Genomic DNA, 72089 nt, shown 5'->3' with positions numbered 1-72089 from the left:
TCAACTAAAGCCAAGGTGCCACCAACAGTCGTTGAAGATGACACACCCCCGAACTCGAGGATACCATAGGGACCTCCACTAAGCAGATAACCTCTTGAAGCATGGAGATAGTGGCACCAAGATGACTTGTGTCTTCAGGCGCATCATCCATCGACAAATCGACTAAGGGACCAGAAAGTGTAGTTAGAAGACCAGCCTCCACTCCTGTGTCCATAGGAATGGTATCCTCAGCATCCCTGAGTCAAAACACGAGGTCATCACCCGTTCTTCGAAAGTTCAAAAATACAATCAAAAGAAAGATTACACAAAAAACTCAAGATGACCACGGTGGCAATCGTACACGTTTCTTCTCAGTGACTGCTGGTTGAGTACTCGGCACCACAAGGTCCATCGGAGGTACGACCTTTACTTTCTCGCCAAGTCCTAAAAAATCAAGGATGAGACTGCGAAGTTTCAGACTATCAAATCATCAGAAAACTCACCACTGGCAATAACATCAGACAACAAAGCACCAGCAGCAACCACCGGTGTCCTCGCGACATCAGTCACCTCAAAAGATGCACCCACAGTAACCTGCTCGAGGACCCCCAACTCAGAAACTGTCGGTGCCAGGGCTGCAGGCTCGGAGGCTGCTGTTCCCGAGTTTACAAGCGGCACCCCCCACCGGCAACTCTTCAACAGCCATGACACTAACAACGGCGTCCTTGGCAATCGTGACTACCTCACCAGAAGTAGCCTCGTCACCGCCCGTAGTCGAGTTGTCGGCCTTCCCAATAGACTAAAATCATCAGCATTCTAAGACAATTTTCCAAGAAATTACCTAATAGAATGACTACGTACCTTGGTACTCTGCGACCCCTCAGGGGTCAAACTAGACGACGAAATAGGCTGCACAACAGCTTTCTTTCAAACTACTCGCTGTTTCTTAGCAGGAGGGGAAGGTTCATCATTAGTGTAAGCCACGGCAATCTCCCTACCCTCAGGCTGCGGCAAGAAGCCGAAAAGCACCCGGGACTGCAAACAAACAATTGTTACTTGAAGGTATTGCCATACCTCGAAATACACAAATCAAGCAAAAGAACATACCTCTGTTGGTCCATACCAACTATCAAAATGACGAAGAACTCTTGGAAGCACTGGTACCCCTTGATAGTTCCTAAAAAACTTCCCTAGCAACGCCTCCACATCATCATCAGATATGTCATTAGGGGACATCCGTGACGGGTCATCAAAACCCGAGTACTCCAAGCCTGAGCGAGCTCGTTGCTGCAAAGGTTGAACCCTCCGCTTGAGAAAGCTGGCGGCCACATTGATGCCAGTCAAGCCCAACGATTTCAACTCAGCAATCTGAGTCAGCAGGTTAGCAATTTCAGGGGTGTCCTCGGGCTTGCTCACCCAATTATCTTCATGCTTTGGAGCGTGCCCAGTGACCACTGGCAAGACAGGATCATGATTCCCAACATAAACCATCTTTTCTTCCAGTCACCATGAGAATCAGGCAAGACATACTCAAGATAAGTACTCGAGTTCCTCAGCTGAAACCCGGCCCCTCCAAAAACCTCCATCCTAGTCGCACTGGGTTGCGGCTTATAGCGAAACAACTTTCTAAAAAGCTCAAGACTAGGAGCAACAACCAGGTACACTTCACACAAGTGTACAAAGATAGCCATATGGAGCACGCCATTTGGATTCAAGTGAACTAACTGAAGATTGTAGTAACCGAGAATACCTCTAAAGAAGTCGGAGGTGGGCACTGTCAGTCCCCTCTCGACAAAGTGTGCAAGCATGACCGTGGGTGCTCCTCAAACTACCACGCATTGACAAAAGCAGGCCTCCACTCGAGTTCAAGCTTCGACTAAAGAAGCTTAGCATCAACTAAAGCCTGAACCGCTGGTTCCTTCATCACGGAGTGTTGCCAGGAGATCCCAGGCGGCGGCGGCGCAGTCTGGTTTGTCAAGCCACACTTCGGCGTCGGCAGCACAAGCTCTTTGTCCTTTTTGGATTTAGATCTCACCTTTCATGTGGCTGCAGCTTGCCCTTGGGTTTTGTCCGGTTTCTTCCCCATCTTTTTGACGCGCATCAGTCAGTCTCGGGAAAAGTGAAGGAGGGAAGGATCGGTAGCGGATCTCACTCAAGGGCAAGGAGAAAAGCAACAATGGCGGTGGTGGCGCAGGAAAGGGCGGCGGCTTAAAGATAAACAAGAAAGAGGAGCACAAAATAGATTTGCTAAAAAAGAACATACTGCTAATTACCACTAGGCCCGCCCTGTTATATCTCCATAACCTTCGGATTCCAAGCGTCAACTAAGCAACGGTCAATCAGATTTACCACCATAATTTCCAACGGATACTCTGACCAAAAGGTTTGACCACTTCATCGACTATAAATAATCGCCAAAGTGCTCGGGGGCTGTGGATACCGTACCCGCTGGATAAAGTTTTCTTTTTTTGAAGATTACTAAAGCCAGAGCAAAGTTACAGAATTGACCCTCAACCTGATTCTTCGATTCAACCTAAGATTCGAGGGCTACTCCATATGGAGTGCGATTATCATCGCACTACCATATAAAAAGTCTCAAGGAAAAGGTTACTCGAGCGAGGATGCTGAGAGTACCTTCTAGTCGCACGACATCACCAGTACTCGAAGGATTGGCCGCATCTAGAAAAGCACCAAGGAGAACTCAGGCGACGCCCTCAAGTACCCGGAGCTTTCCTCTCGACTATAAAGTACTCGGGGGCTTATTGGGCATACATCCCCGGGCCCACGGGTAGGCCTTGTACGGCCCACTCAGGGATGTACTCGGATGAGATCAGGATATGGAAGGCTGCACCAGAGTAACAAAGCCTCCAGATCCCTGAAGATTAGTCGGAATAGACAAAGAAACTACTCTACCGACTAGAAGTAGGAATCTATAACCATATCCGACTAGAACTCCACCCTGTAACCCTGCTCCCCCGACTATATAAGGGCGGGCAGGGATACCCTCAAAATAGAAGTGAAGAAGTCTAATACAATCAACACACAGGACGTAGGGTATTACGCGATCTAGCGGTCCAAACCTGTCTAAATCGTGTTCCTTGCGTCCCCATCGACTCCTTGACTCTCGACGACACCCACCGCACAAAAGACAACCTAGGGTACCCCTAGGCGGGTTGCCGGTCTAAAACACTAACACCTACCAAGGGGTATCCTGAGGTAGTAGATTGGTTGGTGGGGGGTCGCGAGACCTAGAACTTGATGGTAAAAGCGAGGACATAAGACACAGATTTATACAGGTTTGAGCCACCAGAGTAGCGTAATACCCTACATCCTGTTTGAGATGTTGTATATTGCGCCTTGCGCTAGGGTGTTGAGATTGCTCTCATTGGGTTGAGGTTAGTCTGCTGATCCAGGTACCCCTGCCTCCTTTATATACTTCAAAGGTGAAATTACTAGTCGATTATAAGGTAGGAGTCCAAGTAGGATTACGAGATGAGTCCTAGTAGGATTACAGGGGAATCCTAGTAGGAGTCCGTCTTCTTCCTTTCTTACGGGTACTGGGATCTATCCCTCTAATTTGTATGTATGACCCACGTCTGATATATCATTTTTCAAGAAACACCAATAAGGGATATGTGAATATATGTATTATATTTACATGTATAGAAATATATAATAGAATTTTTTTAAATACATACATAATTCATAAACATTGCTTAAAAAGATTGTTTGAGTACCTTATTTCTTAGTATTGATATAATAATTCATCTTGTCTTGTATTATTCTTCCCCTTAATACTGTGTCACACCTCAATTACACGAGAAACGACGAAGGGAAACGTGAAGAGGGTTTTACATGCACAAAGGGTGTATTGATGTATCAAATGAGGGGTTTATTAGGGTTTTGATGTGTCAGGAAAAAATGGAAAAGTATTGATAAAGTATCATAATTTTTTTATTTATTTAAAAATCATAAAGATACAAATATCAATACTTGGCTGACAAGTATCAAGAGAGTACCAGTGTCCGACAAGTATCGGATGAGTATCAATATATATTGATACTCGGACCCTCACTTGTGAAACGGAGGCAGTAAAACACATGCAAACGCACAAACCCCACATTCGTGTCCTGGCATTCGTTTTGTTGCCTTGACGCTGCCCTGCTCCTATGCTGTATATTACACACTTGAAAACCTTTTCTTTTCATGTGTAAAATCGACAGAGTAAAACAAGCTAGAATACTTTATAAGAGTCTACAAACAGTGATTTAACAGTATCCTTGATGTTGCAACTATTTGTGTAGGCATCCTCTTGCTTGTAGAAAAACTCCATACTTCTTGTGAGGTTGAATATCCTCTCCAATAACTCCTTTGGTTGGGCTTTATTAGGTTTTAGCCACTCCTCGTTTAAACTTTTCCATGATTCCTCTGTCAGCTCCTTTATCTTCTTTAGTGCCAGTTCCATTGACATATTGTGCTCCTTCATGCAACTGTCAATTGTTGAAGCGACATGCAATGCCATTTGTTCACGCTACATATGAAATTGTTCGGTCAAAGATTTTACAGCATTTTTTTAAATTAAAGGTAAACAACACTAATGAAAATAATGACATTACCTCATATGACTTCGGATCATCTAATAGCCTCAGAATTATGCAAAGTGAATGTACTATTTCAGGCATACTTGAAACCCACTCAAAAGATTCTCTCGTTGCTATATCACCCATTCCAACGAATGATGCACAAGACAGTAGGTGACATGCTCCACTCCTTACTGAAAGTTGCAAGTGTTCTTCAACAGTTGCTGGGACATATCTTTGGTCACGCCATTTAACCTCAGTGGTGTAAGCTCTCACCCAATCTATTGTCTGAACAAAAAAAAAATAGAGGTTCACATAAACAGATACAAACAAGTAGACGCCTAATAAAAAACAACTAATAGCAATTTACAAACAATACTGAAAGTCTGGTAGCATATATGATACATATATTTCGTAAGGATTTATGAGTCGGATGGTCACTTTTGCCACATGAAGTATCTTATAAAATCAAAATTACAACAAAGACTTGTATACGTGAACAATATGCATTTATGACATTGGATCAGTGATCTTTTAAATGTTTTTTATGTGGAACAATTTGGTATAAGGATTTTGCACCTCTTGCAAAAACAAAAATAGTTTCCTTCTTATATTCTCTTCGAGAGTGATAAGTATATAGATGTAGATCGGAGAGGTAACTCACGACAAATTTCAGGTAGGACAAGCGATACTTCTGCTCTGTTTCTAGCTCATGCTCAATGTCCTTGTAGGTATCGAAGATACACTCAAGAATAATCTTCAAGTTTGCTGGAAGGTCCTGGCCCACCTTTGTGTCCCAACTGGACATGATAATTTTCGACCATACACACATAATGATAATCACGCCCACAATAATGTTAGTAATTAATTTACTGGAGACAGAGAAATGAAATGTTTAACATGGTCCTACAAAGAAAAATGGGATTTGTTGCAGTGGAATCGTGGCGGACTTTTATTTGGGTTTTTTCTCGGTTTGCCATGGAAATGCACATCAGGCCAATCTCAATGGACATTCCATAGGAGTTTCATGAATATTAAATATATTATCACATCAGCAATTTTGCTGGCTTGACAAGGTTATTATGAGGGGGAGTTTCATCCCCGTGATACCTAACATGTATAGTTTTACCAAGTTCTTAGTGTTGATAACAGTGCAATAAAACTGTGCACTAAGACTGACCTCATACTGACTACTCAGTGTCCCCATTTCAAAAACTGACATAATGAAAGACTTCCCTTCTCTAGAAACACCATATCACCCTACCAAAACCCTTCTTCCTTTTGCTTCATCCATCTGTTCTCATCTCAACTGCTGGCTATTGCCACATAATAGTAAGTCGATGGATATGGTCACCACTTACTACTCACTAGTAGGTTTTCAACATTTTCCTAGTTTTTTTGTTGCAAATAACGATGGTTATTGGTCTTCTTTAGAAGCTTTCAAGTGACCTAGTATTTCTTAGTCAAATTACAATATCTCAAGAGTTATTTAGTAATTTGCCAACGATGTTTTTAGTTGAGAAATGTTGGTTAGGATTCTTAGTTGCTACTTGCTAATTTGATTTCACCATTGTGCAGGTTATCCAAAATAAACTACAAACGTTTGGCCAATTAAAAAATATGTAAAGGAGAATGTTGGTGGTTACAAAATGCCCAAACAATAGAGTGTGGCTCTTATACTAGACCAGCGTCCAGGAGACCTTCTAGGAGACTAAGTGGCTAGATTGCTGTGTTCTATACAAGGCCTCGTACCCCCTATTTATAGCCTTGGGAACGAGATTGTTGGTGGTTACAAAATGCCAAACCTAGGATTCGGAGGACTCCCGAAGGTCTCGAGACCCCCTCGTCTTCCCGCTATTGCGGGTTCCAACCGTCCACCTCTTGCTGTCAGGGAGGGCGAGAAAGACGGGATGACCTCCCTACCCCAGGAAAAAATGGACTTCTGAGCCTTCGGAAGCATTCCGGCGGAAACTATCGCTCCGGCCCCTGATCTTGGTCCAATTCCCCAACAAACACTTTATCGGAAAAGACTTATTTTCCCCTCAGTATGGAGACCCTGAGAGCCGACCCTGTGAGGGGATGCCAGTGTGGGCTTTTTGTCAAATCTCCCTTGCGGATACGGAGACCCTCTGTACCTAGGGCTAACGTGGTGGGAAACCACCCCCTCCCCCTATGGCCTAGACTCTGGGACCCCCTCCCACTTCGGAGGTATTCCGGACCCTTCGGGGGTCTCCCGAGGCTGGGTGACGTATCCACATCGGGTAGCGCGTAGGCAGCCTCCTGAAACCGGGGAGGCTCCACCACCTAGATCCGGAGGGGCCATGTTCCCTTTAGGGGAACTCCGAAAGCAACAGTTCCTCCTACTTGCGATCCATGGCTGATTCCCCAATAGAGAACAATCATCGGCCATTTGGAAAAGTACACTCGGGAAATGTTAAATATATTGTAGTGACTTGTGGCGCTAGACTACTATATTTAATCCTAGTGTCAGCTGAGATGAGTGTAGGAATTTCATAAAAGTTACATAAGAATCAGTTTAATTTCCACATGGTACCTGGAAAAAAATTCCAAGAGTGCCTCAAGTTTTGTTGCCACCGTGAATACCCCAGTATAAGTACAAACATTCTGAGAAAGAAGAGGCATTACTCCTGTTTTCTGCATTTCTCTCTCTCTCTTTTTTTATTTCCATTTGCCCCAAAAATTGGCACAGACACCAGCCACCTGCACCCTAGTTATGTTTTTTTTATCGTACTATACTTCTATTGGCACACCGGTGATAGAGAAGGAATTGAAAGACAGGGGAGGAGAGGGCAAGAGCGACTGGATTATCCCCAAAGCATCCTGGGAAGATAAAAATTTCTTCGAATTTTTCAAATGTTTGCTGGGTCGTCGGTGTGTATATGAAAATTTCTTTGGGTTTTTACATCCTTTTATTTTTTTTACTGAGAAGGGAATAAAATAGTTTTTCTCCTTGAAAAAGTATAACACACACCTTTCTATGCACCTGGTAAACAGTTCACATTCCTCTGAAGTTCCATAGACATCATAAATATCATCCACGATCGAGATAATGGCCATCACCTGTGTCAATATTATGCGAGCTCGTGAGTAACATGGTTCGAAGTATGCACCTGCCATCCAAAAGTAGCACTCTACAATTCTGTCTCGAGCGAAGGACAGGTTTGACTGAAGTTGTATATTCTTCCACCACCTGAATTTACAAAAAAAAAACTTAAACAGACATTAATATATGCCTCGTGTTTTAGGGTATCTCTTATATTAGTTTGAACATTTCACAAGAGACATAATTTCATAAGAAAATAATTATATCACCTTGTAATGATTTTGAGTTCTCGCTGATGATGGAGTTGCATAAGATTTGAATTCAGTTTTGCAAGTTCTAATATCGTTTCATGCACTGTAGCTTCTGTCTCATACATGGAGATATAATGCTTCAGCTCATATATTTTGACCCTTCTAGGGAGGGGAATTTCAAGTGCAGACGTTATTTCACGTGCTAATAGCCCTTCAGGATCCAGATGAGGCATTGTTGTTTCTAAACACTTTTTACTGAAGGACACTGCATCATCCAGTATGGTCTCTCCATGAGTTCCAAGATATGCAGCATTGTAAAGGCTCAGTAGGTCCTCCGAACTGTTCGACTCAAAATTTCCCTCTTCATCCTTGAACTTTATAAACACATCTAGAATATTATATTAATTACTTCTTATTTCAAATAGAAGAAATAAACTAAAAAATTGACCATCAAAACATATAATTAACACTTCAAACAATTCTAATACTATCTGAGTTGTTGAAAAGTGATACCAATTAATTTATGTTTAGATGTCCCTTGACAGCATTGCAGGTTTTATTTATTTCTACTAATAACTTTAAGTTACATACTCTTCTTCTTTAATACAATAATACACAGTTTCCCTGCGTGTTCGAGAAAAAAAAACACTAAGTTGCAAAAATTGTCGTGGTGTCGGTCAGAGAACCATAATAATGTATTTGCGTTGAGGAATAATAAGAAATGCAATAACTGATTTTAATAGAGTAATTTAATGCCACAAGCAAGCAAAATAACTGCAATACATTTGAACAATTGCCCCCAACTAAAGTTAATATATATGCAGCATGGGCTTTATTTACGTTGCACATCTCATTATAGGCAAGTCAATTGCTGAGACGGATCATTAATTTGATACTCTGTCTAAAATACTTCACATTTTCAAATGGGTGAATTTGAAATGCAGTGGATCGGAATAACTTTGTCTTTTGGTTAAAGAGGAGTTTGTGATGTTTGATACTACTTGCAAATTGCAAAGTGGGTCCAGGAAACAATATAACAAGTGTTAGAAATAAATATCTTTCTTTTATACGCACAGCACAAAAAATATAATTAATTAGTGATTGAAATTTCGTTTTAAAAATATAATTACATTTTTTGTTGCAGTCAGAAACTTCAAAATATAACACAACCTTTTAAACTCAAATTCAAACTCTTCTAGAAAATGTAACTTTTCCTTGCAAATTCTTTTGTACAAAAGAACTTTTTTTAATATGAACCATAATACTATTCTCAGATGATGCGCAAATATTTATCTCCACATAATAAGTTTACTGCACTGTGGAGAACTCATTTATCAGTTATACATAATTTTGTTTACAATGTCCAGTTTGGGCTGGGCCATAGTTTTTTCAAAACGGGAGGTAATATGTACTCTGCCATATAACATTAGTAAGATTATGTCAGTCCAATTGACATTCTGAGCACACAAATAGGAATTGGAAATGTCTCACCTTGCGAAACTCTGCAACCATGATTGCGAAGCAGATAGAACCATAGAGCTACTGTTTGAAGGTCGCAGCCACTAAGATCAGCACTTTTAATCTGAGTGAACGAACCATTGATCTCGTCTTCGAATAAATGATCCAGGCAAAGACGCTGTAGCACATGGATGAGATGAAGCCTTTGAAGCAGGCTGTAACCACTGCTTCGTCTCTCTATCATGTCTGCCACTTCTTCCTTCAGTTTGTCCGCACGTTCTGCCATCCTTACCTGATGAATACAATACTTAAACTGAGCAAATATAGTGAAGATTATTAATTGGTCTTAAACTTTAGTTAACATACTCAATACGTCATATGAAAATCAGAAAGATAGAAAATGTAGGATAAACTCAGGTGCTTGATATCTCCTTTTTAATGTCAGTAGAAAACGTAGCACGTATGTAAGTACGAAAGTGAGCTAGCAGAATCTATCAAACCTGTTGGTGGGGGGAACATGCTACTGTGTTCGAGTAGTGAAGGAAGAAATCGCCCCATATGGAAGGATGGAAACGGGGCGGATTCTTGCGGGGTCGATCATCGATCTCGTCGGGATCATCGTGTAACCCTCCTGCTGGGTGTTGATGCGTTACCCGGCACCGGAGGACGTCGTACTGCTGCCGCCGTCGACACATCCATGAACGATACGGGCGTTTTCCAATCGGTTGTGACAACACTATTGCGAGATGGCAGCTTCCATTACACTGTCCTGGTTTCAACGCGAAGGTGGCCATCACAGTGCTCTGCATCTCGACTCATTCAAATGATTTCCGTGCTATTTATCGACTTAGTTTCTTGTTAGGTAGCAAGGGTGTTTTTTTTATAGACCAGAGATCTTACTTAAACCATCACAAAGACTCGAGACAAGCCTGTAATACAGGTTATAATGACTGAAAGCTGAGACACCTGCCCAAGGCTGAAGGTTACTCTTCCACTGCATTACTTGGGTCCGAAGAAACCATGCCCGAGGAACACGCCCAAACGATAGATTGCAGCAGCACTCACGCGCCTGGAATACCAACTATGGTTGATGATTCCATGACAGGCCAAACAACTCAGCATAAGTACATTCTCTAAAATAAAACCCTGAATATTTTTCTGTTGGTTATATACGTACTGTCGGCCCTGCGGAGTCGATCAACAAGAATGATTGAGTACACGAAAGATTGAGTGCAGAACTCAGCTACAATGATATCATCGACGCATATGGAACTAAAATAATTTTTTATTAAATAAATCCGCACGTTGAAAGCCAACAGCTAGATTTGATGGGGATCGCTAATATATACTCTCTTTGTCTTAAATTATTAGGGTATGTTTGTTTGAGCTGCGGCTTTTGAGCTTTTTAGAAAAGCTGCTATTGGGTTTTTTGATTCTGAAAAACCAACACTAGCTTTTATAATATGTGTGTTAGTTTTCTGAACTCGGAAAGCTACGAAAAGCTCATAAAATAGAGCTTTCCAGCTTTTCATATAAACTCAGCTTTTCTGAGCTGCACGAGAAGTTCGCTGTTTGTTTGAACTTCCAACTTTGTAAACTGAAAAGCTGCCACGAAGCTCAAACAAATAAGCGCTTGATTATTTTGTCTCTTATAGATTTTTCTATACGTTAGATTTTGAAACTAACAACGTGAAACTGGAACGAAGTGCTACGATGACCCTTTCTCTCAACAAAGGAATGTATCGATTAGGGTATAAATTGAAAATATATACTTAAGAATACAGTCACAAGAAAGTGCAATATTATGGAGAATGTGTGATCAATATAATCAATTAAAATTCGTCCTACAATATCGACTGCATCTCGACTCATTCAAATGATTTCCGTGCTATTTATCAACTTAGTTTCTTGTTAGGTAGCAAGGGTGTTTTTTTTATAGACCAGAGATCTTACTTAAAATCATCACAAAGACTCGAGACAAGCGTGTAATACAGGTTATAAAGACTGAAAGCTGAGACACCTGCCCAAGGCTGAAGGTTACGCTTCCACTGCATTACTTGGGTCCGAAGAAACCATGCACGAGGAACACGCCCAAACGATAGATTGCAGCAGCACTCACGCGCCTGGAATACCAACTATGGTTGATGATTCCATGACAGGCCAAACAACTCAGCATAAGTCCATTCTCTAAAATAAAACCCTGAATATTTTTCTGTTGGTTATATACCTGTCTGCCCTGCGGAGTCGATCAACAAGAATGATTGAGTACACGAAAGATTGAGTGCAGAACTCAGCTACAATGATATCATCGACACATATGGAACTAAAATAATTTTTTATTAAATAAATCCGCACGTTGAAAGCCAACAGCTAGATTTGATGGGGATCGCTAATATATACTCTCTTTGTCCTAAATTATTAGGGTATGTTTGTTTGAGCTGCGGCTTTTGAGCTTTTTAGAAAAGCTGCTATTGGGTTTTTTGATTCTGAAAAACCAACACTAGCTTTTATAATATATGTGTTAGTTTTCTGAATTTGGAAAGCTACGAAAAGCTCATAAAATGGAGCTTTCCAACTTTTCATATAAACTCAGCTTTTCTGAGCTGCACGAGAAGTTCGCTGTTTATTTGAACTTCCAACTTTGTAAACTGAAAAGCTGCCACGAAGCTCAAACAAATAAGCGCTCATTATTTTGTCTCTTATAGATTTTTCTATACGTTAGATTTTGAAACTAACAACGTGAAACTGGAACGAAGTGCTACGATGACCCTTTCTCTCAACAAAGGAATGTATCGATTAGGGTATAAATTGAAAATATATACTTAAGAATACAGTCACAAGAAAGTGCAATATTATGGAGAATGTGTGGTCAATATAATCAATTAAAATTCGTCCTACAATATCGACTGCATCTCGACTCATTCAAATGATTTCCGTCACTACGGGAAACCTTAAATTTGCCGAGTGTTTTGTTTTTGCCGAGTGTTTTTTTTTCAGACACTCGGCAAACAAGTGTTGGAGGTATGCCCTAGAGGCAATCATAGAGATGATGATATTCCATTTGTATCCATGATTTGTATGTTGTGTTCATTGAATATCCATTGAAGGCTACTTGAATTGATTTGCAATTATGTGAATTGTATGTGAAACTCTTTACTTGTATGGTTATTCTAAAGTTGTCCCTAATCGGAGTTCATGTGAGGACACACATGAATATTAGACTAGCACATGTATTAGTTGATGACTATGTTTCATAAGTCATGGACTTGGAGATGTTGAACTAATAATGTGGACTCATGTGGAGACATGTGCTAGGACTGACCTAACACGAGAAGTAGTTCTCTCTTTAAACAACATATACGCTTTGTCCTTAGACCTGAGATTGTTGCATGTATTCTAGATGTGGATCGACCTACTTAGGGGCTATCAAACGCTACGCCGTAACAGGGTAGTTATAAAGGTAGTTTTCGGGTTTGTCAAGAAGCATGCTATGAGACATGGTCAATCAAGATGGGATTTGCCCCTCTCTGATTGAGAGTGATATCTCTGGGCCCCTCGAGTGATCGGATCCGAAAATGCATGGCCATGCTACGTACGGTTAAGAGTTAACCTACAAAGGGATTCCGAATCACAGGATCGAGAAAGAGCGGTCGGCTTGAAGCTAGACCAAATATCGTGAGGCAAAGGGAATAGCATGTATATTATGTTGTGATGGTTCGTTTGATATGATCTTCATGTGCGTATAGGAGTTGGCACGTCTTGCTAGAGGCCGCTACCGACTATTGGGCCGAGTAGGAGTACTCGGGCCATGTCTATACGTATCCGAACCCATAGCGTCACACACTTAATGGGATGGAAGCCCAATTCGGATCTGATCCGAGTTGGATTAGGTTTAGAAGTACTAATGGGCCTCGGATCCAGAGGCCCGTTAGGAACCTCTATAAATAGAGGGGTGGGGGCGCCCTAGGGTTTACACCTTTTGGCGAAACACACCTGCCGCGCCTCCCACGCCCTTGCCTGTTGCAAATCGCGGATCTAGCAGTCCGGCTTGCGACGCTTCCTCCCTGCACGTGTGGATACCTTGGAGGTGTTGCGCCTGCAGCACTTGGATGAGCCGCCGACGAGCCACGACGAACCAACGATGAGCCGTGGTTCCGGAGGCGATCTTACTACACGTGGACGAGCTGCTGAGGAGCTGCTGGACGTGATCGACTACGTACGACTACGTTGATCGACTACGTACGACTACGTGATCATCTTCACTTCATCGACGCATATCTACATCTTCCGCACCAGTAGTGCGTCGAGTGGTAATCCCGTGATCCTTATACGGCAGTTCTTCCTGGTTATACGCGGTAGAATTTTTTGAATTATGCTAGTGTAGCCTACCTCGTATCCCAACAGTGGTATCAAGAGCCGTAGCTGTTTAGTTTTGGATTCGGGATGTGTGCATATGGAGATATGCAAGTTTTCCGTTTGATCTATGTCCTGGTTTCGTGCCTTTGCTGCAATGGTAGTGTAACGACATACTCCTACCGGTCGGTTTCCGCCATCGGAGTTAAGTGATACACGTAAATCCAGTTGCAGTGAGCGAAGATCAATATGATTGGTTGAATCGAAATCCAGGGTCATACGCCAGGCGCATTAGATGTGCAATAGTAGATGAGATCTACTGCCGGGGTCGGGATTTTTGCCATATGCGTATGCTTCGGTAAATCAGCCGTAACTTTTCGGTACGATCTCGGATCGGGGCGAATTTTATATGAAAATTGATCTACAGAAAAAGTTACACATGAAATTCAACCGCTTCGCCGTTTTCGGCAAATTTAGATTTCCCAAATTCGGCTTGGAAGATGGAGTTTCGGGCCTCCAAAGTTTGGAACGTTAGGGCGCCTAACTCTGTTTTGCAGAATGTATGTATGTATCTTGTGATCAGTATGGCCCCCTTGTGTATGTGATGCATGTGTGTAACTCATTCATGTTCTGCGTGTCACGCGTACGGCAACACGGCAGGAGCCATATGTGTTGTCACTTTATTGTATTTAATGGTCTGCGTACCAATATGTGATGATCCAAGCAACTATGTAATCTTCATTACTAGATTCTTTACTAGCTATTAGGTGTAATAGCATGTTCTAGTTCTTGGAGGACTCATCACCAGGAGGATGGCGCACATGAAACATGGAGATGGAGATCACCATATGAAAATGGGCCATACTGTGTCACAACTGTGTGAATGCTATTCTGTTTATGTTTTACTTTCTGCATGCTGTGATGTTAGAAGTAGAACGATCCCTCACAAAGTTTAAGTTAGTATGCCCTCCCAACTAAAACTTGCACCGTCCCATGTCTTGTACAATTAGTGGTGGGTCTATGAAATTAGGGTACCACTAGTTTTCCTTGGCTAGACGGGTTTGTGTCGGACACTTACACGCATAAGGGTTGGTTTGCTTAACGAGGTCATCTTAACGGTTAAGGACTTTGGGGCATAAAGGTTGGGCGCCGAGACATAGAGATGTCACCCAACAACAGGAGTCATATGTGATATGATTAGCAAAAGTTGCTTACCGATCTACCTTGTTTGCTAGCGGTGATGCTAAAGCTCACTAGTAGACTTGTTAGTTGTGGATCCTGAATCACTAAGTTTCAATAGAGGGATATTGATTTTAGTGGGAGTAGATTCTGTTAAAATAGTTTAATGTGATTTGCTCTATCATGGATACGTTTGTCTTAGTGTATTTTGCATTACTTTGTTGTAGATTAATGGCACCTAGCAGCACTACACCGTTTGCTTTGCGTTCGGTCCTTGAGAAGGACAAGTTGAATGGAACAAACTACTCGGATTGGATCTGTAACCTGATAATTGTTCTCAGGGCTGAGAAAAAGGAAGATGTTCTAGACAACCCACTACCAGAAGAACCTGCTGATGATGCACCCGCTGCTGCTAAGAATGCTTACAAGAAAGCATGTGATGCTAACCTCGAAGTAAGCTGCCTTATGCTTGCTTGCATGGAACCCGAGCTGCAGATGCAGTTCGAAACAAACCATGAGGCGCACGATATGATCGTGGCGCTTAGAGACATGTTCCAAACACAGGCCAGGACTGAAAGGTTCAATGTGTCTAAGGCCTTTGTTGAGAGCAAGCTAGCAGAAGGCGCAGCAGTAGGACCACACGTAATCAAGATGGTTGGTTACACTCAACGGTTGGAGAAGTTAGGCTTCCCACTGGGCCAAGAGTTGGCCACTGATTTCATTCTTTCGTCTCTTCCGCCTAGCTATGGGAACTTCATCTCGAACTACCATATGCATGGGATGGAGAAGGGTCTGATTGAGCTGTGTGGCATGCTTAAAACAGCAGAGGCTGACATCAAGAAAAGCGCTAGTACCAGCCATGTGATGGCGATACAGAACAAGCCTAGCTTTAAGAAGAAGGGCAATTCTTGGAAGAAGAAGGGCAAGGCTGGAACGTCCAAGCCAAACCCACCGCCCAAGGTTAAAGCTGGACCTGGACCTGCTCCAGACAAAGAGTGCTTTTAATGTCATGAACTTGGTCACTGGAAGAGAAACTGCAAGCAGTACCTAGCTTCCTTGAAGAATGGCGGAAGTACGAGTACTTCTACCTTAGGTACGCTTGTTGTTAACGTTATAGACAACATATTTCTCGCTGATACAATTATTAATTCTTGGGTATTTGATACCGGATCGGTTGCTCATATTTGCAATTCGATGCAGGGAATGATAAGAAGTAGAAGCATGGAAAGAGGAGAAGTTGATTTCCGCGTGGGCAATAATGCAAGAGTTGCTGCGTTGACCGTCGGGACGATGCAACTCCACCTCCCGTCAGGATTTATTATGGAGTTGAATAATTGTTATTTTGTTCCTAGTTTAAGTCGAAACATTTTGTCTCCTTCATGCTTGATGAAGGATGGTTATTCATTTGCGAGTGAAAACAATGGTTGTGTGATCTCTAAGAATAATATGTTTATGGCTTTTGCACACATTGTGAATGGATTGTTTGTTTTAAATCTTGATGGTTCACCTGTCTGTAATGTAAGTGCTAAAAGGCCTCGGCTAATGATTTGAGTCCTACCTACTTGTGGCATTGTCATTTGGGTCATGTAAGTGAAAAGCGCATGAAAAAGCACCATTCTGATGGACTTCTAACTTCGTTTGATTTTAAATCATACGAGACATGTGAGGCTTGCTTGCTAGGCAAGATGACCAAGACGCCTTTCACAGGATTTCCTGAGAGAGCAGTAGACTTGTTGGAACTCGTACATAGTGATGTATGCGGACCAATGAGCACGACGGCTAGAGGAGGATTCCAATACTTCATAACTTTCACTGATGATTTTAGTAGATATGGCTATGTCTACTTGATGAGGCACAAGTCTGAAACCTTTGAAAAGTTCAAGGAATTTCAGAATGAAGTTGAAAATCAGCGTGGCAAGAAAATTAAGGCCTTACGATCTGATCGTGGAGGCGAGTATTTGAGCCACGAGTTTAGCAATCATCTAAAGAGTTGCGGAATTGTTCCACAACTTACGCCGCCTGGAACACCTCTGAGAAACGGTGTGTCCGAGCGACGTAATCGAACTTTGTTAGACATGGTTCGATCAATGATGAGCCAGTCGGACCTACCGTTGTCATTTTGGGGATACGCTCTAGAAACAACAGCTTTCACACTTAATAGGGTACCATCTAAATCCGTAGTTAAGACATCATATGAGATATGGACTGGAAAGGTTCCTAGTTTGTCTTTTCTAAAGATTTGGGGATGTGAAGTGTTTGTCAAGCGACTTCAGTCGGACAAGATCACACCCAAGTCGGATAAGTGCATTTTCAATGAAGGACTTAGGGGAAGCGGCATATATTCTGGGCATTAAGATCTATAGAGATCGATCAAGAAGGCTTATAGGATTAAGCCAAGATACTTACATTGACAAAGTGTTGAAGCGGTTCAGCATGGAAGAGGCAAAGAAAGAGTTCTTGCCTATGTCACATGGCATACATCTCAGTAAGACTCAGTGTCCTTCGACTGCTGATGAGCGGGATCGCATGAGTAGAGTGCCATATGCCTCGACTATTGGATCTATCATGTATGCAATGATAAGTACTCGCCCAGATGTTTCATATGCGCTAAGTATGACAAGCAGACACCAATCTGATCTAGGTGAGAATCACTGGACAGCAGTGAAAAACATTCTGAAGTACTTGAGAAGGACTAAAGATATGTTCCTCGTCTATGGAGGTGAGGAGGAGCTCGTTGTAACAGGTTACACCGATGCTAGTTTCCAAACCGACAGAGATGATTCAAAGTCACAATCAGGATTTGTGTTCACGCTAAATGGTGGTGCTGTTAGTTGGAAGAGTTCCAAGCAGGAGACGGTGGCCGATTCTACGACAGAAGCCGAGTACATCGCGGCTTCGGAAGCCGCGAAGGAAGGTGTTTGGATAAGGAATTTCCTCATTGAGCTTGGTGTGTTCCCGAATGCGTCCAGCCCATTGAATCTCTACTGTGATAACAATGGGGCAATTGCGCAAGCAAAGGAGCCAAGGAACCACCAGAAGAACAAACACGTAATGCGGCGATTTCATCTCATTCGAGACTTCGTTAACCGGGGTGAGATCAAGATATGCAAAATACACACGGATCTGAACATTTCTGATCCGTTGACAAAACCACTCCCGCAGGCTAAGCATAATGCGCATGTAAGAGCTATGGGTATTAGGTACCTTCTAGATTGACTCTAGTGCAAGTGGGAGACTGTTAAAGGTATGCCCTAGAGGCAATCATAGAGATGATGATATTCCATTTGTATCCATGATTTGTATGTTGTGTTCATTGAATATCCATTGAAGGCTACTTGAATTGATTTGCAATTATGTGAATTGTATGTGAAACTCTTTACTTGTATGGTTATTCTAAAGTTATCCCTAGTCGGAGTTCATGTGAGGACACACATGAATATTAGACTAGCACATGTATTAGTTGATGACTATGTTTCACAAGTCATGGACATGGAGATGTTGAACTAATAATGTGGACTCATGTGGAGACATGTGCTAGGACTGACCTAACACGAGAAGTAGTTCTCTCTTTAAACAACATATACGCTTTATCCTTAGACCTGAGATTGTTGCATGTATTCTAGATGTGGATCGACCTACTTAGGGGCTATCAAACGCTACGCCGTAACAGGGTAGTTATAAAGGTAGTTTTCGGGTTTGTCAAGAAGCATGCTATGAGACATGGTCAATCAAGATGGGATTTGCCCCTCTCTGATTGAGAGTGATATCTCTGGGCCCCTCGAGTGATCGGATCCGAAAATGCATGGCCATGCTACGTACGGTTAAGAGTTAACCTACAAAGGGATTCCGAATCACAGGATCGAGAAAGAGCGGTCGGCTTGAAGCTAGACCAAATATCGTGAGGCAAAGGGAATAGCATGTATATTATGTTGTGATGGTTCGTCTGATATGATCTTCGTGTGCGTATAGGAGTTGCCACGTCTTGCTAGAGGCCGCTACCGACTATTGGGCCGAGTAGGAGTACTCGGGCCATGTCTATACGTATCCGAACCCATAGGGTCACACACTTAAGGGGCTGGAAGCCCAATTCGGATCTGATCCGAGTTGGATTAGGTTTAGAAGTACTAATGGGCCTCGGATCCAGAGGCCCGTCGGGAACCTCTATAAATAGAGGGGTGGGGGCGCCCTAGGGTTTACACCTTTTGGCGAAACACACCTGCCGTGCCTCCCACGCCCTTGCCTGTTGCTTGTTAGGTAGCAAGGGTGTTTTTTTTATAGACCAGAGATCTTACTTAAAATCATCACAAAGACTCGAGACAAGCCTGTAATACAGGTTATAAAGACTGAAAGCTGAGACACCTGCCCAAGGCTCAAGGTTACGCTTCCACTGCATTACTTGGGTCCGAAGAAACCATGCACGAGGAACACGCCCAAACGATAGATTGCAGCAGCACTCACGCGCCTGGAATACCAACTATGGTTGATGATTCCATGACAGGCCAAACAACTCAGCATAAGTCCATTCTCTAAAATAAAACCCTGAATATTTTTCTGTTGGTTATATACCTGTCTGCCCTGCGGAGTCGATCAACAAGAATCATTGAGTACACGAAAGATTGAGTGCAGAACTCAGCTACAACGATATCATCGACACATATGGAACTAAAATAATTTTTTATTAAATAAATCCGCACATTGAAAGCAAACAGCTAGATTTGATGGGGATCGCTAACATATACTCTCTCTGTCCTAAATTATTAGGGTATATTTGTTTGAGCTGCGGCTTTTGAGCTTTTCAGAAAAGCTGCTATTGGGTTTTTTGATTCTGAAAAACCAACACTAGCTTTTATAATATGTGTGTTAGTTTTCTGAACTCGGAAAGCTACGAAAAGCTCATAAATTGGAGCTTTCCAGCTTTTCATATAAACTCAGCTTTTCTGAGCTGCACGAGAAGTTCGCTGTTTGTTTGAACTTCCAATTTTGTACACTGAAAAGCTGCCATGAAGCTCAAACAAATAAGCCCTTGATTATTTTGTCTCTTATAGATTTTTCTATAAGTTAGATTTTGAAACTAACAACGTGAAACTGGAACGAAGTGCTACGATGACCCTTTCTCTCAACAAAGGAATGTATCGATAAGGGTATAAATTGAAAATATATACTTAAGAATACAGTTCACAAGAAAGTGCAATATTATGGAGAATGTGTGGTCAATATAATCAATTAAAATTCGTCCTACAATATCGACTGCATCTCGACTCATTCAAATGATTTCCGTGCTATTTATCAACTTAGTTTCTTGTTAGGTAGCAAGGGTGTTTTTTTTATAGACCAGAGATCTTACTTAAAATCATCACAAAGACTCGAGACAAGCCTGTAATACAGGTTATAAAGACTGAAAGCTGAGACACCTGCCCAAGGCTCAAGGTTACGCTTCCACTGCATTACCTGGGTCCGAAGAAACCATGCACGAGGAACACGCCCAAACGATAGATTGCAGCAGCACTCACGCGCCTGGAATACCAACTATGGTTGATGATTCCATGACAGGCCAAACAACTCAGCATAAGTCCATTCTCTAAAATAAAACCCTGAATATTTTTCTGTTGGTTATATACCTGTCTGCCCTGCGGAGTCGATCAACAAGAATCATTGAGTACACGAAAGATTGAGTGCAGAACTCAGCTACAACGATATCATCGACACATATGGAACTAAAATAATTTTTTATTAAATAAATCCGCACGTTGAAAGCCAACAGCTAGATTTGATGGGGATCGCTAACATACACTCTCTCTATCCTAAATTATTAGGACATGTTTGTTTGAGCTGTAGCTTTTGAGCCTTTCAGAAAAGCTGCTGTTGGATTTTTTGATTCTGAAAAACTAACACTAGCTTTTAGAACATGTGTGTTAGTTTTCTGAGCTCGGAAAGCTACGAAAAGCTCATAAAATGAAGCTTTCCAGCTTTTCATATAAAGTCAGGTTTTCTAAGCTGCACGAGAAGTTTGCTGTTTGTTTGAACTTCCAACTTTTTACACTAAAAAGCTACCAGGAAGCTTAAACAAATAAGCCCTTGATTATTTTTTCTCTTATAGATTTTGCTATACGTTAGATTTTGAAACTAACAGCGTGAAACTGGAACGAAGTGCTACGATGACCCTTTCTCTCAACAAAGGAATGTATCGATTAGGGTATAAATTGAAAATATATACTTAATAATACAGTCACAGGAAAGTGCAATATTATGGAGAATGTGTAGTGAATATAATCAATTAAAATTCGTCCTACAATATTTTACATATATCTGTATTTATATACAACATATTCGTGCCTAAACGGCGCAGCGATTGCATGAGTAACTGTTGGATTTCGCATGAGGTAATGCGAATATGATGGAGGGTATATAGTTCAAAAAATGAAATGGTCAATGTGACTGCTTATCTTTTTTTTTTTGAGTAAAATGTGACTGGTTGTCACTTTGGCCCAAGGTACATTAAAAAATCATCACGGTGACTGAAATCAAGGCAATACTTCCAAATACAAATAAACACCAAACGAACAGTAGCTAGTAGCTCAAATCACAAACTTGTACAAAGAATATGGTGCATGTGGACATGGGCATCTGGCACTGGGCGACACACTGTTTATTTGTTGGAATTATTTGCACTAGGAGATAGGAAAGGGCTCCACAAACAACAAGTGGATGGTATCTCTGAGGTTCTGACAGTTCGTGAAATTATCATCCAGGTTGTAGATGAACTCCATCGTCCTGGTCAAATTGAATATCCTCTCCAATAGCGAACTAGGCACTGCATTATCAGGATTCAGCCACTCGCCGTTAAAATCTTTCCACGTCTCCTCTTTCAGTTCCTCTATCTTCTTGCGTGCAATTTCAATTGAGACGTTGTGCTCTTTCATGTAGCTTTTGATGGTTGAAGCAACATGAGGGTGCAATTGCTCTCGCTGCATGGACAAATTATTAATGCCATATAAAACTCAGTACAATTTTGGTAAAAGAAAGGGTGGTTATAAAATGTGAAGCAGTAATGCATGTATCCATATGTTTTTTAATGAAACTGCATGTATCCATATTGTTTGAGAATGTCATCAGCATGCACTTGCTAGAGCACAGAGCCATGCTGCGAAATATACATCAGGCTTCAAAGCTCAGAAGTTTTAGCTAAGGTTTGAGACATTAACATTACCTCATATGTCTGTAGATCGTCCAATAGTCTCAAAATTATGCAAAGTGCTTTTACGATTTTAGGCATGGTAGAGACCCAATCAAAAGAGTCCTTTGTTGCTATCTCGTCCATTCCAACGAAGGAAGCGCACGCCAACAGGTGACATGCACCAGTCCTTAACGAAACTTGTAGGTGCTCATTTACAGTTCTCGGGATGTATCCTTCTTCACGCATTTTTACCTCGGCATTGTAGCCTCTGACCAGATCTATTGTCTGCAGATCGATGCCAGTTAGTACATGGTAAAGTTCACAAATGTAAGTATTAAGAAAATAAAATCAAAAGGAGTCTTTCACTATAGGTAACTAATACCTACATACTACTTTTTTTTTTGTGATAGCAAAGGTGCCGCCTGCGCACACAGGCACAGGGCACAATCACACACCAACGAATCTATTCCCTGCACACACTACAAAATACTCTACTAAAAGCTTCTCTAAAAAAACTACTAATTAAAAGCAACTATAAGTATACATATGTGGTATGCAACTATATATTCTTATTTTTTATACTTTTTAGATTAAGATATATAGGTTAAATAAAAATAAAAGAAATGTAACTTACGAAGTTTTTCAGATAGGGCATGCGATATTTCTCCTCCTGCGCCAGCTCATTGTCCATGGTTTCATAGCTATCCAAAATTTTCCCAAGCGCATGCTTCATGCACTCTGGGAGATCGTCAGCCAATTTTCTATCCCATCTGCACATTATTATTTCCCAACAAACATATATGTGAATGCTACATGTGTCCATATAACAACAAAAGAGTGCTACCAAATATGTACCCTTTATGGTGTTTGACACTTTGACTCATGCGTAATTATATATTGCACATGCAAACTTTTGACGATTATATAGACGCAAGCAAGCTGGCACAAACCTTTCTATGCAGTTGGTGAGTAACTCGCACTCTTCTACAGTTCCGTAGGAATCAAACATATCATCAAATATGGTGGCAATAGAAATCACCATTGTCAATATTATCCGGCCTCGTGAGTAGCATGGTTCGAAATATACTCCTAATATCCAAAAATAGCACTCAACAACTCTATCTCGGGCAAATGGAAGCTTTGATTCAATCTCTAGATCCTTCCACCATCTGTATAATTTTGAAAAAAATCATTAGTAGAGGTGTTTAAAAACTCAATTAAAAATATATAATTAAACTACATACGAATCTATATTTACCAGATTAACTAGTAACAATGAAATGGTAATATGGAGTAAATTTCAAATAATAGCATTACTTCACCTTGTAATGAGTTCCAATTCTTGTTGATGATGCAATTGCATAATATTAGAGTTTAGCTTTGCAAGTTGCAGTACTGATTCATGTACTGTAGCCTCTTTCTCATATGTGGAGATATAATACTTTGACTCATAAATTCTGACCCTTCTTGGGAGGGGAATCTCAAGTGCACATTTGACTTCATGTGCTAATGATCCTTCCAGAGAGGGAAATATTGTCTCTAAATGCGTTCTTGTAAAAACTATGGCTTCATCAAGTATTGTCTCTCCATGGGTTCCGAGGTGAGCAGCGTTGTAAAGACTCAATAGTTCCACAGGATTGTTCGCAAAAAAACTTCCATCTTGATCTTTAAACCTCACAAATATGTCTGAAAATACCACAACAAATTCATGAAATGGTATTTGCAAAATTAGTATTCCCTCAATCCATCAATATAAGACATATTCTGTTTTGAGAAAGTCAAAACTTTGTAAACTTTGACCAAGAATTATTCAAAATATATTCATTTTTGCGGTATAAAAGTTCATCAATAGATTCATATTTGAATTAATTTATGATAATGTTGATTTTTTTAGCAATTGGCAACAATCTGTAAATATAAGATAATGTTAAGGTAAAAAATAGTAATGGAACCAAATCTTCAATATATTTCAAAATATGATTTACACTGGTAGATGGAGAGAGAAAGATGTAACAAATCAACTCCTATCATGTGGTGAAGCTTTTAAAAAGGAATCATTGCTACATATATAACACACCTTGGCATTGGAATTAATAATTGATGAATATAATATTAAAGGAAATGGAGAAAATAACAATTTAAGTAATCTGACCCCATCTTTACCAATTCAGCGTGTTTTGTTTGGAACTAGGAAGTATGAGAAGTACTCCATCTAGTCATAAAACAACCTACTTTGCTTAATACGAATGCTATCTTTGAATGCTCAATTACTATATACAAAAAAGTATATGTGGCAAAAGTCATGATAGTTTTCTTGCAAACAACCTACTAGAACCTTGCACTTAACTTTTTGTGATGGGAAGGGGTAATATAATTTGTTTCATTCATCCTACCCATTAAGATTTATTCTATATAAATTTATTGATTTGGGTGATGTTCTGTGTTTTCTTCGATGTGGAGATGATTATCTACTTCGTACTATTTAACACAGATACATTAGTCCAATATCATCCTAGCTTCAACACAACTGCTTGAAACACTCTCGATCCATATATGTAAATCTTACCTGGAGACACTCTGTATCCGTGCTTACGGAGCAGATAAAACCACAGAGCTACCGTGTGAAGATCACATCCAGTAACATTGGCAGTCTTAATTTGAGCCAATGCAGCATTGATGTCATCTTCGAACAGATGAACCAGGCACAGGCGCTCCAATGCATCGATGAGTTGTAGTCTCGGATGAAGGTCCCAAGCAACTGAACTTGCTATCATCTTTGCCACGGCTTCCTTCATTTTATCTGCTCGTTCTGCCATCCAAATCTGCCGAAAGCAGTATTTAAACTGAGCTCATATATATAGACTAAGCGAAGACAGTATTTATCAATAATTATTTTAGATAGGATACAATATTATTAGTTGCATCAGTCATGAAAATATTTTGAGTTGTCCCAATTGGAAGTTGGTGCACAGAATCTACATCACTAACAGAACAGTCTTGCACACATGGGACCCGAGTTAGCAATAATTTGGAAAGGACACCGATATGGCCCCCTTTCGGAATCAGCCAGAAGACTGAGAACACTGAACACCTGCTCCAGAATAGCCAACGTACGCCAAGGTTGGGATTCCTGGCAGCATGGGCAGACGCCAAGATTGGTGCCCTCCAATAATACTGTCCTCTTTTAATGTTGGTAATATTATTATTGATCAAAAATCATTCTAAAAAATGAATTGAACATATTCAGTATATTTTGATGCTACCTCTACTGTACTAATCACTTCAAACATTGGAACCATGTCCACGAGCGCCTATTGAACAGTTCGATTTTACAGTTGTCTGACTGTCACTTGATATGTCCAACTTTCTGTTCACTATATACTTTTATTATACAAAACTAAAAGAATCTAGATACTTTTATGCATATTAACAGAAGCGCGAAAATTTCACATGTTGAGTTGCATGTGTTCGGAACATCTATTTGGTAATAGAGGGTGAGATCAAACGAATCTTCATATTTTTATGGTTATGTGAAGCAAAAACTTATCCATTAGGGAAATTTCACTTGCAATCAAACTTGTCAAAAGAAGGAAAAAAGAGACAAAAACAGACATAATTTTGCAGTTAATGGTGCTATGAGTAGTATTATCTGAGGTAACTTGAGTTTGGACGATTCGCAAGGAACCATGCATGTAGAAAGGCGAGGATAATAATGTGGTCCTGCTGGTTATGGGATTTCAGAAGGGATTGTTGAGAATGCCGACCATTATCGTAGCAGTAAAAGAGCATCGCTAGCTTACATAGTGATTGAAACCTGCTGCGAGTTGCCTGTAGATGCAGAGGGTAGGACGTAGGGACTGAAATAATTTGAACATATAAAGCGACTAGGGCCGCAGGGATAGATAACTCTGCTCACTATTTTTTTAGAAAAACAGGCTTTCAGCCCCAATAATAAATCTTTAAAGAAAACAAGATATAGTGAGTCTATATACGTTTAAAAAGAGATGAAAATCGATGAACCTGTTGCTTGGAGGAAGCTGCTGGGTCGGAATAGCGCAGGAAGAAATCTCCCCATATAGAAGGTTGAAAATTGCATGGGTTCTTGCTCAAGCGATCGTCAACCTCAAGATTATCATGATGTACTGTTGCCACTGAACGCTGTTGCATTTGCTGGCGTTGCAGCGTGTGCTTCTGCTGCCGACGCCTCCAAGAAATACATGGCCGCTGTGATGCTGCTGATGCGAGAAGGCAGCTCCCGTTGCACTGCCTTGGTCTCAGGGAGAAGGTGGTCATCACACTGCCTTGCATTTCGAATCTTTAGCGCGGTTGGTTCTAAGAACTAAGGTAACCTGCAAATACGCAGATGAGCTTTCCTTAGCTTCTTCCCATATATGTCAAGGTGGTTTATATAGAGCACTCGAGCACGGTCCGTGGCCACTGGCCAGAGCCAGCCGCCCCCACGTACCTGCACGTTATGGGACCTAGGAATCGTACACCACCAGGCGCATGGGTGGCGGTCTAGTTTTCGGATTGATAGTCATTAGTGTGCTTATTTTTTATCTTTGTTTTTAGCACTGTGTTTGTAAAAACCATGAAAATTAATAAAGCTTCGCTTATCGAAAAAGGAATCATACATCAGTGTATCAAAGAAGATATCTTTGTTATATGACGCTCCCTCCATCCGAAATTGTAGTTAGTTTTTGACATTTCTAAATTTATAGCTTTTATTATGTATCTAGATGTAGTGTATATCTAAGTGAATAGTAAAAATTATGAATTTAGAAGTGGCAAAACCACCTTTGGGTTCAACTAAACTGTTCGTGGAGACAATTCAACAGATTAAAATGCACTTTCGATGCTTGAGGTAAAACGAAAGCTGACATGCATTGTGCTTGTAGAGGTTCTATTTTTGGAATAATATTTAAACACGAATGATGCTGCAATCGAGCTCCCGATTTGCAATGTTGATACTTCTTGATGCGCAATTATATATGTTAGGTATAGATGTGGAACGCGAGCTGTATTGTAAACTATATCATAGTGAACTTATACTAACAGTCATTTTCAATATATAATTATTATGTATGGTTGCCTAGTTCATTTCTCTCAACAAAGTTCTATGCACTTCCTTTTAGTATGTCACCACCAACACCAACCACGTGGGTTTTGAAAAGATTCAAATACTATAAAGAAAAACTCAAAAGTCTTGATACTTATATTGTTTATGGATTGACCCAACACAAAGAATGTATTGAAAGGAGGAAGAATTACATGATATAAGGAAATAACTACAATCATGCACCGTGTAGTCTTAGAGTTGAAGAAATAAACTGCATATCATTTGTTCTGTTTCTGCTCCTATAGGGTCCGTTGTTGGATCTTTGAATCACCTGGGACTAGACAGTACAATTAGCTTCTTTTTCCATGAACCAGAAAGCAAAATATAATTCCACAATCATTTCTTCATGGGGTTCTTCAGCATAGCTGCTTGGGAAATCTTGAAGCAGAAGAAGAAACAGTCATATCTTCCAGGTCCCACAGCAAACGAGACCCGTTCGAAGTCAATTTTTTTTTATAGTGTAGATTTACATATGCATTCTGCTCCGATCCTTTGTTTGGTTCCAGTAACGGTACTGTGAACCGTAATGGAAATGGATCACAGGAGGCTTATTAGCATGCATGGAATCACTAACTTGGTTCACATCATAAGTAAATGAGGTAAAGAGTTTTTCACCCTGTTACCGTGATAGCTTCATGGGCATGACCGAACCAGTCTGTCATTCCAGAGCAGAAATCTTCATAGCCTTCACGAAAGACTGATTCGGTGCTTGTCTTCTTACCATGACCGATAAATTGGTTAATCCAGAGACTTTAGCCTTGATTACCACTCTTCAAGAAATGCGTTGGTCATCCTGTCTCGTCTTTTACCGCCAGCTACAGTACAACAACTGATTCGTTGATATACTTGAAAAGAGTCGGTCGAAAGCATCGGTGAGTTATCTTCTCTTATCTAACTTGTTTATCCATGTGTTCTTCTTTGAACTTTTTTTCCTTAATCTTTGCCATCATTTGGATGCACTATCGAATTTTTATTTCTAAATCTTTACTATAATTTGGATGCTATAGAATTTCTCTAAACCTTTTCTAATATCATTTGAATGACTTGGAATTCATCCTTGCAATCCATAATATAAAGATATATCTTGACAAACACATTAGTCTCGATGACTATTTTGCCACTCAATCACCAAATCATAAACAATGATCCACAACCATTTTCTTTACAAACCTAGAAAAAGATGTGGACATGTAAAATGTACAGTCATCAAAATAGGCTCCACGAACAATGAGTTTATGGTGTCCTTGGTGACATGACTGTTCGTGTATGCATCATCTTGCTTGTACATAAACACCATTGTCCTTGTCAGGTTGAATATTCTTTTTTTGAATGGACGGCAAGAGAATTGACGAATTTTTATTAGAAGAGGAAAGATATAATAAACGAAGAAGCACTAAAAAGAAAACAACTAGGCGTCTCTTAACTCCGAGACACCCCACAAGACTGCTAGCAACTAAAAGAGGGAGGGGGGACCATCCGAACAGAAAAAGAAGAGATTAAACAAGAAGAGCTACTAAAGATTGGGGGGCGTTGGTCCCAAAGATCCAATCCCTTAGGTTGCCAACTGATATTGTTGAAATTCTTCGCATATAAGGAAAGCCACTTTGTCCACTGTTTTGATTTCCTAATTGAAAGTTCTTCTATTTCTTTCCTTCCAGATATTCCACCAAAAGCTAATGATGAGACCATCAAAATTGGACCTGTTTTTCTTGTCGATCCTGGCTTGGCATCTTTTCCACCAACTATATATGGGTGTAGGTAAAATCGTTGCACAAATGTTTTGGCATATCGGGGTCTGTATCGCAGAGCTTGCATACTGGGTCACGAGGCCACCCTCTCTTTTCTAAATTGTCTGCGGTGAGAATTTTCCTATGTAGAAAGATCCAAGCAAAAATTCTACATTTGGGTTCTATCTTTGCTTTCCATATTGGGGTGATCGACGGTCTCTTAGTCTGCCCAGAGAATTGTATACAGTACGCACTCTTTGTTGTGTATTCCACATCAGGTGTCCATCACCAAATTATCTCATCCTCTGCATCTGCATTATGGTTTAAAAACTGTATTTCTTCCCAAAGGTTTGTATACTCCCTCACCTCCTCCCCCATCATTAGTGGGCACACTTGGTCGATCCAGTAATTGTCTTGCAAAGCCTTCTATACGTTGAAGTTTTTTCTTTTTGACTTCTTGAAGAGGTGCAGGGCTATATTTTTCGGTGCATGCCCATCAAGCCAACTTGAATGCCAGAAATCGTTTTGTCACCCTTGCCCATTGTGACCACCATTGATGCGTGGAAGAGATCTTTGTCATTTTTGTCGCACGGGATATATAGACCTTGCCATAGTCTTCCATCATGCTTCCATTGAAACCAGCACCAACGAAGTCGAAGTGCTCTTGCTAGTCTTTCTAAATCAAGAATTCCGGGTCCCCCCATGTCTTTTGGTGTGCATACCGTGAGCCATCTGACTAGGCAATATCCCCCACTAGCTTTCTCCGGCTCATCTCCCTTCCAAAGGAAACTTCTTCTCATTGGATCGATTTGCTTGACTAGCCATTTCTGCGTTGGGAAAACTATCAAGTGGTAGATTGGTTGCGCAGTTAATATACTTTTGACTAGAGTTTCCCTACCTGCCGAGGAGAGGAATTCACCTTCCAATCGGGCAACCTGCCACCAATTTTGTCAAGAAGAGGTTGAATGTCTACCCTCCTAAGACAACGGGTATGAAGTGGAAGGCCTAGATATTTCCCTAGGATGATGCAAATTCTGCAAGGAAGTCTACCAATGCTTCTATGATTTCCTCTTCTGTGCATTGTATTGCTCATGTTTATTCAAAGCCCTGAACAATTTACGAATAATTCCAGCATCTGCTTTGAGTGTTTTAGTTCCTCACGATTTAGGTTTGCAAATAGTGCCATGCCATCTGCATAGCGTGAGCATCGCAATTGTGCCACCCTTGGGAGAATCTGTTTTAAGATGCCATTAGTAGCAGCTAGCTCAATTAATTTTTAAAGGGGGTCAATGGCTAGGACGAAGAGCATTGGTCATAACGGATCACCTTGGCGGAGGCCTCTTGCATGTTTAAATTTTTCCCCTTGGTATTCCACTAAGCAACACTCTGGATGACGATGTGGCTAGTAGAGTGGCTATAGAGCCTCTCCATTTTTGTCCAAATCCCTAGGCTTCCAAAGTTTCAACAAGAAAAATCCAACTCAGTGAGTCGAAAGCCTTTGAAATGTCTAGCTTGATGAATAGAACCGGCCTTTTGCATTTGTGTAGGGCATTGATCACTCTTTGGACATAGATAAAGTTATCGTGAATGCATCTTTTTTTAATGAACGCATTTTGACATCCGAATACTAACTCTTCCAACTTGGGTGCAAGTTTGTCCGCAAGAATTTTTGTGATGATCTTTGCCAAACTGTTGATTAGGCTGATTGGCTGAAATTCTGAAACTTTGGTTGCCTCCTCCTTTTCAGGGATGAGAACAATATTAGCTTCACTTATTAGCTCCATTCTACTGGTTTTAAGGGCATGGAAGGCATGTAGAGCTTTGACTAGGTCAGTACCAACTACTGGCCAACATTTCTTGTAGAATAGACCAATAAAGCTGTCGGGTCTAGGGGATTTTTCAGCCGGTAACTTCATGACCACCTTTTTTTATCTCGTTTACTTCAAATGGGTCTTCCAATTCACTCAGGTCCTAAGACTGGTATCCCAGATTTGCCCAATTTAGGCTTCACGTTCTCTCTTGTGATTGCCCCAAGAGTGCTACGAAGTGCTCATAGATTGATGCCTCCTTTTGCTGATGATTTTTTGCGATTCCATGCGTTGTGTTTAGGGATGGTATGTGTAATTTTCTTTTCCTTTTGTTTGCATACAACATGAACAGTCTAGTGCATGCATCTCCTTTCCAAATCAAAGTTAGCCTGGAATGTTGTCTACCTCATGATCTTTAGATGGCCGCAAGGCCCACTGATTTGGCCTTGAGGAAACATCGGAATTCCAACTCTTTAGTCGTGAGTGTCCGTTGTTCCTGAATGGTGTCCATGAGGAGGAGGGCTTCGTTCGCGACTGCAAATTGAAAGGCCAAATTGCCCAAATTTTGCCATTTCCACAATTTAAGTGCCATAGCCATTTGGATTAGTTTGACGTGTAGACGTAGAATGGCATCTTGGGTGTTCACTGGTTGATTCTATGCCTCCTATACAGTTTCCTCGAAGCCTAGCATATGCACCCAGTAAGATTCAAAACGGAAGCCCACATAGCTTTGCCTAGTGATGTTGCTGGTAAGAAGCAGAGGACAGTGATCGGAATCCATTGTCGGCATGGCTTGTAAATCTAAGTTTGGGAATAATAGGTACCAGTCGGATGAGCCGAACAGCCTATCAATTCTTGTGAAAGTCAGCTGGTCTTGTTCATTGCTCCATGTAAACTTTCTGCCATGCAAGTCAATCTCCATGAGCTGGGTCTCATCTAAAGCCTCTCAAAAGTAGTTCATCATTCTCCTATCTAGTCTGCTGTTGCTCTTGTCTTCAACTTTGTAGATAAGGTTAAAATCCCCAACCACTAACCACTCTGCTAGTGCGAGATCTTTCAATCCTTTGATTTCCTTGAGGAACAATAGCTTGTCTTGGTCTTGTTGGGGGCCATATACTCCAGTGAGCATCCAAGAAATGTTATCTGCCTTCATGGTGATGGTGGTAGACATTGTGTATTCTGTGAGATGGAGGTTGTGCAGACTGAAATGATTTTCGTTTGCTGTTATAAGCATGCCGCCTCTAGTTTCTGTTGCCAGTAAAGTCACAAAGTTTCTAACAAAGTTTGGTCCCAAAGTTTCGTCTACAAGTTGAGTATACCAGTGGTTTTAGTTTGCTGCAGGCATACAATGGTGGCGCTTGATGAGAGTACAGTGTTCTAGATGCTTGCTCTCCTTGCCACAGTGTTTAAGCTGCAGACATTCCAACACAACAATTTATAGTTTTTTACCTAGGCAGGATGGGGTGCTAGGCTTGCAGCGAAGGCCGGATACAAAGCCGATGAAATCTTGTTTGAGTGGCCCATCTAACACTGCCTCGAATGTGGGCTGATTGGCGAGATTCGTGGGCGTCAGTGCTGGGCCACATGCCCGATTGAATGCACCGCTGAAGCTACAGGACCAAATTGCCGACCCTTTAGAGTCTGTTACAGACCATGGCAAGTTTAGAGGTTTTTTGCTTAACATAAATGAACCAACTGATGACTAGATTGATTGATGCTCTAGGTGGCATCTCTAGGCCCTTGGGGCCTCCACTTCTTGTGCTGGTGCTGGGGCGATCTTGTTCTTCTTTTTGTTCTTGGGTTTGTTCCCCTGCTTGAGGATGGTCTTGATGGCTACCATTCCCATGCTATTGAGAGGCTGCAGGAGATGCTGTGCAAAATGGTTGAAATCAGGATTAGCTTAATGTTGAGAAGAAGAAGATAAATCCCCTATTTTGTTCATCAAGACTCTTTGAGCTAACTGAATGCTATCTGTTCCTGGGTTGAGTTTTGCTTTGGTAGGAAGCCTATTGCTCTTCGTTTTGTGCCGTGGGTGTTGTTGTCTCTATTAGTGTTGGAATAAGAGGGGATATTATCGTGCGTCAACTGGGGTTCAGAGGAGCCATCTTGAATAAATGGATTACTAACAGGGAACTACTCTTACTCAAAGGTGGAATGTAGGGTTCAGTATCATGTCCCTCAACTATGTGCTATTGAACAGATTGTATGGGATGCTCTTGATTGTGCTGTTAGACAGTTTTTATGTCTCTTTTGGTGTTTTGTTGTGTTTCTAGTACTGGGGCTCATGCTGGCTCTAGTTCTTGAGACCCAGGTGATAAAATCCACATGGAGGGAAGCTCTACTATAGGTTTTGTAGGAGTGGTGCCCAAGCCTATTGCTTCTTGAGGAGAGTGCTCACCTATGGATCTAACAGTAGTGGTTCCAAATTCAAGTTCTTCATGTAAAGGATGCTCAACATATGTGACATGGGAGTTGAGTGGGATCGTTGATTCCTTATTCACCAGACTATTTTCTACCACTAGTTCAGGAGCCAGATCAAAGGAGTTACAGGGAGTGACCATATGCGTGATGCGAACCTGCCCAACTATAGTGGTTGAAGTGGCCAGCCTTTGCTGCTCCCCCTCTCCATCAGCCAACTTGACACCTCCCCCAGTGATGCAATTGGGGTCCATCCTAGTGTGTTCTCCAGCATGTCCATGATTTGTTGCTCCTTGGATGAGTACCCTGCATACAACTAGGGGGTGAGAACCTCATCCCTCATCGAATCATACCAAATTGTAGGATGGTAGGGTGAAGGAGACATGGATTCGACTAGGTGAATGCTGGAGTCGATGGGTGGTTGGTGCTCACCCAGGATTTGGACTAGACGGATGGTGAAGGAGATTCTCTTGATAGCTTTCTTCGAGCGCCAGGTTGCTGTTCCCTGCATGACGACTCTGCTATGATGGCCTCCTTCATGCTGGTTGCCCCCCCCCCCCCCCCCGGTATCGGGTGGAACTGTAATAGTCCTCGACTATACCGCGACAGCGTGTCATTCGCCCCAAGGAGGACTAACTTCAATGGCGTCTCACACCACGGTTGAAGTTGTTGTCGTGGTCATCCCTGTCCTTGCGGCTACGGTAGTCACGGCCGGCGTGGTCATCATGCTCTTCACTATTGCGTTGCTCCCTAGTGAGTCTAGCCCCCCATAGTTCCAGAGAAACTCGCGGCGAGGTTTCCTTCCGTCTCCTCCACCCCTGCCGCCATGGAAGGAGAGTTCCTCCACGACATCCATGTGGACGTAGATCTTGTAGTCATAGGTGCCCTTGAATCCTTTTGGCGGTTCATGGTGCAGCTCGACGGTGTCGTTGGTGGAATGGTTCCTATCAGGATCAGTGATAGTCAGCAGTACCCGCTTGGGGATCTTACTTGGATTGGAGGACCAAGCCTAGAGATTGAAGGTCCGCGTGCGGTCTTGGCAGCGGGAGTGTCCCTCGACATAGTGGATGGCGTAGGTTGGACCGATGATTTTCACTGCCTCCTCCTCAGACCAGGCGTGGACTGGCACCCCGTTAATGCGCAGATGCCTGTGGAACACCAGCTTAGTCTCCATGGCACCTTGGCATTCCATCCACTGCTCGAAGTTGAACACCCGGCTGCGGTTCCGCACGCTGGGGTAGTGCAGGACCTGTTGGTAGGCCTGGCTATCGGAGAAGAAGATGAGGTACTACTCGGGGAAGTGCTTGACCACCTTGTTCTTGTGGCAGTTGATGTGTAGCTGCTCCTCCAGGGAGTCGGCGACGTGGTGGGTGCCGGTGTCGTGGATGTTGCCGTTGAGCCAGCAGACAACCATCTTGCCGATTAGTGCCTCCCTCTTGTGCATCATGGTCCCGGTCGCAGTGATGGCACAAACCATGAGATCAGGGCGAGCGTGGGGGTCGCCGGGGTATGTTCCCATGGCCATCTGTTGTCCCTTCGTAACTTGGAGGTAGGATCGCCCTGCCAAGAAAACTTGCTCGCTAGGCGAGAGAGTGGCTGGTGTTGGATGGGAAGCAGGGTGGAATGAGGGCCGGTGCTGCTGCTTTGTCTTCTTAACTTGCCTCTTTCGGGAGGGACGGGAGTGTGCCTTGTGCCCCATTGCAAACATCTCCAGCATTTACTCTTCTACCGGCAGTCTGAAACTTTGTGCTGTGTTGAGAAGCAATTGAGGCATTTGCCTCTAACACGAGCTCTGTATCTCTCTCTTCTTTGAATGTCTTCTTCAGGTTGTTGGAGCTGTGATTCTTTTCATGGATGAGAGATCTCGTTGCGCCACCAGTATGCCAGCTTGACAACCTGGAAACCATGCTCATCAATTTGTGGCAATGTCTCTATCATGCTCCGCTGAGATCTTGCTGATGGATTCTGGTGCGGATTCACCTATTGCTGCTAACACTCTTTGTTCCAATGACCTAAGCTAGCCTGGGTGGTAGAGGATTGAATGCCATCCACCACACTAGTCCTGGAGCACTCTCCTTGCAGTAAATTCCATTACCACTCCGAGTGGTAATCCTCCATGGATTTGAATGGAGGTGACCTTTGTCCTTGAGGCTTATGTCTTTGAGAGGCTGGCTGCCCAATGTCCTTCCCTTTCTCTGCGCTAGTGAATCGCCTCTTTGCTATCTTCTGTGCTAGCTCGCTGGGATTTGTGTTGGCCATGATGTCTTTTGCCGCTTGTGAATCTCGCCGGATCTCTTGGTTGTTGATCTTTGAATGATGTTGTGTGTGAGGGGGTCCTCATCGCAGCAGGCACTGTCGAGCCCAACGCCCCCTGTCTTCAATGTAGTTCCATCTTGTATTTGTAGCTCCCATGCGAGATCTGGAAGGAGGATAGATGATGTGGCGCTGAACTGAGGATGATTCGCCAAATCCTAGTGTCGTGGCAAGACAGGTGCTTCCAAAGTTGGTGATGCTGCAGTGGATGATGTGGTGAAGGTTAGCAGGATCCAGGCCACACCATGGCCCATCCTGATCTCTCTCGATACAAGGTCGCTTCGGGATGGGGGAACGGTGAGGACGTAGATCGGCGGGGGCCTTGGCCGGATCTGGGGCGGGTTGGGTGAGCGCGCCGTCAATGGTGACGGATTTGGCTAGGGTTGGATGGATGGGGTGGGTATCGCGATAGGAGTCGCCTCCCAAGGGGGTGGGGGCGAAGGGGCCATCTCCAAAACTAGGGTCCTGGAGAGCTGTAGGTTGAATATTCTCTTGAGCAGTAACTCCTTTGGCATGCTATTGTTAACGTTCAACCATTCCTCATTAAAATCTTTCCACGTTTCCTCTATCATGTCTTGAATCTTCTCCCGTGCCACTTGAGCTGTGACTCCATGCTCTTTCAGGCAGCTCCCGATTGTGGAAGAAACATGATGAGAAGGCATTTTCTCTCGCTGCATACACATGCAACTCCTTGGTTATACTTTCGGGAGGTGTAAATATTGAGAAGCTAGCATATAAAAGGGCCCCCTATTCTCTTCTAACACTACCCAGTAGGAAAATATGTAGCTTTGGATACGGTACAAGTAATAAGCATATTAGCTAGAATCATAACTGAAACAGTGACATCCAAAATTACTAAAACTGCAATTTTGTTTTTGAACAAGAAGCTCGTATAGGAATATAGAATGTCAATAAAGCAAAATAATATTACCTCATATGACCTAAGATCATCGAAAAGTCTGAGAATAACGCAGAGCGCCTGTACTATTTTAGGCAAACTACGTACCCAATCAAAAGCTTCTTCTGTGGCCACATCTCCGATTCCAACAAATGACGTGCATGACAACAAGTGACAAAGCACCACTTCTTGCTGAAACATGCAGATGTTCCTCAACGGTTGTAGGGACATACCCTTCCTAGCGCTATTTTACCCCATTATTATGGGCTCTAACTAGATCTACTATCTGCATATTCCGGGAAAAAAATGTTGGTACCTCATAATTCCACCTCTTGTATTTTGGATGATGGGAGAAAACCTCAAATGCATACAGATACAGAAAGATCATATACCTTGTTTGGTTAGGAAACCATGCATATACAGGGGCGGATCCAGGGGGCCTAGGGGGGCTGCAGCCCCCCCGAGAGCCTGATTTTACCTGTAAAATACTGTAGATAAAGCCTCAAATCACCATTAATTTCTAGCTCTAGCCCTTAATCTCTACTATTTAGCCCCCCCTCCCGAGGTGTTCATCCTGGTTCCGCCCCTGTGCATATATATCTGTTTATGCCATGCATATGCATCCCCAATGTAATTTTTCCCTTAGGATATATCCTGTTAACATATTCTATGCAATCTTTGTTTAGGATTGAAGGACATGATCAAGCACATGAACGTACAATCCGAGTGAGAGAAAATTTTGATAGCGAATGCGAGGCTTCAATAATGGCTGAGTCCAGTCATCTTTAATAATGACACATCTCCATCGTCAGCAGCCTGAGTTTCTACTGTCCCCACACTAATTAAAAGTATATCTCAAGGACTCAACAGGAATCCCTCCACTCCTTGCTGCCCCAGACGAGATGTAGTTTATATGCATCCAAACTTTCATGCCACAGAGCTGTGATGGTGAGGATAAGGCAGGGGTGGTAGAAAAAGGGGCTACGGTGGCGAATTAGCAATACCATCCCAAATTCGCCATTCTGAGAAATATTGATGCCGTTCCATTCTGCCGACAGTGCTACACGGACGAGAACAGACCGTTATGCGCGTCCATTTTTCTAGCCATTGCAGGTGGTGACCTACTGACACGGTTAACAAGTTTGCGCACGTCACTTGACAACTGACAGGTTACGTTCCTCATCAATGAACAGCCAGGTAAATGCCTCTGCCCCCGTGCCCCGCCGGTTCAGGACCATGCCTGGAGGCTGCAAGGTAGGAACGCAGGGCTGTTCGACGGTGTCGGGGGCTGCGCGATCGGATCGTGGGATCCTCCATGTTTTGAATTGTATTTCGCAATGCAAACTAATACTTTATGAGCTTATTTAAAATGGTATCTTTCCTAATCTGCTTAATGTCAAGATCAACATAGAAATGAGTGGTGAAAAAACTTACAAAGTTCTTGAGGTATTTCTCCTCTGGTGCTAGCTTATCATCAATGCTTTGACAGGCATCCAAAACTTTTCCAAGAATGAACTTCATGTTCTCTGGGAGACCATGAGCCACCGCAGGGTCCCAGCTGAACAATGTGATTTTTCATCAAATATATTAAGTTTTATCATTATTCAGGAATAATTGTTGACAAATAAGTAGTTATCCAGCAGTTTGATTTAAATTCACAAAGGGTGAATATCAAGGAATAAATAGAGGACAACAAATACATCTTATGTACAGTTTCTGCAGCACAACAATAGGAGAAACATCATGAATAAAGAAAGGGCACAATTTTCTCTAGTTAGGAACAAAGAAAACCTATACTTGCGATGCCATTTCCTGTTGTCCATCTTTATATGAAAGATTTATGAATACAATTCGTTTTCCAGTAAATTTTGTATTGAGTAAATATTCTATTTAGATACGTCGTTTACTTTTACTATTTTTTAAATAAAGTGTTTATTTCTAGTCGGATGAGAATACAAACCTTTCTATACACTTGGTAAAAATTCGCAGTCTTGTAAAGTTTCCATAGATATCATAAGTATCGTCTAAGATGGACACAATGGCAAGCACCTTTGACAATATTATCCGACCTCGTGAGTAACTTGGATCAAAATATACTCCTACGATCCAAAAATAGCATTCCATAACTCTATCTCGAGCAAATGATAGCCTTGATTGAAGCTCTAGATCATTCCACCACCTGTATATGTTAATCAATAAATGAACCGTTACTATTAGGTCTCATTTGGATCCCTTCATTTTGAAGGAATTGAAATTTACTTAATGGAGTAAGCTATTTATCTTGAACGTGGCATTCCACAACTTTCCAAAGTTTAGATATAAACCTATCTTAAATTCGTGGGGGGGTGGGAGATGGAAATTGATTCTGTAGATCCTCGTACTATGTTTCTAGTGTGGAACTTATAGCACGCTCTTCGACTCTGAAAGCAATAGAGATTGCGTGAAAGAATAGATTGATTAGGGTATACAATATGTACAAATATATAGGCAGCTCCTGGTGAGGTTTATAGAAACACAACCGACCAAGAGATAAGACTGTCCATAAGAGATAAGACTGTCCATCCTAATCCATCTAGATCAATCTAGGGAAGGGTAGGGAGCTAGGCCTGGTGCACAGCCAAGGCCCATGTACATGTATAGCACATACAGCACATACACATCTTCTAACACACCCCCGCAGTCTGATCGTCGGCAGCTTGAACGTTCAGACTGGACCTGAACTCCGTGAACACTGAAGAAGGCTTGCCTTTGGTGAAAATGTCGGCATATTGAGAGCTCATTGGAACATGAAGAATACAGACATCACCAGTAGCAACGTGCTCAGGAACAAAGTGTAGATTAATCTCCACGTGTTTTGTGCGCTGATGCTGAATGGGGTTCGAAGACATGTAGACAGTGATGCTGTTATCACAATAAACCAAGATGGTGCGACGCAGAGAAACATGCAGCTTAACTAGAAGTTGTCGCAACCAGGAGACCTCAGCAACGGTATTGACAACTGCCCGATACTCAGCCTCGGCACTTGAGCGAGAGACTGTAGTTTGTCACTTTGAGGATCAGGAGACTAAGATGTCGCCCAAAAAGACTGCATATCCGAAAGTGGACTTCCGGGTGTCTGGGCAAAGTAAACCAGCAAATCCAACTGAGTAGAGGGCTAGAGATGCAAACCCAAGTGAAGAATGCCACGAATATACCGCAAAATGCACTTCAAGGTGGCAAGATATGGCTCACGAGGATCATGCATGTGTAGACAATCCTGCTGAACCGCATAAGCAATGTCGGAATGAGTGAAGGTGAGATACTGTAGAGCACTAGCGAGCCTTCGAAAATCAGTCCCATTGATAAGCGGAGCACTGTCAGTAGCAAACGGCTTCGGATTTGTAGCAACCGGTGTGGAGCAAGGCTTGCAATTAGTCATACCAGCACGTTCCAGAATCTTCAACATAAACTGGCACTGACATAGAAAAAGACCATCACAGACCGCTAAACATGCATACCTAGAAAATGATGAAGTGCACCAAGACCCTTCATCAAAAACTCCCGCTGTAAGGCATCAATAGCGCGACGAAGAAGAGGTGGCGAAGACGCCGTGAGGACTATATCATCCACATAAAGGAGAAGATAGACCATGTCATCACCGTGGTGGTACACAAATAGGGAAGTGTCGATCTTGGCTTCCACAAAGCCGAGCTGTAGCAGGTGAGAAGCAAAGCGACTGTACCAAGCACGAGGGGCCTGCTTAAGTCCATACAAAGAGCAATTTAGCTGACAAACATGATCAGGATAGGTGGAATCCTCAAAACCAGTAGGCTGAGCACAATAGACTGTCTCTGAAAGCATCCCGTGAAGAAAAGCATTCTTCACATCCAACTGATGAATCGGCCAATGACGAGAGAAATCTAGGGACAGCTTTATACGGACGGTGGCTGGCTTGATGACATGACTGAAAATCTCAGAAAAAATCAATCCCGGGTCGCTAAGTGAACCCACAAAGCACCCATCACATTTTGTACCGCTCTAGAGAACCGTCGGCATGAAACTTGTGTTTGAAAACCCACTTTCCAGTAACAACATTGGCTCATGCAGGACGTGGTACCAGATCCCATGTGTGATTGGTCAGCAGCGCGTCGAACTCCTCATGCATGGCCCAGCGCCAATTGGGATCAGCGAGAGCACCCCGGTAAGTGCGAGGCATTGGGACAGCTGGGAGGAATGAAACAGTGTTGGCAGATGAAATCCCAGCATCCTACGCGTCGTCATGGGGTGCTGATTGGCGACGGGATGCATGGGAACCGTACCACGAGGAAGAATGGCCGGAGCAGGAGCCTGTGTGGGGGGAGAACCGTGGGTGCTTACCTGATCGGTTAGAGCGCTCACCGGTGCAGTTGGGGGACTCGCCTGACCGAGCGGAGAGCTCATGGGGGTGGTCAAGGCATTCGCCCGATCAAGCAGAGTGGTTGCTGGGTTTCTCGGGGCGTTCGCCCAACCAAGTGGAGAGCTCGCCGGGTCGGTCAGGGTGTTTGCCCACCTGAGCGGAGCGGTCATCGGTGCAGTCAGGGTGCTCAGTCGACCGATCAGAGAGGTCGCCGGTGCGGTCGGGACATGCGAATCTGAACCCCGTGCGTAAGGAAGAAGGTACGTGTGCTGGAGTTATCAAACTCGCGGCCGTTGTCACACTGAACAGTCTTCACAGTGGTGTCAAACTGAGTACATACGCACAGAGGAGAAGTTAGCCAGAATCACAAAAGTGTCAAATTTCAGACATAAAGGGAACATCCACAAATAATGAGAACAGTCATCAAGAATGAGAAAATAATATTTATAACCAGACACACTGTGAATAGGAGATGTCCACAAATCGTAGTGAATAAGATCAAAATTACGAGACGTTCTAGAAGCAGATGACTGAAAAGCGAGGCGAGTGTGCCGCCCTAACTGACATGCATGGCAGATGGTATGAATGTCCTTATTACAAAAAGGAATGACCAAAGCAGCTTTGGACAAAACTTCATGGCCGGGATGGTCGAGACGGCGATGCCACACAGAGGAGGTGGAGGTGGCAGTGAGAGCGTAGCTAGCAGGAAATCGTAGGGGATAGAGTGGCTCGGAGCTATTGCACCTGGCGATCAGCCTTCAAGACACCAGATCCTTCACAAAGCAGCCAGCTGGATCAAATTCAATAGAACAATTGTTATCAAAAGTAAACTGGCAAACAGAAATAAGGTTCTTAATAAGTTTAGGTGAAACTAAAATATTGTTAAGGGACAACGAACCCGAAAAATGAGCTGCGCTAGTAGCCATGACATGAAGCAAGGAACCATCACCGACAACAATTGATGAAGGAAAGGGATACCGTGGATGACAAAAATGTGAAAGAGTACCAGCGTCTGAAGTCATGTGTGAGGTGGCACCTGAATCAAGATACCAGTCGTTCGTCTGCGGCTGGTTGAGGGTTATGGTGCTGAATGTCGAGGCGACGGACTGATGATCCTAGGAGGAGGGTAGGCCCGTCATGGCACCTGTGGCACCTGCTACCATTGGTAGGGCGCCTGCTACTGCTGAGTGTACAACACCTGCTGCTGGGTAAGGAGGGCCCGCTGTGCTTGCTACTGAAACACCGGTGTGGGCGCGGCTGGACGGGGAGGAACGACGGCCTGCTGCCAAGGGCCTGGGTACATTTGAATTGTATCAGACCAGGGGTTCTAGAAGGAGGGCCAGGGGCTGCCGGACTCCTGGGTGGTGCCGGGGGTAGGGGCTTGGGCACCGGTGGCAGGGGCCTTGCTGTCATTGCCACTACCTTGCGGCTGCTGACCGCCACGCTAGCCCCTATCCTGCTTCTGCTTGGAGGAGGGCCCCCCTTTGCCACCCCTAGAGTCGGAACACCCAGCAAACTAGTGGGAAGGTGAAGAGGGGCGAGAGGAGGAGCCAGTGTTGATGCCAGTGAGCAGCGCCGCGGACCGAGTCGAGGAAGAAGGCGCCATTGTGAGCTTCTCGAGAAGCAGATCATCGCAGAACTCCAGGAAGGAGTGAAGAGGATGAGAGCGTGGGATGTCACAGCTGATGGAGGTGAACTTCTCATTGAGTCCGCAGAGGATGTTGAGGACAAGGGTGCGGTCAGAGACTTGCTCGCTAAGATCATCGAGGGCATCCGCCATGCTCTTGACGTGGCAGTAGTAGTCCATAATGGACAAGTCACCCCAGACGAAGGTTGGAACTTGGCGTCGAGGTAGAGGGCATGCGTCTCCCGGTTGCTGAGAAACTGCGTCTCAATGGCGAGCTAGGTGGCGTGGGCGATGGCGCCACGCTCGCCACGATCCATGACGACGTCGATGAGGTCGGTCACAATGGAACCGTAGAACCAAGACCTGACAACGCAGTCTATCCGATCCCAATCAGGAGAGGTTAGGGTGGGAACGTCACGGATTATGTGATCCTACAGCGAGTACTTGCCGATGGTCAGGAGAAACTGCTCACGCCACCGTGAGTAATTGTCGGCGACGATGTCAAGGATGACGGGGATGAGGCTCCGAATGTTCTGCACGGGCACGGCTTGGGCGTGTAGGTTGAGGACACCGATGGCCTCGTGGAGCATCATGGCCTGGTGAGCGTCGGGCGCCTGGTCGGAGAGGTCGGCACTGGCGTCCTCCTCATCGGATTCAGGCGGGATGCCCTTGCACTCCTAGGCGGTGTGCGCCAGGGCCTGGCGTAGGCGGGTGTCAGCGGCATCGCGCTGCTGCGCGGCAGCGGCGGCCTCGGCCTCAGCCGTGACAGCAAGGGCGAGGGTGGCGGCGTGGGCGTCCATGCGAGCGGTGCGGCGCGGAGCAGCGGCGGTGGCGCTAGCATCAGCCGCGCACTTGGCGGCCTCAGCGGTGGCGGCGTCAGCCGTGGTGGTGGATTACTTGGGCGGCACAGTGCCGGCCATGGAGGGCAGCGGCGGTGCAGAGCCTGTGTGGGAGTAGCGCCAGCGGGGCTGTGCTGGGAGCTGTGCCGCCGGCGTGCTAGGATGCGGAGGGTAAGGGATCGGGGATAACCTGGACTCATGATACCATGAAAGCAATAGAGATTGCATGAAATAATAGATTGATTAGTGTATACAACTTGTATAAATATATAGGCAGCCCCTGGTGAGGTTTATAGAAACACAACCGACCAAGGGATAAGACTGCCAATCCTAATCTATCTAGGGCCCGATAGGGAGCCGACCTGGGCCTGGCGCACAGCCAGGGCCCATGTACATGCACAGCATATACAACACATACACATCTTCTAATAGACTCGCTTCCTTATAGTAGAAGTGCAGCACATGAATTTCTCTCTCCCATATGGCCAACAATAATATACAAATATAGTCCACATACAACTATATTAGCTTAATTAATTTGTGTCTAAATTATAATTATTAGAATGGAATCAATTCCAAGGATCCAAACAAGGTCTAAATGTGAATTGAAATCTCCACAGGAAATTGAAATTAGCGTTGTCTCAATTATTCTTGTATTAGGGAATGCCAAGATAGAAACTATTTTTAGAAAGAGCAGCGACTTCACCTTGTTATGATATTCAGCTCTTGCATGAGATTGGAGTTCAACTTTGCTAGTTCAATTCTCAGTTCATCACCTTCAGTATCTTTTCTATATGCAGAAATATGATATTTGACTTCATATATTCTTACCCTCCTAGAAAGGGGATCCCGTTCAAATTAGAATCAAATCATCCTACATGCCATGTGAGACCAGAGTATAGCCACTACTTTAGGCCCCTACTTGTTTTGAGCAGGGGCTCCTTCTACTTGTTGGGGCCATGATTTTTACCATCAACTCTAGCAATAGCCCCTACATCTGAGCCCCACTTTCCCATGACAGAAGGGACCTATTCATCAGTGCCTCATCTTTTTTCCTCTCTTTTTTCCCTTCCCAGCGCATCTCTCGCGTCCCTTTCTCACCAACGACGCATTTCTTCATGTACCCCGCATCCTCACGCACCTCCGTCTCCTCGTGATGTATTCCCGCCCCCATGGTACATCTCCAGGTCGGTCCCAACAAGGTGGCCGGTGTGCCGTGGATCCCCTCGCCAGCCGGCAGTTGTTGCCCCAGTCGAGGCCCATTGAGGCGGGGAAGGTAGCAGCACGGCCTATCGGTGCTGGCCACCACCCATACCTGCCTGGATTCGTCGGAGGAGGAGCAGCATGGTGGTCCATCGAGGCGAAGGAGCTTGCTCAGGTTCTTATCTTCTCTTCTTTTCCAGGAGAATCGTGTGTTTCTTCTCTCTATTTGTGATGCCACCCGCTTGATTTGGTTGGCAACGTTGAAGAAGGGGTTTGGTTGGGGCAAGGTTGAAGAAGGGTTTTGCTTGGGGTAGGAAGAGGTGGACCAGTGCAAAATCGAGCTGCGATAGAAGGATTTGGGTGGTGGCAGGCGGAGCAGCGACGGCAACGGAGAGGAGCGAGGCGGCGGTGCTACCATTCCTCCTCTAGACGTGCGGGAAAAGGACCAATGATCGAGTAGGGGATTTCTCTCTCCACCTTTGGAGAAGGGGTCGGAAGAAAGTAGGGGGCCTCGTTAGAGTAGGCACCCAAGTAGGATCTCTGTTAGAGTAAGTTTTTCTTATCTCAGCCCCTATATATTTTGAGTAGGGGTTTGAGAAGGGGCTTTGCTGGAGTTGCTCTTAGCATACTACAAAACCAAAACTATTTCCTATAGGGAAACCGATAGGAACATACCGACCGGGATAAAATGACAGAGAATTTGAAATTTCCTGTGGCCCGGCCGACAGAAATATTTTTCCTGTAGGTATTTCTCTGTCAGTTTCCCTACAGGAAATTAGGTAGTCATCATGTTTATAAACCCACAGGTTACATGATTTCTCTGTCGGGTGAGTTGATTTCTCTTTCAGGTCATAGACCTGGGAAATTGCCACCAGCCTGTTATGAATAGGCTAATACAACATGATTTTTCTTCATGTGTGCACATCCACGATAGGAAAACTGCATCATCACCAGAATACTAGGTTCTGATTTTGGTGAATTTCATTTCACTTCAGACAATAAACAGCATTGCAGATTCAAATATTTGTAGAATTCAGATCATAGGTTCATATTGACAGCATATAAATTATAGGATGTTCTACCAAACCCTCACTAGCATTCAACATAGTGCATAAGATCACAGGACAGAACATAGTAATGATTTTGGCCTTAACCTTACAGAACACGCAATGCAAGTCCGTCTGACAAGCTACAACCAAAAGGCATCTACCGTCACCATAGTGCATATATACTATATATTAACCTACTAAGTCATCCATGATAAGCTAACAGCCATGCTTAGCATATGTTGTTTGTATACAGAAGTCTGAAAAAGTGCACTTGCCAATGCCGAGTGCATCATTGCTGAATGATAATATTTTCGCTTGAGTTTGTCACACAAGATGTGCTCCTCTGCTCACGTCCATCATTGCTGTGACGAATGCTCCTCACCATCTGCATTGAGAAAATATAATTTTATATATCCATTTGTACTGACAAAATACCATAGCAGGCTCCGGCGTGGAGGCGTCGGTCCAAGGAGGCGGCGGATCTGCGGATGGCGCCGGACCATGTGGGGGACGCGGTACGACAGGATAAGGATAAGGTGAGAGCGTGGGCTGGCGCCTGGCGGTCGAGACTGGGGGAAAATGGCATGCGGGAGGGGAGTTTTTTCCTTTTAGCTGAGGGAAGGGATTTTCAGGTTTCGTTCGGAGCCGTGCCAGTTCAAGGAAATAGCACGCGCGAGGAGGAAAATATTTGGGCGCCAAGCAAATCCGGTGCGAAGTGCTCAAACCTGATAGTTAACTACTCTGTGAGTCAATTTCAATGTGAGTTTCGGCGAAAACCGACGGGTTATAATTTGTTTGTTCCTCTGTGCTCTCACGGAACCGACATAAAAGTAACCTGGCACACATGAAAATTTCGGTTTCCAGCAGTCATAGCCACCGTTTGAAGATCACATGCACTCGCATCAGTATTCTTAAGTTGAGTTAGCACATCAATGATCTCCTCTTCAAAAAGACGGTCTAGGCAAAGATGCTCCAAAACGTCAATGAGATGAATCCTCTGATACAGGCTACAAGTACCTGAAGCTGCGATCAGTTTTGCCACTTCTTCCTTCAATTGGTCTGCTCGTCGTGCCATCCATGTCTGCTGAGAACAATTACATAAACTGAGCACATGGGCACTGACAATTGGTCCATAACTCTGAGATTCTTACTATACGTTAGGCCAAATAGACAATTGGCACTGTTGTGTGCTATCTTCTAATCTTAGACCTGGTTTGGTTCCTTGACTTATTTTTAAGCACCCATCACATCAAATATTTAGATACTAATTAAGAGTATTAAACGTAGACTATTTACAAAACCGATTACATAAGTGGAGGCTAAACGGCGAGACGAATCTATTAAGCCTAATTAGTCCATGATTTGACAATGTGTTGCTACAGTAAACATTTGCTAATGATGGATTAATTAGGCTTAATAGATTCGTCTCGCTGTTTAGCCTCCACTTATATAATGGGTTTTGTAAATAGTCTACGTTTAATACCCCTAATTAGTGTCTAAACATTCGATGTGACACGTGCTTAAAAATAAGCAAAGGAACCAAACAGGCCCTTATTCTGCAGGACATTTCAAACCACCTTTTCCTACTAGACTATTGTTTCAGAGACCCGGCCTCCAAACAAACCTATCCAATTCCATGTGTCTGCCTGCGTTAACCAAACGACTCAGTTCAGATGGACTTTTTTCCAGTTTGTTTTCAATTATGTAACTGTGGAAGTTATGCCTGCGTTATTCTTTATGTGAGAAACAGATCTTTCTCCATTATGGGCCTATCTCTGAATTAATCATGCAATGTCCTATGGGGTATCACAGATGGCAGGCTCAGCTCACCGGAATGGGGATAGGCAACGTTTGTCGGTTTGTGTTGTGCTCAACAAATCCATGTAAAATCTGAGTTGGTGTTTAGAGATCTCGAGTTAATACGCAACTTAGGCCATGTTGGGATTCAGAGTATTTTCATTTTGAGGTTTTAGAGAAATACGTACCATGGTTTTAGAAAGTACTTTGATTTTGAAAAGCATTCGGGTGTTTAAATGCAACAAACCTTGTACCTTTAAAAACGATAGTATGGTAAACTTGTAATATTTTGGAGTTTTAGAAACTGTACTCTATGTCTCCTTTTCCTAAACTATGGTTTGCACATCTCTATTTATTAAAAATATAGTTTCTAGATACCATGGTTTCTCAAAACTATTACATCTAAAGAGGGCCTTAAATTAAAATTCTCATCTAAACAATTTATAGAGTCTACGTATGTAAAAATTTATTTAGATGCATTAGACATGGAACTTGACTTTCTAGATGAAGCTAAAGAAGCTTTATTGATCACATACAATTACGTCAAGATGATACAATTGGTCCAAGATCACTCCAGCCCTTGCATAACTAGGATGCACACAACCTATAGTTATTAAAGAAAAATGAAATGATATCATGTATTATGGATGCCACTACAAACTAAACACACAATGTAATCTTTATTTATGTCCACTACAAAAACAACACCTTAGATAACCGGGACAATAAAAAAACTCGACTAGTGAGACAGCCCCCGAGCATTTGCTAATTAAGAGAAGACCTTCTCACGCAGGTCGAGAAAACCGCCGAACCCCTACACCACCCTTACACAATGGCACCGTAGCCGGTGTGAGACGACCAACGACCTGGGCTAGACCTTACAATTGTGCTTTGGCATGGGACAGAAGAGGGGATTTTTTAACCCCAGCATGAAATTCACTCCAACGGGCCACGTAACCAACTCAGCTAGCTAGAGGCTCGTTAGCAAGTGGGGCAATATACTGCTTTTGTTTTTTTATAGTAAAGGAATACACATCTTAACTCAAGACCTTTTTCATTAATACATTACTAATCTTACTTTACTCCCCGTGTAGCAGCATATGTCAAAATATTGTTCCTAGCCTTGCGTTGTTGAACTAGAGGGAAAACTCTAACACTCAGCTTGCCTTAAAGTAAGGCTATCATTACCCATATTAGCAAGCCTTGTCAAGCTATCTGCAAAGTATGTTTAACTATTAGCACAACTATGTATATTATTGGAACAGTGTCATGGAATCATGCATATAGGAATATTTATAACATAGTAACAGAAGGAGAACAGAGTGCAAACTATATATAGGATTACTACCCACGGAACAACAACGTGCACTAGTCACCCACTAGAGAAACATTATCAGGGAACTACACACTCATTGCTCACAAGCTATAGAAATGCTACCTATACACCATAGGAACATTTTCCATGTCCTGTTGCAGATTCTATTGTCATGAAGCCTAAATGTATGCAGTATTATTGATCTTATGTAAATCTTGCCATACGAAATTCTGATAGATCACAGATCATGCCATGCTTAGTTTAAAAAACAGTTCAAAAAGTAAGTCTTGAATTACATATTACAAAACCTTGATAGGGCGTAGCCAGAGGACGGGAGTAGGTAAGGAAGAAATCTCCCCAGATGGACGGTTGAAAACTCAAGGTGCTTCTGCTGTCATGGTCCTTCCTTTCTTTTGGCTGGTTCTTAGCGGTGGCGGTGGCGCTAGTAACGATGCCACCAGTGGCCCGATGTTGGTAATCCTACTTTGCTCAGGGTTGTGCTGGTTCTCTTTTTTCTTTCAATAACTTGAGCTCGTGTGTGAGTGCATGTTAGGGAGCCTGATGCATGCAAGAGTTCATGCAATGGCGTAGTTCATTCCTATTTTCAGAGTCTGTAGCGCACGGCATGTAACCACGTCGTGGGATGGCGTGACTAGATCAGGCAGCATGGCGTGCGTGCATTTGTGGAGTTAGCGGTTGCATTCGGTAGTTTGTTTCATCTATTTAAGCACCGAAAGATTCAGAAAACGTCGCTTGTCGTGGCATAAAAGAGTTCTTGGCATTCTAGTTGTTCGCCTGTGTTCGTGTTCCAAGGGTATTCTTAATCATCTCTGACGAGCAATTACTGGCGGTGAAGGCTTCAATTGGCATCAGAGCCAATTTTCGGCGCTGGGACCGCGATCAAGCAATCCAGTGGGCGTTCATGACACGTCCACATTCTGCCTCAGCCACCACGGCGGACTCACTGGCAAACGCCGCCACCGTTAGGGACACCCAGTGGTGTGTCCAAGAGCCGCAGTGGAACTGGTAGAGGTGCACCTGAAGGTAATGGTGACCGTGGAGAGAGAAGCGGCGCTCACGAAGACAAACTACTTTGACTCGATGGTGCTCATGCGCGTGATGCTGCAGGCGCAGGGCCTATGGATGGCGGTGAGCATGGCCCTGACGACTACGTGGAGGACCGCATGGTGCTGGAGGTGATCTCCAAGGCGGTCCCGTGCGGAGATGATGGGGATGATCGCCAATAAGGCAACCGCCAAGATCACGCGGGACGCGATCAGGAGGATGCACGTCGGCGTGGAGCACGTTCACAAGGCTAAGGCGAAGACATAGCGCCACAACTTCAACACCCTCAAGTTCCTTGACAAGGAGAAGGTGGACAACTTCGATCCGCATCAACGGGCTCGTAAATCAGCTCACAGTCCTCGGCGACGGTTGCACTGAAGTGGAGATCATCCCCAAGTTTCTCCAGGAGCTTCCCGCGAGGTATTCTCAAATCGCCATGTCAATTGAGACCCTACTTGACCTTAGCAAACTCTCGGTGGAGGAGCTGATTGGGAGGCTCAACGTGGTGGAGGAAAGCCACGACCTCGGCGGAAGTAGCAGCGCGGCTGGCCGGCTCAACCTCACTAAGGAAGAGCTGGTCGCGCGCGTCACGTCGCGGCTGTAGCTCAACGGCGACTGCTCATCCTCGGGGTCGAGCCAGTGAAGGGGCTGCGACTGCAGAAGCGGAAAGGGCCCTGGCAGAGGGCGGCCACCGAAGACCGGCGGCAGCAACAGCGGAGGCGTGAACGGGCCCATCGGTGACGACCAGTGCAAGTACTGCAGCATGAAAGGCCACTGGGCCCATGAGTGCCGCAAGAATAAGTGCGACGAGGCAGCCCATGTAGTCCAAGCTGAAGAAGGGTAGGAGCGCACGTTGATGCTGGCCACTGCAGAGGTCAACGCCGCCTCTTCCTCCTAGCCACTGCAGCCCGCATCGCCATCGATGTCGACGGAATCCGCCCCAATCCACCTCGAGGAGAACAAGCTCTTCGTCCAGCTGAGCAACCGATGCGAGAGGGAGTCTGCCCAATGGATCTCCGAGCTGGACACCGGCATCAGCGGCACCGTGAAATTCGGCAATAGCTCCGTTGTTGGCATCGAGGGGCGCGGCACCATCCTCTTCAAGTGCAAGGATGGGGAGCACCAGGTGCTCGAGGGGGGTGTACCACATCTCGCACCTCACCACCAACATCATCAGCTTTGGGCATCTCGACGAGGAGCAGTACAATTGGCCTCTTCAATTAGGATCTTGTACCGCTCCTCATCGAGCTACCCCAAGGTGACGATATTGGTGGTGAGGCGCGAGATGTGGTAAACCCCTCGAGCACCTGGTGCTCCCCATCCTTGCACTTGAAGAGGATGGTGCCACGCCCCTCAATGCCGACGACGGAGCTATCGCTGAACTTCACGGTGCCGTGGATGCCGGTGTCCAGCTCGCAGAAGGCCGACCGCGTGCCTATCATGTGGTTGGTGGTGCCCATGTCAAGGATCCATCGGGTGGACTCCCCCTCACGCCCGTTGCCTAGCTGGACGAAGAGGTTGTTCTCCTCGAGGTGGATTGAGGCAGATTTCGCCAGCGTCGATGGCAATGCAGGCGGCATCGGCTGCGAGGAAGAGGCCGCGTTGACCTTTGTAGTGGCCAGCATCAACATGGGCTCCTCCCCTTCATCAGCTTCGGCTATATGCGCCGCCTCATCGCGCTTCTTCTTTCGGCACTCGCGGGCCTAGTGGCCTTTCTTGCCGCAGTACTTGCACTGGTCATCGTCGATGGGCCCGTTCATGCCACTGTCGTCGCTGCCACCGGTCTTTAGTGGCTGCCCTCCGACATGGCCCTTTCCGCATCCTCAGCCGTGGCTCCTTCGCTGGCTTGACCCCGGGGATGAGCCATCCCCACCGAGCTGTAGCTACGACGAGATGCGCGCGACCAACTCTTCCTTAGTGAGGTTGAGCCGGCCAGCTGCACCGCTACTTCCGCCAAGGTCGTGGCGTTCCTCCGCCGCCTTGAGCCTCCCGATCAGCTCCACCACCAAGAGCTTGCTGAGGTCAAGTACCTCGCGGGAAGCGCCAGGAGAAGCTTGCAGACGATCTCCTCTTTAGTTGAGCCATCGCCAAGGACTGCGAGCTGATTCGCGAGCCCGTTGATGCAGATGATGAAGTCGTCCACCATCTCCCCATTGCAAAACTTGAGGGCGTCGAAGTCGCGACACATCGTGTTCTCCTTGGCCTTGCGGATGCGCTCCATGCCGAAGTGCATCCTCCTAATCGCGTCCCACGCGATCTTGGCGGTCACCTTGTTGGCGATCGTCTCCTTCATCTCCACCGGGACCACCTTGGAGATCACCTCTAGCGCCATGCGGTCCTCCACGTAGTCGTCGGTGCCCATGCTCACCGTCAACCACAGGCTCCACGGCTACAGCATCACACGCATGAGCACTGCCCAGTCCAAGTAGTTCGTCTTCGTGAGCACCGGGAAGTAGCCGCCGCTGCTGATCTCCTTGGTGATGTGCTCCTTGGTGACGCGGTGGATCACCAGGCTTCTCTCGCCGCGGCCGCCACTGCCTTCGGGTGTGCCTCCGCCAGTTCCACTGTGGCTTCCGAACGCACCACCGCCTATACCGTGATAGTGGCAGCATCTGCCAGCGAGTCCGCCGTGGTGGCGAGGCTGAACGTGGATGTACCATGAACGCCCACTGGATTGCTTGATCACGGTCCCAACGCTGAAAACTGGCTCTGATGCCAATTGAAACCTTCACCGCTACCAATTGCTCGCCGGAGATGATAAAGAACACCCCTAGAGCACGAACACACGCGAACAACTAAAACACCAAAAACTCTTTTGTGCCACGACCAAGCGATATTTTCTGAATCTTTCATTACTTAAATAGATGAAACAAACAACCGGCCGCAGCCGCTAACTCCACGAACTCACGCACGCCATGCTGCCCTATCTTGTCACGCCATCTCACGACGCGGTTACATGCCATGTGCTAGGGATTCTGAAACAGGAACGAACTAAGCCACTGCATGAACTTTAGCATGCATCAGGCTCCCTAAGACGCGCAAACAAGTGAATGCTGATGCCTCCCTACGGCAAGGCCGGGGGGACCTGTCGAACCAGCAGCATTTGCTTGCCGGGCGGCGACGCCAGAGCACCGGTGATGATTGGTGACAGTGCCACAGCGGAGGCGCCTACGGGAGGACGGCAGCCATGGCTGTGGCGTCCACTAGACTGTGTCAGCTTCATGGTGGGGTGGAAGGTTGTGTAGCTGCTTGTCGTCATTTTCCAGCTATGCGCTTGGAATCTTTTTCTTTTATTAAGATCAATGCGCTTGGAATCTGATCTGCCTGCTCCCACAGTAATTTGGGCCACAATCGCATGCCGTGTCTTATGTAGGCCAGGGGTTGGTGGCAGCTGGCAACAGGCCGCATTCACGTGAACCTCGAGCAGGCCAACAGGCCGACAAGAGATCAACTTAAATCTAATAAACAAAAGAGAGATGATACTATAGCAGGCCACTAGACAGAATGGGGATCTCTTCTGTTCTTGTACCCAAAAAGTATTTTTGCTAGCAGACATACTCAAGCCCTGAAATTGAATTTTCTCCTAAAATTTGGTATTTCATGATAAATATCATAGTGTTATCAGATAGTTGGAACTTAGCTGACCTCTAGCGCTCATAGAGACCATGTATGGTAGACTGTAGTAGCGAAAACTACTTTTGTTTTCTAAATATTTAAACCCGCATGCCACCAGCAATTTGCGGTGGAGACTGGTGAAAGTGATGCCAAAGATATAATATTCATGAAACGTAAAACTTGCAATTTGAAATGTTGATCATGATGGCAAATATATATTAGTACAAACGTGAAACATAATCTGGTTATTTTAATGTATCACAACGGCATGTTCCATCGAAAGCATAGCTAGAATTATAGAAATGATTAGCTCCTTGATTTGTATGTTAAGGTTTAAACTTATCTTATTGCTGTAAATAATTTGGTTTTGAAATAGATGAAATGGTTTGTCCTTGTACTTTTTTATTTTCCATGCATGGATGACCTTAGCTGCTCAAATTTTCCCTATTGCTTGACATATCCTTCTTGCCATAGTGTTTGGCAAGAGTTCGCTCGAAGTTCTTCCGTGTGGAGTTAATTGATTCTCGCAGGGCTTCTGTTTGATTCCCCCGGTAGAATCAAAGGAAGTCATGCGCAGGCTGTTGCCTTGAAGTCCATTAACCAAGATGGCCTTCGAGCCTTCAAGGACGCACTTCTGAATTGTCTGTTATCCAGACTTTTTTTATGTTAACCAATGATGCATGAGTACCATTGTTACCCTCTGGCATGTGTACATTTGTATTGTGACGATGAACTGTGAGATGAGAACTACTAGAGAAACCATTTTTAGGTTTGGTCGGACTACTGGAAAATGTAGCATTGGTCCCGAGGCTCAGTATCGGCTACATTTTGATCCGATACTAATGTGAGCATTAGTACCAGGCCTAACGGCTAGTCCCCGAGGAGTCCCCCATGAGGGTCTTTAGTGCCGGGAGGAGGTTTCATCCGGTACTAAAGGTTGCCAATTAGTACCAGTTGAAGCCTCCAACCGGTACTAATGTGCCTGAGAGCCTTTAGTATTGTGTGGAGGCTTCACTCGGTACTAAATGGCAACTTCCCCGCACGCGTCACCCCTCCCTTCTCTCTTTCCCCACGCTCACCCCCATCCCCACACTTATCCGCTTGTCCCCTCGTCCTCTCACCCAAGCCTCTCTATTCTCCCCACCGAATCCCCTCTCTCTCCCTCGCTGAATCCCCTTCCTCTATCCCATAGATCCCATCGCGGCCCCTCTCCTCCACCCTCCGCTCGCCCCTCACCACTTACATGTGGCGAGGAGCAGCAGCGGGGAAATAAGTGGTAGAGGCAAGAAGGAAGGGCGCAGCGAGGTGGCGGAGCATCGGCAGGGTGTGGCGGGGCAATGAGCGGCGGAGCTCTGGTGGGAGGGCGCAACGGCGGAGCATTGGCAAGGCGTGGAGGAGCTGCGCCTAGATCTTGGAGCTCAAGCAGCGTGTGGATCTTGGAGTAGCAGCCACCTCTCCCTTAGATCCGACGGCGGAGGCAACCGGCAAGATGAGGAGCAGCGGCGGCAGCAACTGGTGGTGGTGGCTGAGCAGCATAAGTACGCCGCCTCCCTCCCTCGCTCCCTCTCTCTCTCTCCCCCTTCGGTGCGAGGCTTAGATGTTGTGTGCTTGTAACGATCCTAGCTTAACTAACCTTGTTTAAGCCTAAGAGAAGTAGTTAGTAACTAATCAAGCTCATGAAAGGACTAAAATGCCCTTTGAGGCTCAAATAGGAGGTAGCTCAAAACTTTGAATTTTATATAAGAATTTGAATTTTTGGCAATATAAGAGTTGAAGAACTTTGCAAAACAAACAAATTTCCTTATTAGCACTTTTGCTGATTTGGAGAGGAAGGCGTTCAAAAACTAGAATCAAAATCAGTAACAACTCAAATCCACTTCAAAAACTCTAAGTGCTAAAAACAGTGAAATTCCTTAAATTGGCAGCCCTAGCTCTCACAAATTTGTTTATGAACTCAAATCAAACCCTTTATAAAAGTTGGAGTACTTCAAGTCTTCTACAAATTCACTTATTTGATCCAGGGCCAGATCTCAACAAGAACCTTCAAAACTTGTGTCAAAGATAGCCAAAACGGTCAACTCGGCCAAACTCAGAAAAACAGCTAAGTCTGAATTCGTGTGTTCTACCAAATTTTGGAGCTCTTCAAAAACCAAATCTATCCTGAAATGGAACTCAAACCTTTTATAGAACTTAAACTTTGTTTTGGGGACAACACATCTCAGTTTGGGAAAATTTGAAGTTTAGTTGAAAATTTTGGTTTAAATCGCGCCCAAAATGTGGCACGTTGGCCAGCACCGAGCCGCGTGCCGTGTAGAGCACACGCGCCACGCACTCCGGTGCACCGCTGCCACATGGCTGGCTTTATCGGCGGGCCACCGCTGCCCAACCGCGGCCCGCGACAGGACCAAACGACAACCAGCGACTGCCTAGTCCCGCGCCGAGGATATCCCGCCCCTCTGCGCCGCATCCACCCCGCCCAGTCACACTCCCTACCCGCTGCTCCGCGCACGCCCCCGTGATACCACCCGCTGACCAGCACCACCGCGCCAACCAGCCCCTCGCCCACGACAGCTCGATGCCCCCGCTGCCCAATGCAAGCGCGATGCAATAACACCGCTGCCGCTCGCAATCTTGCTGGGCCTATGGCCGGAAGATGCTCTGCACCTGCAGCCTCGCCCCGCGCGCGTGCCAATGGTGCCACCGCCTGCTGTCCCACACGCTAGAGGTGTTGGAGGTATGCCCTAGAGGCAATCATATAGATGATGATATTCCATTTGTATCCATGATTTATATTGTGTTCCTTGAATATCCATTAAAGACTACTTGAATTGATTTTCAATTATGTGAATTGTATGTGAAACTCTTTACTTGTATGGTTATTCTAAAGTTGTCCCTAGTCGGAGTTCATGTGAGGACAGACATGAATATTAGACTAGCACATGTATTAGTTGATGACTATGTTTCACAAGTCATGGACATTGAACTAATAATGTGGGCACATGTGGAGACATGTGCTAGGACTGACCCAACACGAGAAGTAGTTCTCTCTTTACACAACATATACGCTTTGTCCTTAGACCTGAGATTGTCGCATGTACTCAAGATGTGGATCGACTTACTTAGGGGCTATCAAACGCTACGCCGTAACAGGGTAGTTATAAAGGTAGCTTTCGGGTTTGTCAAGAAGCATGCTATGAGACATGGTCAATCAAGATGGGATTTGCCCCTCTCTGATTCAGAGTGATATCTCTGGGCCCCTCGAGTGATCGGATCCAAAAATGCATAGCCATGCTACGTACGGTTAAGAGTTAACCTACAAAGGGATTCTGAATCATAGGATCGAGAAAGAGCAGTCGGCTTGAAGCTAGACCAAATATCGTGAGGCAAAGGGAATAGCATGTATATAATATTATGATGGTTTGTCTGATATGATCTTCGTGTGCGTATAGGAGTTGGCACGTCTTGCTAGAGGCCGCTACCGACTATTAGGCCGAGTAGGAGTACTCGGGCCATGTCTATACGTATCCGAACCCATAGGGTCACACACTTAAGGGGCTGGAAGCCCAATTCGGATGTGATCCAAGTTGGATTAAGTTTAAAAGTACTAATGGGCCTCAGACCCAGAGGCCTGTTATGAACCTCTATAAATAGAGGGGTGGGGGCGCCCTGGGGTTCACACCTTTTGGCGAAACACATCTGCCGCGCGCCTCCCACACCCTCGCCTGTTGCAACTCACAGGCCTAGCAGTACGGCTTGCGACGCTTCCTCCCTGCACGTCTGGATACCTTGGAGGTGTTGCGCCTGCAGCACTTGGACGAGCTACAACGAGCCACGACGAGCCGCCGACGAGCCACGACGAGCCGACGACGAGCCGCGACACGAGTGCGATCTTTCTGCATGTGGATGAGCTGTTGAGGAGCTGCTGGACGTCGACGTGATCAACTACGTACGACTACGCTGATCGACTTCGCTGCATCGACGCGAATCTATATCTTCCGCATCAGTGCGTCGAGTGGTAATCTCGTGATCCTTATACGACAGTTTTCCTGGTTTACCGGTAGAAAATTTTTGATTTGCGCTAGTGTAGCCTACCTCGTATCCCAACAGTGGTATCAGAGCCGTAGCTGTTTAGTTTTGGATTCAAGATGTGTGCATATGGAGATATGCGAGTTTTCAGTTTGATCTATGTCCTGGTTTCGTGTTCTTGCTGCAATGGTTGTGTAATGATATACTCCTACCGGTCGGATTTCCACCATCGGAGTTAAGTGATACACGTAATGCCACTTGCAGCGAGCAAAGATCAATGTGATTGGTCGAATCGAAATCCAGGTTCATACGCTAGGCGTATGACATGTGCAATAGTAGATTAGATCTACTACCGGGTCGGGATTTTGCCGTGTGCATGTGCTTCGGTAAATCAGCTGTAACTTTTCAGTAAGATCTCGGATCGGGGCGAATTTTATATGAAAATTGATCTACAGAAAAAGTTACACATGAAATCCAACCGCTTTGCCATTTTTGGTGAAATTAGATTTCCTAAATTCGGCTTGGAAGATGGAGTTTCGGGCCTCCGAAGTTTGGATTGTTAGAACGCCTAACTTTGTTTTGCAGGATGTATGTATCTTGTGATTAGTATGGCCCCTTTTGTGTATGTGATGCATGTGTGTAACTCATTCGTGACCTGCGTGTCGCGCGTACGGTAACATGGCTACAGCCATATGTGTTGTCACTTTAATGTATTTAATGGTCTGCGTACCAATCTGTGATGATCCAAGCAACTATGTAATCTTCATTATTAGCTTCTTTACTAGCTATTAGGCGTAATAGCATGTTCTAGTTCTTGTAGGACTCATCACCAGGAGGATGGCGCACATGGAACATGGAGATGGAGATCACCATGGTGGACAGGTTCTGTGGAGATGGCGATCACCATAAGAAAACGGGCCATACTGTGTCACAACTGTGTGAATGCTATTCTATTTATGTTTTACTTTCTGCATGCTGTGATGTTAGAAGTAGAACGATCCCTCACTAAGTTTAAGTTAGTATGCCCTCCCAACTAAAACTTGCACCGTCCCATGTCTTGTACAATTAGTGGTGGGTCTATGAAATTAGGGTGCCACTAGTTTTCCTTGACTAGACGGGTTTGTGTCGGACACTTACACGCATAAGGGTTGGTTTGCTTAACAAGGTTATCTTAATGGTTAAGGACCTTGGGCATAAAGGTTGGGTGCCGAGACATGGAGATGTCACCCAATAACAGGAGTCATATATGATATGATTAGCAAGAAGTTGCTTACCGATCTACCTTGTTTGCTAGCGGTGATGCTAAAGCTCACTAGTAGACTTGTTAGTTGTGGATCCTGAATCACTAAGTATCAATAGAGGGATATTGATTTTAGTGGGAGTAGATTCTGTTAAAATAGTTTAATGTGATTTGCTCTATCATGGATACGTTTGTCTTCGTGTATTTTGCATTACTTTTGTTGTAGATTAAATGGCACCTAGCAGCACTACACCGTTTGCTTTGCGTTCGGTCCTTGAGAAGGACAAGTTGAATGGAACAAACTACTCGGATTGGATCCGTAACCTGAGAATTGTTCTTAGGGCTGAGGAAAAGGAAGATGTTCTAGACAACCCACTACCAGAAGAACCTGCTCATGATGCACCTGCTGCTGCTAAGAATGCTTACAAGAAAGCATGTGATGCTAACCTCGAAGTAAGATGCCTTATGCTTGCTTGCATGGAACCCGAGCTGCAGATGCAGTTCGAAACAAACCATGAGGTGCATGATATGATCATGGCGCTTAGAGACATGTTCCAAACACAGGCCAGGACTGAAAGGTTCAATGTGTCTAAGGCCTTTGTGGAGAGCAAGCTAGCAGAAGGCGCAACAGTAGGACCACACGTAATCAAGATTGCTGGTTACACTCAACGGTTGCTCCAGACAAAGAGTGCTTTTACTATCATGAACTTGGTCACTGGAAGAGAAATTGCAAGCAGTACCTAGCTTCGTTGAAGAATGGCGGAAGTAAGAGTACTTCCACCTCAAGTACACTTGTTATTAATGTTATAGATGACATATTTATCGCTGATACAATTGTTAATTCTTGGGTATTTGATACCGGATCAGTTGCTCATATTTGCAATTCGATGCAGGGAATGATAAAGAAGTAGAAGCGTGGAAAGAGGAGAAGTTGATTTCCGCGTGGGCAATAATGCAAGAGTTGCTGCGTTGAGCGTCGGGATGATGCAACTCCACCTCCCGTCAGGATTTATTATGGAGTTGAATAATTGTTATTTCGTTCCTAGTTTAAGTCAAAACATTTTGTCTCCTTCATGCTTGATGAAGGATGGTTATTCATTTGCGAGTGAAAACAATGGTTGTGTGATCTCTAAGAATGATATGTTTATGGCTTTTGCACCCATTGTGAATGGATTGTTTGTTTTAAATCTTGATGGTTCACCTATCTGTAACGTAAGTGCTAAAAGGCCTCAGCCTAATGATTTGAGTCCTACCTATTTGTGGCATTATCGTTTGGGTCATATAAGTGAAAAACGCATGAAGAAGCTCCATTCTGATGGACTTCTAACTTCGTTTGATTTTGAATCATACGAGACATGTGAGCCTTGCTTGCAAGGCAAGATGACCAAGATGCCTTTCATAGGTTTTCCTGAGAGAACTTGTACATAGCGATGTATGCGGACCAATGAGCACGACGGCTAGCAGAGGATTCCAATACTTCATAACTTTCACTGATTATTTTAGTAGATATGGCTATGTCTACTTGATGAGGCACAAGTCTGAAACCTTTGAAAAATTCAAGGAATTTCAGAATGAAGTTGAAAATCAGCGTGGCAAGAAAATTAAGGCCTTATGATCTGATCATGGAGGCGAGTATTTGAGCCACGAGTTTAGAAATCATCTAAAGAGTTGCGGAATTGTTCCATAACTTACACCGCCTGGAACACCTCAGAGAAACAGTGTATCCGAGCGACGTAATTGAACTTTGTTAGACATGGTTCGATCAATGATGAGCCAGTCGGACCTACCATTGTCATTTTGGGGATACGCTCTAGAAACAATAGCTTTCACACTTAATAGGGTACCATCTAAATCCATAGTTAAGACGCCATATGAGATGTGGACTGGAAAGGTTCCCAGTTTGTCTTTTCTAAAGATTTGGGGATGTGAAGTGTTTGTCAAGTGACTTCAGTCGGACAAGATCACACCCAAGTCGGATAAGTGCATTTTCGTGGGATATCCAAAGGAAACTTTGGGATATTATTTCTATAACCGGTCAGAGGGCAAAGTGAGATACACATGACACCGCCACAACCACGAAGGTCGGCAAGGCTCCGCGAAATGCGAGAAATATTATTGTTGTACAATGATGAGCCTGCAACATATGCAGAAGCAATGATGGACCCAGACTCCGAAAAATGGCAGAGTGCCATGCAATCTAAAATAGAGTCCACGGGAGACAATCAAGTTTGGAACTTGGTTGACCCACTTGATGGTGTTAAAGCCATAGAGTGCAAGTGGATCTATAAGAAGAAAAAGGACATGGATGGAAATGTTCACATCTATAAAGCATGACTTGTCGCAAAAGGTTTTCAACAAGTTCAAGGAGTTGACTATGACGAGACCTTCTCGCCCGTAGTGATGCTTAAGTCCATTCGGATTATTCTAGCTATAGCTGCATATTTCGATTATGAGATATGGCTGATGGATGTCAAGACAGCTTTCCTGAATGGAAACCTAGTTGAAGATGTGTATATGATACAGCCTAAGGGTTTTGTCCATCCGAAAAATGCTGGAAAGGTATGCAAGCTTCAGAGATCCATTTATGGATTGAAGCAAGCATCTAGGAGTTGGAACATTCATTTTGATGAAGTGGTCAAAGGGTTTGACTTCACAAAGAACGAAGAGGAGTCTTGTTTTTACAAGAAGGTTAGTGGGAACTCTGTAGTATTTCTAATCTTATATGTGGATGACATATTGCTGATTGGAAATAACATTCCTATGCTTGAGTCCGTAAAGACTTCACTGAAAAATAGTTTTTCGATGAAGGACTTAGGGGAAGCGGCATATATTCTGGGCATTAAGATCTATAGAGATCGATCAAGAAGGCTTATAGGATTAAGCCAAGATACTTACATTGACAAAGTGTGGAAGCGGTTCAGCATGGAAGAGGCAAAGAAAGGGTTCTTGCCTACGTCACATGGCATATATCTCAGCAAGACTCAGTGTCCTTCGACTGCTGATGAGCGGGATCGCATGAGTAGAGTGCCATATGCCTCGGCTATTGGATCTATCATGTATGCAATGATAAGTACTCGCCCAGATGTTTCATATGCGCTAAGTATGACAAGCAGACACCAATCTGATCCAGTTGAGAGTCACTGGACAGCGGTGAAAAACATTCTTAAGTACTTGAGAAGGACTAAAGATATGTTCCTCGTCTATGGAGGTGAGGAGGAGCTCGTTGTAACAGGTTACACCGATGCTAGTTTCCAACTCGACAGAGATGACTCAAAGTCACAATCAGGATTTGTGTTCATACTAAATGGTGGTGCTATTAGTTGGAAGAGTTCCAAGCAGGAGACGGTGGCCGATTCTACGACAGAAGCCAAGTACATCGCGGTTTCGGAAGCCGCGAAGAAGGGTGTTTGGATAAGAAATTTCCTCATTGAGCTTGGTGTGTTCCCGAATGCGTCCAGCCCATTGAATCTCTACTGTGATAACAATGGGGCAATTGCGCAAGCAAAGGAGCCAAGGAACCACCAGAAGAACAAACACGTAATGCGGCGATTTCATCTCATTTGAGACTTCGTTAACCGGGGTGAGATCAAGATATGAAAAATACACACGGATCTAAACATTTCTGATCTGTTGACAAAACCACTCTCGCAGGCTAAGCATGATGCGCATGTAAGAGCTATGGGTATTAGATACCTTCTAGATTGACTCTAGTGCAAGTGGGAGACTGTTGGAGGTATGCCCTAGAGGCAATCATAGAGATGATGATATTCCATTTGTATCCATGATTTATATTGTGTTCCTTGAATATCCATTAAAGGCTACTTGAATTGATTTGCAATTATGTGAATTGTATGTGAAACTCTTTACTTGTATGGTTATTCTAATGTTGTCCCTAGTCGGAGTTCATGTGAGGACACACATGAATATTAGACTAGCACATGTATTAGTTGATGACTATGTTTCACAAGTCATAGACATGGAGATGTTGAACTAATAATATGTGCACATGTGGAGACATATGCTAGGACTGACCCAACATGAGAAGTAGTTCTCTCTTTACACAACATATACGCTTTGTCCTTAGACCTGAGATTGTCGCATGTACTCAAGATGTGGATCGACTTACTTAGGGGCTATCAAACGCTACGCCGTAACAGGGTAGTTATAAAGGTAGCTTTCGGGTTTGTCAAGAAGCATGCTATGAGACATGGTCAATCAAGATGGGATTTGCCCCTCTCTGATTGGGAGTGATATCTCTGGGCCCCTCGAGTGATCGGATCCAAAAATGCATAGCCATGCTACGTACGGTTAAGAGTTAACCTACAAAGGGATTCTGAATCATAGGATCGAGAAAGAGCAGTCGGCTTGAAGCTAGACCAAATATCGTGAGGCAAAGGGAATAGCATGTATATAATATTGTGATGGTGTGTCTGATATGATCTTCGTGTGCGTATAGGAGTGGGCACGTCTTGCTAGAGGCCGCTACCGACTATTAGGCCGAGTAGGAGTACTCGGGCCATGTCTATACGTATCCGAACCCATAGGGTCACACACTTAAGGGGTTGGAAGCCCAATTCAGATGTGATCCGAGTTGGATTAGGTTTAGAAGTACTGATGGGCCTCGAACCCAGAGGCCCGTTAGGAACCTCTATAAATAGAGGGGTGGGGCACCCTAGGGTTTACACCTTTTTAGCAAAACTCATCTGCCGCGCGCCTCCCACACCCTCGCCTGTTGCAACTCGCGGACCTAGCAGTCCGGCTTGCGACGCTTCCTCCCTGCACGTGTGGATACATTGGAGGTGTTGCGCTTGCAGCACTTGGACGAGCCACCGACGAGCTACGACGAGCCGCCAACGAGCCACAACGAGCCGCCGATGAGCCACGACGAACCGACGTCGAGCCCCGGCACGAGGGCGATCGTGGACGAGCTGCTGAGGAGCTGCTGGACGTCGACATGATCGACTACGTACGACTACGCTGATCAACTTCGCTGCATCAACGCGAATCTACATCTTCCGCATCAGTGCGTCGAGTGGTAATCCCGTGATCCTTATACAGCAGTTTTCTTCATTTACGCGGTAGAAAAATTTTGATTTGCGCTAGTGTAGCCTACCTCATATCCCAACAAAGGAAGCTAAGGGTTTCGCACTCTGCGGTTGAAACGACTATCTAATCTATACGTGGCAAAGGAAACGGATTCTTTGGACACGCCTTGTTGAGACCGGTATAATCAACACACATCCTCCATTTCCCATTCTTTTTTCGTACAAGAACAAGATTAGCTAGCCAATCGAGGTGGTACACTTATTTGATGAATCCGACCGCCAAAAGCTTCTGGAGCTCCTCGCCGATGGCCTTGCGCCTCTCCTCGTCGAAGCATCGCAAGCCTTGCTTCATCGGTTTGGAGCCGGCCTTGATGTTCAAGGAATGCTCGGCGATTTCCCTCGGGATGCCGGGCATGTCTGAGGGTTTCCACGCGAAAATGTCGCTGTTCGCGCGGAGGAAGTCGATGAGCGTTGTTTCCTATTTGGGAGATAGGGTAGCGCCTATCCGTACGGTCCTGCCGTCGGAACTGCTGGGGTCGAGGGGGACCGCCTTGACGCCTTCGGTGGCTTCGAAGGAGGTGTCAGATTGCTTGGAGTCGGGCAGGTCCTCGGCGCTCTCCACGAGCTGGACCGCGGGGTCCTCTGCACAGGTGATGGCTGCGGCGTACTCACAGCACTCTACGTCACACTCGTACACCTTCTGGAAAGACGTGCCGATGGTGATGACCCCGTTAGGCCCCGGTAGCTTGAGCTTGAGGTAGGTGTAGTTGGGGATGGCCATGAACTTGGCGTAGCATAGCCGCCCCAAGATGGCATGGTAGGTTCCACGGAAACCCTTTGTTGGGGTTGAACCAGACAACAGTTTAGACGTTACGAAAAATGAAGACAATAACTGCTCAAGTATGTATTACAGTAGCTACCCTATCAATATGTAATGACCATCCCAAGGGGGGACGGTTCATCTCCCTTTATAGGGCCATAAAGTTACATTTCCGCATTCCTGTTATACCCTTACCCAACAACTACATCCTAGGTATATTCCGTACTGGGCAGTAACTTGGCCCCTATCCAAAATGTCGCTTTCACAGCGGGATTACAATTTTAACCCTCTTCAAGATTCTTATTACAAAACTGTCCTACTGTAATGTGGTCCCAGGGCTGTCTTGATCACTTCCTTGTCCATTCGTAAGCTTCGTCGGGGCTGAGCAAGCTTTCGTAAGCTTTCCACCTTCTTCGGTCGAAGTCAGCTAACTTTGGCTTTTTGCCACGGACCCTTCCCAAAGTCAAATTGCCGGGAGTTCCGTGGGGGCTTCAACTTCGGGAATCCTTGCCTGCAAAATCACAGAACGGGCATCTTCGCACTAGTTAACTTTGGTTAATTGTTAGCTTTGTAAAAAAGGGAAAGTAATGAAGTTAGAGCCGGTTAAGAGAAAAGGTTCCCGCCAGCCTCGTTCAGGTTGCGTTGTGGGACGGTCCCCAATAGTAGCCCCTTCGTGGGCGAGGTCAGAGGCGCCGTCGACTGATCCCGCGAAAAGTCCAAAAATGCCCTCAAAACGTCACTCTGAATGGCGGCGCGGGCCGAGGCGTTTTACCATTAGATGGGGGTAGTAAGGTCATTTTCCATGTGGCGGTTAGTGATTCAAGGCGGTTTTTACCGTGCCTATATAAGGTTTGCAGGGGGGACGGGCCATACTTTACGCTATCGCTTTCGAGCTGTGGTTTTTGCTGCTTTTGCCTTCGCTACGCATCTTCGTTGCGTTCCTTCGTCGCGTTTTCCTTGCGAGGTGGCATCTTCATTTTGTTGGCAGGCCGCATTAAGTAGAGCATGCAAACAATGTCTTCGGAGGAAATGGTGCTTCAGGCTGCTTCTGGCGGTAAAGGTAGTCCTGCTTCAATGTCTGTGAGCAGTGGAGAGTCTGAAGGGAAGAGTTCAAAGAAATGGATCTATACGAAGGATGGGCTGGTTTCTGCAGAGGAGGGATCTTCCGGCAGCAGTTCGCCTGATTGGTCCTCTAACGGGGACGAAGGCGAAGGTGAGCATGGCCAAGCTTCAAAAAGTATAGCAGGGACCGAGGTTCATGCTGTATCTTCGGACGAGGAGGGGGAGGGTAAAGAGGCTGGCAAGGTTGAGGGGGAGGAGGAGGAGGAGGGTGCTGAGGTTGGAGTGAGATCGGAGACATCCGTCGGGGGGCAAGTTCCATGTGTTCCTACTCTCTACTTCGAGTGCTCCCAGGTGACTTCGCGAGACATTACATTTTTTGAGGAGAGCAACTTCTTTCCTAAGGGGGGTGGCAGGGCGCCTGGGAGTGAGGTGGGTCCTACGTCTGAGGTTGGTGAAGCTGTTGTTTTAAGAGACCTGTTTACTGCGGGGCTTCGGTTTCCCTATGACAGGCAGCTGCCGGTTATATTGGATCGCTATCGTGTTAGAATGCACCAGCTGACCCCCAACGCCATCGTGAATTTGTCTAAGTTTTATTGGGTGCAGTGCACATTTGGTGGTAGCATTGATGTGGAGGGTTTTGCGAGGTTGCACAAGCTTCATATCCAGAAGAAGAGGACTTATTCCGATGATGGTAAAGGTGTTTGCGAGAATCACTTTGGGTGTTGTACCTTCGTGCCGCGCCGGAAGAACGATAAGAGGAATCTGCCGAGGGTAGAACTTACCTTCGCGTAGAGGAATAAATGGGATGATGCATGGCTGACGCATTGGTTTTATGTTAAAGCTGCTTATAGGGCTGCTGGGCCCTTGATATCTGGGCGTGACCTTGTTGAGGAGTATGTCGCCGCCCGAGCATGGCCTTTTTCTGCTGATTTTGTGAAGCCGTTTAAGCTCGTTGAGAAGAAGGTATCTTGGAGTGAGAAAGCTGTGCCGTACCCCTGCTTTGAGCTTAGTAAGGAGAGGGGCGCCGACTTGGACTCATTTGTACAAACAGAAGAGGACATGGCTTATGAGATCTTGGGTCCGGTGACCCAGCCCGAAAGGCGTTCTTTTGAGTCCGTTGTGAGACACGGGCGTCGTGTCAATCGGACTTTTGACTTGCTTGACATTGCAGTTCCGCCTCGTCCCGAAGTTGTGGGCAAGAGGCATCGTCGGGGTGCTGGTGCTGAGTAGAGGAAGAAGGTGAAGTTTGATTCTACGCCTGCGACGAAGCTCACTGTTGAGTCACAAGCGGCCGCTAAGGCGAAATAGAAAACCCTTAACTTGGAAGCGCAGAAGAGGAAGGATGTTACCGTGGGGGCTTCGTCTGCCGTGCTGCCGTCCGGGTCGACAGCTTTGTCTGTTGACTTGAGCAAACCGGCATACGTTGTTCCTATTTCGGTGAGCCCTCCTACTGTTGCACCTTCATCCGTCGAGCCTGCTGCACGGACCAAGAGAGGAGCTAACAAACCTCATTTTGCACGTGTTACTGTACTGGGCGCCAAGGTTGATGCGCCTTCGGCGACCAGCATTAAGACTGCACCGCCGTCCACAAGTTTGAAGGCTAAGAGCGCGGAGCCTCTCTTGATTGAAGCTGAGAAGCATGAGAGGAGGGTAGCTGCCGAAAAGGCGAAGCATGTGGATGCGTTCTCGTCTGATCCCAAGGGTGCTTGCAACGAGGCTGTTAGATCTGGTAAGCATGTAGAGGTGGTTTTGCTGAAGCTTCGGTTCTTTGATTGTGGGAGGGCTTCGGCGGCATTTTTGAGGGATTTGGAGGCAACTATGGGAGATGTTGGTGAGGTTAGTTGTGAGGATCATGTGAGGCTGAAAGTTAAATGTTATGATGTAGGTGAGAGCTTGCTGGCTGGTCGTCAAGGGCTTAACGAAGGTTTGGGCTTGAGCGGGCGCACCGAGGTTCTAGAGGTAGGGTTTATAATCCACACAACCTAACTTTGGACTGGGGGAATGAGGGTGAAGACTGCAAGCGCTGTGCAGATGTTGGTGGTTTAGAGAAGGTGGAGAAGGCGGGCGCGGCAACTTCGAGTGGGGTTAGAGAAATTGTTCCGATCGCTGTTGAGGCGTGAAGATACGAAGGTGAGGGCTGCTTGTGGGTGATTATTGCTGTTTGTGGCCTTTGTTGCTGTTGTGGCATACTTATAATTGTATATTTTGACGCACAGATTTTCAGCAGGTTATAAAGTCGATGAGCTCAGAAGAGCTCTTCAACTTAGAGGCCAACCTCGTAAAGAAGTATGGTTACTGGCTGACTTGATGATATGTGTGGTGTGCACTGTCTTTGTTGCGTCTTTTGCAACTTGGGTTAATGTTCTTTGTTTGAAACTTGCAGGTGTCTTATTCGTCAATGATTACGAGGGATCGGCTTGCTAAACATGAGAAAACAGCCTCAGAGCTTTCGAAGAAGGTAGCTTCGCTTGAAGCGACCATTGCTGCTATGTCTTTAGAGATGAAGAAAGTTAAGGTGGAGAACGCGGAGTTGAAAGAGGAATCTCGCAGACTTGGCAAAAACTACGAGGCTAAGGGCGACGAGATTGATCGCCTATAATCAGAAGTGGTGGATCTTGAGGGCCAAGTGAAAGAGAAAGACCGGGTTATCAAAGACTTACGTGAAGATGCCCAGCGGGACAGCGAGATTATCTCGGGTTTAAAATCTAAGGTTGGCTAGATGGAGCCTGAGTTAGAAACGAAGGCAAAATTGCTGAGGCAAATAGAGACTGCACTAAGGGAGAGGTTCGAAAAAGTTCACGAAGTTTATAAAGCCTCCCTTGGTGTGTTTGGCGCGGAACCTGATGATTGTCCGATGAATGAGGGGTGTGAGCGTATGTTTGAGTGGTTGTTGGACGAGGTCAAGAGTCTCCTTGAGGTTCTTGAGGGCTTGAATGATTACTCCGCTGTGTTCTGCTTGGAAAGCGCCCTTCACTTGCTGGAGCAACAAGGATGCGAGCATGTTAAGAATCTTTCCGAAGATGATTACGTTGCGCCAGCCGCCTCGGATATTGGATGCGCTACGAAGTCTTTTGTTGTGGAGAATGCAAAGAAGAATTTGTTCGAGCGCATGTGGTCAATCTCTGGGCAATATTATGTGAAGAGGCTGGCGTGTGAGCGGTAAGCTTAGCTTTGCTCGCAGCCTAATGCTGTTAACGAAGAGGAGGATGCTGCGGAGTAGATTTTTTATTTATTGGTTTTTTCATGCAAGGTTGACGAGGTCAGATACTTTTGTTTGTGTATGAAGTTATGCCTTATGAAGTACTTGTGCGCCTATGTATTTTTAGAACTGTTGTACTTTTATCGCGTTTAACCGTGGGTCAATTGCGAGGTTAGATAAGTCAAAGCTGGATTGCCATGTCAGGCAACCTGCTAACTTAGTTATTGCGAGGGCCGGTTGATACAGGGACTTGTGGTTGCTTCAACCTCAACTGGGCACGCTGTTGCATCTTACGCTGGTTGACTTCGTGCGAGGTTGGTGTGGTTTATTATTTTTTGAGCTGCACGTGCTTCCATGTGTTTTCGAAAAATGTCACCCCCCCTTTTGCGACGTTGCGAGAGGGAGGTTAGATAACTTACGCTTGCAGATTCTCCTCTTGCGAAGTCGCAGAAATTTTGCACGTTCTTTCGAAAAGCGTCACCCCCCTTTTGCGAGGCTGCGGGGGAGATGTTTTGGTTTCTTTTCAGTCTGCGAATGTTGTTGTGCTTAGGTGTTAAGCTTCTTGCGCGCTTTGCTGCTTTTACGCATGAAAAACTCCTCCGCATTGGCGCGAGGTTACGCAACTTGTTTTTGCTTTCACCCGCGAAAAACTTCTCCGCGCATCGGCGTGAGGTCACGCAACTTGTTGTTGCTATTACACATGAAAAACTCCTCCGTGCACGGGCGCGAGGTCAAGCAACTTGTTGTTGCTTTCTTAAGTGAAAAACTCCTCCACGCACGGGCGCAAGGTCACGCAACTTGTTGTTGCTTTCATACATGAAAAACTCCTCCGCGCATGAGCGCGAGGTCATGCAACTTGTTGTTGCTTTCATACACGAAAAACTCATGTGCACACGGGCGTGAGGTCATGCAGCTTGTTGTTGCTTTCATACATGAAAAACTCCTCCGCGCACGGGCGTGAGGTCACGCAGCTTGTTGTTGCTTTCATACATGAAAAACTCCTCCGCGCACGGGCGCGAGGTCACGCACCTTGTTTGTTGCTTTCAAACATGAAAAACTCCTCCGTGCACGGGCGCGAGGTCACGCAACTTGTTGTTGCTATTACACGCGAAAAATATTTTTAGGGGAAGTTTCCTTTCTTTCTTTGCAAAAAAGGTGTACATGAATCTGCCTTGTTAAAAACCTTGCCTCCATTATGGAGCCCCTAGCAAGGAAAAGAGTGCAGACTAGACTCTATGACCTTACAGACGAGGTAAATTTAAAAAAGAAAATGGAGGTAAAATCACTCTGTGACCTTCGGCACTGCTTATAGTTCCGCAGGCCGAAGGTGACGTGTACAATTATGGGTAGTATTTTTGTAGGCTGTCAATGTTCCAGGTGTGTGGGAGATTTTTTCCTTGTTGGTCTACGAGATGGAAAGAGCCGGGTCTACCACTCTTTGTGACAATGTAGGGGCCTTCCCAAGTTTCTTGCAGCTTGCCTGGGTTTTCCCAGTTCTTTTTCCTTTTGATGACGAGGTCACCGACATTGATCTGTCTTTCTCGAATGTGTTGATCCCTCCATCTTCGGGTTTCTTCCTGGTATTTGTCCAGATTCTCAATGGCCTCGTTGATGTCGAGTTCGATCATGTCTTTCTCTATTCTGGTGATTTCGTCGACGTCCCCGTGCTTGAGGACTCTTAGACTTTTGTTTTTTATTTCTTCAGATGTTACCGCTTCGGCTCCGAATAAGGGCTTGAATGGGGTGAAGCCAGCTGCCCTTGATTCTGTTGTGTTATGGGACCATATGACTCTTGGGAGCTCATCGACGCATTTGCCCTTTTTCTGATCGAAGAGACATTTCTTGACTACAGTGAATATTGTACTGTTGGCCCTTTCCACGGCTCCATTTGATTGTTGGTGGTATACGGACGAGAATTTTATCTTCATGCCTATGCTGGCGCAAAAATCTATGAATGAGATACAATCAAATTGCTTGCCATTGTCTACGGTTAGCTTCCTTGGGACTCCAAACCGACAGACAATGTTTTACCAGAAAAATTTTTGTACCAAAGCTAATGTGATGACGGCGAGTGGTTTGGCCTCAGCCCATTTGGTGAAGTAATCTATTGCCACTGCTGCGAATCTGCAATTTCCTTGTGCTGCTGGCAGTGGACCAACTAGGTCCATCCCCCATCTCTGGAGAGGCCACGAGGGTGGGATGAGCTGGATGGGGAGCGAGGGTGCATGTGTCTGCCTTGCTGTTTTTTGGCATGCCTCACAGCTTCGTACGAGCAGATGTGCGTCCGTGTGGACTGATGGCCACTAGAATCCTTGTCGTATTGCTTTTCCCGCTAGGGCTCTTGAGCCAATGTGGGTTTCACAGAACCCGCCGTGTATTTCTTTGAGCAGGTCGCTACCTGTTTCATAGTCGACACACCGAAGCCATGGTGTTGAGATGCCTGTTTTGTAGATTTGCCCCTCGATGATTGCGTAGCCCCTTGCTCTTTGCTTTAGGTGTGTGCGTTCAGCCTCGTTTTGAGGTTCGAAATGACCTCTGAGGAAAGCCATTATGCATGCGTGCCAGTCGTAACGCTGGATGGCGTTAACGGTGGCTGGATCTTCTTGATTGATGGCGAGGTTATGACTTCGTAGAATGTGTCTGGTGGGATTGGCTCGCCTTCCGCTGCTGCTTTCGCAAGCTTGTCCGCGTCGTCATTTTGTACCCTTGGTATGTTTTTGACATCAAATCCCCTGAAGTTCTTCAAGGTATTTGATGAGCTCTGGCTCCTTGGCTTCGCTGTCCTTCTCAATGTGATCACGGATTACTTTCGAGTCCGTTCTAATGATGAATGTTTGTTGCCCTATGGCTTTCATTTTTCTTAAGGCCAGCAGCAGTCCCTCGTACTCTGTGGTGTTGTTGGTTGACTTCGCGGTTGGTGGGAAATCTAGCCTCGCTGCATACTTAATTTTGACGCCTGTTGGCGAGGTGACGACCGTTGCAACGCCTGCTCCTCTGCGGCACCAGGCTCCATCGTAGTGGATGATCCATGGTGTTTCTAGCTGCTTTGGCTCTTGCTTAGGTGAGGCCCAATCGACGACGAAGTCAGCCAGCACTTGGGATTTTATAGCCGTGCGCCTTTCGAAGTCGACGACGAATTCTGAGAGCTCAGATGCCCATTTGGCATACGGCTAGAAGCTTCCCTGTTTGAGAAAAGATCATGAAGAGGTTGGCTGGTTACTACGACTATTTTATGCCCCTCAAGTAATGTCGTAGTTTCCGTGCTGCCATGACAACTGCATATGCGATTTTCTCTAGCTCAGAGTAATGTATCTTTGAGCCGCTCAGGGCTTCGGATACGAAGTAAACCGGTATTTGCTTGATTTTGCCTTCGATTTCTTTTTCTTGAATCAATGCAGCGCTGACGGCTGTTGCTGAGGCTGAGATGTACAGCAGCATTGGTGATTTGGGTTCTGGTGAGGCACGTCGTGGCTGCAGGACGCGCCCCGGGT

The 72089-nt window shown here is 44.9% G+C and overlaps 2 protein-coding genes and 1 pseudogene across 2 annotated transcripts; all 3 read right to left on the bottom strand.

Annotated features, from left to right (window-relative positions):
• Positions 1–3909: 3909 nt before the first annotated feature.
• On the bottom strand, positions 3910–10199 carry LOC117860418 (alpha-terpineol synthase, chloroplastic). Its single transcript, XM_034743727.2, has 7 exons — positions 9833–10199; positions 9366–9624; positions 7893–8262; positions 7552–7770; positions 5224–5359; positions 4596–4847; positions 3910–4510 (listed from the first exon to the last, which is right to left on the bottom strand). The coding sequence occupies exons 1-7, from the start codon at positions 10139–10141 to the stop codon at positions 4214–4216; spliced, it is 1842 nt and encodes a 613-aa protein (XP_034599618.1). The 5' UTR covers positions 10142–10199; the 3' UTR covers positions 3910–4213.
• Positions 10200–21359: 11160 nt separating this feature from the next.
• Positions 21360–26428, bottom strand: LOC117854051 (alpha-terpineol synthase, chloroplastic). The gene is made up of 7 exons (XM_034736363.2): positions 26059–26428; positions 24605–24860; positions 23361–23724; positions 22989–23207; positions 22673–22808; positions 22072–22323; positions 21360–21829 (listed from the first exon to the last, which is right to left on the bottom strand). The coding sequence occupies exons 1-7, from the start codon at positions 26344–26346 to the stop codon at positions 21533–21535; spliced, it is 1812 nt and encodes a 603-aa protein (XP_034592254.1). The 5' UTR covers positions 26347–26428; the 3' UTR covers positions 21360–21532.
• Positions 26429–27776: 1348 nt separating this feature from the next.
• LOC117854724 (alpha-terpineol synthase, chloroplastic-like) lies at positions 27777–49683 on the bottom strand (annotated as a pseudogene).
• Positions 49684–72089: the final 22406 nt, after the last annotated feature.

This window comes from Setaria viridis, chromosome 1 (assembly GCF_005286985.2).
Source record: "Setaria viridis chromosome 1, Setaria_viridis_v4.0, whole genome shotgun sequence".
NCBI classification, from domain to species: Eukaryota; Viridiplantae; Streptophyta; class Magnoliopsida; order Poales; family Poaceae; genus Setaria; species Setaria viridis.
Note: the sequence above shows the minus strand (reverse complement) of the source record. Positions and strands in the feature narration are given on the sequence as shown.

Excerpts from the sequence above, each read along its gene's own strand:
- LOC117860418 (XM_034743727.2), bottom strand. The coding sequence starts at position 10,141 with ATGCAGAGCACTGTGATGGCCACCTTCGCGTTGAAACCAGGACAGTGT. Across the intron at positions 9,625-9,832 it reads CATGTTCCCCCCACCAACAG|GTAAGGATGGCAGAACGTGC; the intron begins GTTTGATAGATT and ends TGTATTCATCAG. Across the intron at positions 8,263-9,365 it reads TGGTTGCAGAGTTTCGCAAG|ATGTGTTTATAAAGTTCAAG; the intron begins GTGAGACATTTC and ends ATAATATTCTAG.
- LOC117854051 (XM_034736363.2), bottom strand. The coding sequence starts at position 26,346 with ATGCAAGGCAGTGTGATGACCACCTTCTCCCTGAGACCAAGGCAGTGC. Across the intron at positions 23,725-24,604 it reads CGGATACAGAGTGTCTCCAG|ACATATTTGTGAGGTTTAAA; the intron begins GTAAGATTTACA and ends TGGTATTTTCAG. Across the intron at positions 23,208-23,360 it reads GAATTGGAACTCATTACAAG|ATGGTGGAAGGATCTAGAGA; the intron begins GTGAAGTAATGC and ends AAAATTATACAG.